Below are 72089 nucleotides of genomic sequence, written 5' to 3' on the forward strand. Positions count from 1 at the left end.
GAGAAGAGCTAAGCAACACACATGCTTTGTAGAGTGAGAAAAGACCTACATACAACTTTTTTAATGATCTAAATAAGTAAATTCTGCTATACTGGTCACTGAGTTCATTTGGTCCAGGGTGTCAGGTCGATAGATTGATTCATGAAATAATTTTCTATGTAACATTGAATTGAATTGATGTGATTTGAGTGTCAATGTGAAATAACTATTGACACTCAAATCACATCAATTCAGTTCAATTTAAATATTACAAATCCATAACATCATTCATTATATTCTAATTTTTCTGGTTTGTAATTTTGGGGAAACCACTGTATATGTGATGTTGCTAATGAAAAAAAAATTTCTAGAGGGTTATGCAATGACACCCTTAATACAATGAATGAAGCTATTAAAAAGTAGGCTTAAAATACTTAACAATTCAAGTGTTTAGTTGGGTATGTTTTGTCTCAAAACAAATAATGATAACTCCCTGTTTGGGAAAATATAAGAGACCTTGTAAACTCTCCTAATGCTAATTAGGAGAACTAATAAAACTAATCCTAAAGTGTCCTAAATTTGGACACTTAACAGGTGCCTTATTTGGGAAAAGATCATAAAATCTCATCAGCCTTGAGAAAGAAGTTGATAATAGTAGATTGTCTAATTCTGACTAAGACCTCTAAGCATTGGGGGGAAGGGAGTGATGTTTAGACATTTATTTACAATATAGAAATGATTCTAATCTGATAGATTGACTACTGATGATGAAAATTATGAAATGGAATCTGTAAGATATGTATGGAAGTTATCCCTTTCAGCTATCTTAGTCTCAGCAGACCCTAGTTTTGATTGATTGATTGATTTTTATAATAGCTTTTTATTTTTCTAAATACATGGAAATAAAATTTTCAATGGATCATACAAAAGATCCCTACCCCACCCAACATTTAAAGTAGCAGAAATCAGTGGGTGGGTGGGGGAATCCCATAAAACCCACATGTCCAGCAGAGGTGGATTTAATGCATATAGTCCATTTCTATCTCATTTCAAATAATAAAACAACATAGTTTCTTTCTCTCCTTCTGACCCCATGTGGCCATAATTTCAATAGACTTCTCCTAAGGTCCAACTTGGCCACAGTTGAAACTTTCAGAAAAGTCCTTGTTACATACTTTAGGTAAAATTAGAGGTACATGACCTCTTTCAGGCAGAACTTCTTTAACAAGCTATTGTTCCTTTAAGATCTTATACTTAAGGATAACCAATTCATTTCCCAAACTTAGAATCATCTTTAAATTCCTAATCAAATGTTTTCACCAGCTGGAGTTCAGTATTGAAATAACCAATTCCCAAATTTGATCATTGTTCTCAAATTTAACAGAGCTCTTAAGTTACCAAAACAGACAAATTACAAACAATTTAACACAGACAAAAATCACATAGAACACACAGCACAACTAGACTGTCTAATAACATACAAGACACACAGTACACTGATCACACTTAGACTGCACAATTACAACATTCGGTAGGACACTAACATTAAAGCCAAACCAAATGGCGTTTTAAAATTCCCAGTCTTTGTAGATAGCCCCCTAAGCACGCAAAAGCATGAGGGGCCGGTATTACTCTAACACAGGATGACCCAAGCAGGGAAACCAAGTCCCATTTTCAAATGTATATACTTCCCACTCGATGGAAGAAGTGGGAGGACCTTTCATAGAAATGCATTGAGATGCAAAAGATGGGCCTTTGTCTCTGGAAAAGGGTTAGGACAGAAAGAGTTTCCTCAAGCAAAGCATCTGCTCCAGGAAAAGACTTTTTTTTTTTTTTTTTTTTTTTTTTTTTTTTAGGTGGCGGAGTGTCTAGATTGTGGACCGGTAAAAACTTAGTTTTCCAAATCTTTCCAGCCTCCCTCATATCTCTTTTTAGAGATAGAGCCACAGCAATTCCTAAAGAATTATGCCAGAGCTCCCAAGAGCTCCAAACAATGACTGTAGTCTTTTACCTTGTCCAGAATTCCATATTTCACACTCTAGTAGCGACCCCCACGTCCAGTAGGCCACTCATCAACCAACCAAATGGCACCCCCAAAAAGGGCACCCCAAGTGACAACCACGTCCAGTTAGACATTAATCAACCAAACCAACCAGCACCCCCAGAAAAGGGCACCCCAAAAGTGAAAACCGCGTCCAGTTAGACACTAATAATCAATGAAGCAAATGGCACCCCCAAAAGGGCACCCCAAGTGATAACCACGTCCAGTTAGACACTAATCAACTAAGCTACTCAAACCAACTGGTACCCCCAAAAAGGCACCCCAAAAGTGACAACCGTACAACCGTGCAACCGTGTCCGGTTAGTCACTAATCAACCAAATCAAACAAACAAAACAAGTCTTAAGACATAACCAGATGGTACCCCAAAAGGTACCCAGACAAACTTACTGTCCTGTGGCCGAAATGGGGTTGTGTACCATCAGGCTATTGTGGCTGGAAACTGCTCTCTTTCCCCAAAGCTCTGGAAAGACATCCAGGAGGGCCCAACCTCTCCAGGCCAAGAATTCAGATTCGCAGCCACCCTGCCCAAGGCAGAGACCCGAAAGTCTCATCTCTAATCCTGCTCATTTTCTAATTATCTCGCTGGGGAACTCCAAATGTAATGCCGAAGAAACTGAGCAAGACAGAGATTGGAGACCAATTCAATAGTTTATTAAATGGAGAGAAATCCTGGGACCAATGGATCCATGTTGATCCCAGGGCTAGATGAGACTTTGAGATGATTCTCAAAGAGTCTAGCCCTGAGTATGGGGGCAGCAAGCTTTTTATGGAATAACAAGAACAATGACATTACTGATATTCTAATGACATCTGAAATGGATAAACCTTTATCTTGTCAAACATTAGGGAATGTCTATAAAACCGTTATCTCAAACATTAAGAGGGGACGGTTATAATCTAAGGCAGAATATGAAATAGGACAATTGGACGAACTGGGTCACCCCATTAAAAGGGGACTTTGTCATAACAAGAAACATCTAAAAACGAATTTCAAGGCAGGTCTTTCTATGGCTTGCACTTACCTGAGGACAGCTAGAAGCCTCTTGTAATCCCAGCACTCCTATACATGCTTTCCTCTCATTCATATAGTGGGCAGCCCTTCAGGACTGATTGGCCCAGCATCTGTGGGAATTCCCTTTGCTCAAAATAAGATATCACATTGCCCCTGGGAATTTGAAGCCCTGGGCAGTGGAATCAGGGATAAAGATGGAAAAAAAATTGTAATTTAGTTCTTCTTAGAGAAAGGGCTGAGGACCTGTTGAGCCCTGGATAATAAGCCATAGCTACCCCTCCTTCCTTGCCTGAAAAAAATGAGTTTAAAAAAGAGCCCAGGAAAAACCTTGAAGCTACAACCACCTTTATATTTCATTGTATCATAAACTCCAGGTGCATTATCTCAATCCTTGCTAGGATAATTCCCCCTCCTTTTGAGTATTGCCCCATAGCTCGTTGTCTGCTGTCCTCAACCTTCTTATCTTGACCTCTAATCTGACAGAAGTGTTATGATTCTTTTCTGGAATTTTGGCTTGTCCATCCTCCCCATGTCCTTGTCACTCTTATCAGCCTTTGTTTCCCCTATAAGATTGTATAATCAGGTTACATATTCTCTTTGTAAACACTAGTCAGCTAAAACCCTATATAGGTTCGCTGCCTCAGTTTATCCACACCAAAATTCTTTGAACAAGAATACCATTTGATCAACTAGCTTAAACTCTCCACATTAAAAATTAAAAATCAGGTACACTGGATAGAGCACCAGCCCTGAAGTCAGTAGGACCCGAGTTCAAATCTGGTTTCAGACACTTAACACTTCCTAGTTGTGTGACCCTGGGCAAGTCACTTGACCCCAATTGCCTCAGCAAAAATAATTAATTTTTTAAAAATTTAAATTAAAAATAAATCTCAACTTACCTCAGTTTCTCTGGTATTACAGATCCAGAGATGCTCCATTTTGAGATTCACCTCATTCTGTTCGCACATAGGAGTTGATACTTATGTATTAGTACTTGTTAAGCAACTAACCCAAAATAAGAAAATACCAGATTACTCTGTTGTACAATTTGTTCTGAGAAAGAACCAAAAGTTCTGGCCCTCTGCCCCCAATCGTGTCATACTTCATTCTGGCAGAAACTTACAAACTCACAATTGTGGTAAATAAGGTTTTTGGGATGGATTTATGATTTAGACACAAATGGTGATACTGTAAGCAAATTAGGAGAATAAGGAATAGTCTACTTCTCAAGATTTGTGCAGAAGAAAGGAATTTATGGCCAAGGAAGAACTAGAGAACATTTTCATTTATGAAGTACAAAATGAATAATTTTGATCATATTAAATTAAAAAGGTTTTGTACAAACAAAACCAAGGCAGACAAGATTAGAAGGGAAATTTAGATTTGGCTTTATTTGTGTGGAAAGTGTTTTGTAATTGTATTTATATAGTTCCTGATTTTTTTCTTAGCAGGCAGACTCCCAAATAGTATCTACATTCACTTTAAATGGAATTTCTCTTGCAACTCTTGCTGCTGAATTTTTTGGCAACATATAGAAATATTATTTATGTGAATTTATTTTGTGTCTTGAAGCTTTGCTAAAGTTGTGAAATGTTTCTAGTAGTTTTTAGTTGACTCTCTAAGTATACCATCATATCATCTGCAGAGTGATAATTTTGTTTCCTCATTACCTACTCTAATTCCTTTATTGTTCTTCTCTTATTGCTAAAGCTAATACTTCTAATACAATATTGAATAGTAATGGTGATAGTAAGCAACCTTGTTTCACCCCTTGTCTTACTGGGAATGCTTCTAGTTTATGCCCATTACATATGATGCTTACTTGTGGTTTTAGATAGATACAATTGATCATTTTAAAGGAAACTACATTTATTCCTATGCTCTTTAATGTTTTTAATAGAAATGGGTGTTGAAATTTGTCAGATGCTTTTTCTGTATCTATTGTATCTGTATCTATTGAGATAATCATATGATTTCTGTTATTGATATAGTCAATTATACTAATACTAGTATTGAACCAGCTCTGAATTCCTGGTATAAATTCTACTTGGTCATGGTGTATTATCCCAGTGATAACTTGCTGTGATCTCTTTGCTAATATTTTATTTAAGATTTTTGCATCAACATTCATTAGGGAAATTAGTCTATAATGTTCTTTTTCTGTTTTGACCCTACTTGGTTCAAGTATCAGCACTATATCTGTATCATTAAAAAATTCAATAGAACTTTTCTTTCCCTGTTTTTCCAGAGAGTTTGTATAATATTGGCATTATTTGGTAGAATTCACATCAATCCATCTGGCAATGGAATTTTTTTTCTATGAGTTGATTAATAATTTGTTCAATTACTTTTTCTAAAGTGGGACCATTTAAGTAATTTATTTCCTCCTCTTTTCATTGGGCAATTTATGTTTTTGTAAGTATTCATCCATTTCACTTAGATTATTAGAGTTATTGGCATACAGTTGAGCAAAATAGCTCCTAATTATTGCTCTAATTTCCTCTTCATTAGTGGAACATTCACACTTTGACCCATGTGTGCGAAAACGTTTGTGGTAACTCTTTTTGTAGTGGCAAGAAACTGGAAAGTGAGTGGATGCCCCTCAGTTGGAGAATGGCTGAATAATTTATGGTATACAAATGTTATGGAAAATTATTGTTCTACAAGAAATGATCAGGAAGATGATTTCAGAGAGGCCTGGAAAGACTTACAGAACTGATGCTGAGTGAAATGAGCAGAACCAGGAGATCATTGTACCCAGCAACCTCAATATTATATGACAATCCATTCTGATGAACGTGACTCTTTCCAACAATGAGATGACTGATGCCAGTTCCAATGATGTTGTGTTGAAGAGAGCCATCTACACCCAGAGAGAGGACTGTGGGAACTGAATGTGGATCACAACATAACATTCCCACTCTTATGTTGTTATTCATTTGCATTTTGTTTTTTTACTCATCTACTTTATGTTTTGATCTGATTCTTCCTGTGTAGCAAGAGAATTGTATAAATATGTTTGCACATATTTGATTTAACATATTTTAACATGTTTAACATATATTGGATTGCTTGCCATCTAGGGGAGAGGGCTGGGGAAGGAGGATAAAATCTGAAACACAAGGCCATGCACAGGTCAGCACTGAAAAATTATCCATGTATATGTTTTGAAAATTAAAAGCTTTAAAAATAAAAAAAGGAAAGTTCTCCCTATTAATTTTTGAATATTAGCAGTTTGATAATCTTTCCTTTTTCTAATCAAATTAATGAAAGGTTTATCTATTTTTTTCCCCAGAAAACTAATTCTTAGTTTTGTTTATTAGTTCAAAAATTTTCTTACTTTCAATTTGATTACTCTCCCCTTTAATTTTCAGAATTTCAAATTTGATATTTAATTGTGGATTTCCAATTTGTTCTTTTTCTTAACTGTTTTAGTTGGATGTCCAATTTATTGATTCTCTCTTTCTCTATTTTATGCAAGCATCTAGAGATATAAAACTCCCCCTAAGGGGCAGCTAGGTGGCACAGTGGATGGAAACACCAGCCCTGAAGTCAGGACCACAGCTGAAATTTGATCTAAGACACTTAACACTTCCTAGCTATGTAACCCTATGTAAATCACTTAATCCCAATTGCCTCAGGGGAAAAAAAAGCTTCCCCACTGCTTCATCCTATAAAATTTGGAATGTTGTCTCATTATTGTCATTCTCTTGGATGAAATTATTGATTCTTTAGTATTCATTCTTTAGCAGTAGATTACTTAGTTTCCAATTAATTTTTGGTCTATTTTCCCCTGGTCTTTTATTGCATGAAATTTTTGTTGCATCATGATCTGAGAAAAATGTATTGACTATTTCTGCCTTTCTGCATTTGATTTTGAGGTTATTCTGCCCTAATATATGGTCAATTTTTGTATAGATTCCATGTACTGCTGAGAAAAAAGTATTCCTTTCTATCTCCATTCAATTTTCTCCAAAGGTCTATCATCCCTAACTTTTCTAGGATTCTATTTACCTCCTTATCTTCTTTCTTCTTTATTTTGTGTTTTGATTTATCTAGTTCTGAAAGAGCAAGGTTGAGTTCCCCAACTAGTATAGTTTTGCTGTCTAATTCTTCTAGGAGCTCTTTTAACTTCTCCTCTAGGAATCTGGTTGCTGTACCACTTGGTGCATATATATTTAGTATTGATAATACTTCATTATCTATGGCATCCCTTAGCAAGATGTTGTTTCCTTTCTTAGCTGTTTTCATTAGATCTATTTTTGCTTTTGTTTGATCTGAGATCAGGATAGTTACCCTTGTGTTTTTTTTTTTTTTTTTTAACTTCAGCTGAAGCATAATAGATTCTGTTCCAGCCTTTTACCTTTACCCTTCCCAAGACACTAAGCAATATGACATAGATTATACATGCACAATCATAATAAACATTTTCCACATTGCTCATGTTATGAAAGAAGAATCAGAACAAAAAGGAAAAGCTATGAGAAAGGAAATAAAAAAAAAAGTCAAAGTACTATGCTTTGATCTGCATTTAGACTCTATAGTTCTTTCTATGGATGTGGATAGCATTTTCCATCTTGAGTCTTTTGGGATTATCTTGGAGCATTGAGAATAGCTTACTCTATCATAGCTGATCATCAAACAATGCTGCTGTTACTGTATACAATGTTTTCCTGCTTCTACTCCTGCTTCACTAAACATCAGTTCATATAAGACTTTCAGGTTATTTTTCTGAAATCCACCTGTTCATCATTTCCTATAGATCAAGAATATTCTATTATATACTGCAATTTGTTCAACAATTTCAATTGAGATGTATCCTCTTGTGAGGGATAGAAATCCTATCCAAAAATGATTATTCAGAGACCTTTTGAAGTAAAAAGCAGAAAAGTTGTTTATTTAATTAATTCTCATGAGAATGAGCAATTCCACCGTGAGGAGGGAAAGAGAGAGAGCTCACGGTAGAAGGGCTAAAGAAGGGGATAAGGTATACAGTTTTTTATAGTTTAGATACAAAGGATTACATAGATAGGTGCCCCCCCCCCCTTAATTGGATGTTATTCATGCCAAAAACAGCAGATTCCTAGTTCTTGGAGGAACCATACATCAGGCAACTAATTGTCTAAACATTAATGATTTGAACAGCAATAAATACCATCATTCTAGGTTGGATACATAGAAGAGGAATTTAAAACGTCCTTGGAAGTTCTTCACTTATCTTTACTGCAGGCAGCTGCTGGAAGCTCTTCAATTACACACATACACACACACACACACACACACACACACACACACACACACACACTCTCACTCTGAATTTCCAATTCCTTGACATTACAAAAAGAGCTGCCATAAATATATTTGTACATGTGGGCCCTTTTCTCTTTTTTTGTGATGTCTTTGGGATACAGACCTAATAGTAGTATTGCTAGATCAAAGGGTATGCATAATTTTATGGCCCTTTGGACTGACTTTGTTCTTAATTCCTCTCCACAATGGTTGGCTCAGTTCACAAATCAATCAACAAAACATTATTTCTCCAATTTTCCAACATCCTCTCCAACATATATCATTTTCCTTTTCTGTCATATTAGCAAATCTGATAGGTATGAAATGACATATTAGAGTTGTTTTAACTCGCATTTCTATAATCAATAATTATTTTGAATATTTTTTCACATGATTATTGAAAGCTTTAATTTCTTCCATTGAAAATTGCCTGAATATCCTTTAACCTCTTATAATTTCAGGAATGATAGACAATGTTTTAAATCTGACTCAGTTTTATATATGTGGGGAGGGAGCAAACTATAATATTGCTATTTTATTAATGAGGAAGATTAAGTGACTTACACAGGTAAATGTATGAGGCTGTTCCTGGCATAAAACTGAAGTAGGAATAGCTAACAAATAATTGGATTGAGGTAAGGGAGTTCAGGGAAAATGTTTTAGAATCAGCCTTCAAAGCTGAGAGAGTAAATGAATTTTTTGAGTGGGAGGTCAGCTTAGGACTGAAGCAAACTTAGAATTGACTTAATGGACACTGAATTAGAGTAGGAAAAGCATCAATGAGCTGTCCTGTCAATAGAATACAGGTATGGGAGATAAATTTTAAGTGGACGAGAGAATCCCAGCCAGCAATACAGAATGCTGAAAATGCCCTTAAGAAGCCACATTAAATGGAGGAAGCCCAAGTGGGCAGATTTGTTCAACCAGTACTCAATAGCTGACAGTCAGCACTTACCCAAGAGCATGGTGGTCTCCTTAGCCTAGAAAGAGAGAAAGATGTAAGCTCCTTCCCAGCTTTGGGCTTGTTTCTTGAATTGCAGCCTCTGGAAAGAAACTATAAGTTGCAGAAATGGAGTCATCTTATGTCACAGTCTCAGCTGTGAAGGGAATGAGTCTGTCTTTAATAAATCATTCCTTCCACACCCCTGAAGGTTTAAATAATTTTGGAAAAGGGAGTGCCACTGACAAGTGGGAATTTACCCATATTGTTGAATAGTTCATGAAGTGATGGATATGTAACTATTTAATTGTGAAATTACAGCCCTGAATGCAAAATATGCTTAAAATTTCATGAGAATGAGCTATTTGAAAATGTCAGAATAAGAAATAAAACAACATAATTGGATCTAAAGTCTGCTACACTTGTTACTGAATTCAATTAGTCTAGAGTGTCAAGTTTATAGATGCAGTGATTTTGATGTAACAATTTGGAAATGCATTCAACTGAATTGATATCATTAGTCAAAAAATTTATTTCATATTATAAATCTATGCTATCATTGTCTTCTAATTTTTCTTGTGTTGGGATTTTGGGAAAACCCGTCTATGAAATGTTGCTAATGAAAAAATGATTCTTAGAGGATGATGCAATTATACCCTTACTAAATAAACTCCTCTTTGGATCAAGATGCCAAATGACGAATTAATCTACTCAAAGATAGGGTTAGCAACTCCAGTACTTTATTTTAGCATGCTTTATTTTAAAATATAGGATAACTTAATTTTAGAGAAAATACAAAAACCTTGAAAATTCTCCCTATGTGGAAAGAGCTGGAATTTAACAGGAACCTTGGGGCCTTCTCTTTGGAAAAGCTCATAAAATGTTATTCACCTTGGGGAAGAGGTTGCTAAAAGGTTTTCCAATCCTGAGAGATAATTCTCAGTATTCAAGGTGGTAGTGGTGTCTAGAAGTTCATTTCTAGTATAAAAATTATTTTTATCTGATTGCAACCATTGATGCTAATAATGATAAAAAATGAATCTGGAATGCTTTCTGTGGAAGTTATATGTTTGAGCCACTTTTAGTCTCAGCAGGCCCTGGCCTTGATTCAAAAAGGGATTCCTTCCTTCATAGGATCACCTGGCAATTGACAGAATGATATAATTTTATTAAAAGAGTTGGACAAGATTGAATGACTCAACAAGTATTCTCCAAATTTACAGGCTCCTTTAAGGTGAGTTCAAGGACTGCTAGGAGCACCATAGTGCACAGAGCGCGCTGTGTTGGGAATCAGCAAGACTCAACTTTATGTGTTTCAATCGTGCCTCACACACTTATCAGACGTGTCAACCTGGCCATGTTACTCCAACCTGTTTGCCTCACTTTCTCCATCTATAAAATGAGCTGGAGAATGAAACTGCAAACCATCATGATGGCCTGAAGACCATCGGGGTATAATTGGATGACAATGGTTTCCATGCATAAATTCTATAAGCTTAAGACTTCCTTCAGGAGAGATCGCGTGGGTTGTCTAAAGACCACCAGGCCTAATTGTTATGAGTAAAAAACCTTAACTAAAGTACAAAACTCTCAGCATCAGTAGTTTATCAGGCAAGCATGCATTTAATAATAAAAGAGAACTGATAGCTTCCCTGTGAAGCTAAGGGCCTGGAGGATCCCTCCCCATTTTAAGGATAGAACAAAACCCAGAAATTATTTGTGAAAAACAATATAAATGGTTAAAGGACTAACAGCATTATGGGGACAGGGACATGAGTGGTTTAAAATTTGAAATGTGATTTGATAATAGCCTCTCTTTCTATCTTGAAAATGTTGATATTTTCTACCTGTATCTTGCAGAAATAACTGATAGAGCAAATTTTTTTTAATTGTACAAAAGTTAACTAGAGATTATATTTCCAGGAATGGCATCATTTCGGCCGATATAGATAACAGATATTCTAGAATTCAATCAGAATAGTTAAAACATATAGAAGATAAGACATTTCCTTGCCAATAAGTGATTTATAGGTGGTGGTGAAAGAATAATTCCTTTTTGCATCTGAGTGAAAGCACTGCACTTTTTAACCTATCTCAAGAGTTTTTCTTCAATTAAAAGTGACTGATGGATAGACTGATCTTTTTCACTTAACTGAGAAAGGAACACAGAACTTTTGAATTCATGACCTCCTTCACCTGAAGATGGTAGTGGTCCTTTGTGTTTGAAGAAGACTGATGCCATCAGGGATGATGAATGACTTGCAAGTGAGTTGGATTTAAGAGACAGAACTAAGCAGTCATCAGCCTCTCTGTCCTTTAGTCATTTGAGTCCAGTGGGAAAGACATTAGACAGCTGGTATTGGTCCCCATTTCTGCCTAATGTATAAACCCATCAACAACTCTAAGACTTGAGAGGATTTTACATGCTTGAAGATGATCTTAGGGTCCCAGAGTTGTGGTTTTTTCATTGTTAACCCAAGTAGATTATAAAGTTAAAAGATTTTACAACCTAATTTTTGTCAAGGTTGGTGTTCCCTTTGGCAGTCACCTCTCACCATTTGCCAAGGGAGTCAGATGTTTGCTTATCAATGCATTTTCTGAACTTCTCTTCTGGGATAATTCACATTGCTCATATTTCTCTTTAAAGAACTGTAGAAATAAAAATGAGGTGGCCTCAAAGTAAGGAAGAATACTGATGGGTGGACTGTCAGAACACTCTGCAAGTGCCCTTGAGCTGTGAGAAAATAAGGAAGATCTCCATCATATTGGATGGATCCTGTGTGGTGAACATATGTGAAACCTAGGCAAGAGTCACACAGGATGCATAGACAGATAAATATCTACATTATTGGAACTTCAAATGGAAGAGATCACTGATGAAGGAGTCACAGTGCCTATCTTTTTGCTTGGTTTTTCTTACTTCAGCCCATCAGTTTACGTATCCTCATGCTTTTCTGAATTCTTTATATCTAAAGCTTCTTATGACACAAAAATATTTTAATATGTTCATTTATGATCACTTGTCTAAACATCCTCCAAGTGAAGAACATCTATTTTATTTCTCTTTTGCATCTACCTTTTTCTCCCTCAGTTCATTAAATTTTATGCCTTCTGCTTGCATTTTTGTTCTTCTTCCCAGGTTATTTATACCTTCTAAATCCAATTCTCCCTGAGCAACAAGAAAACTGTTCGGTTCTGCACACATATATTTTATCCAAGATCTACTGTAATCTATTTAACATGTATAGGACTGCTTGCCATCTTTGGGGAGAGGGTGGAGGGAGGGAGGGGAAAAAATCAGAACAGAAGTGAGTGCAAGGGATAATGTTGTAAAAAATTACCCCGGCATAGGTTCTGTCAATAAAAAGTTATTTAATAAAAAAATAAAATCTTTCAAGGTAAACAGAATCTATAAACATGAAATAAAAAACTGGAAAAAGATTTTTTTTTTCTGGAAAAATACTGATAAAATTATTTCAATATCAATAAAAAAGAACTCAACCAAAATAAAAAAAAAATAAATTTTATGCCTTGTGGTGGAGTCTCTGAATCATAAAGTATAGGCATTTGAGCACCTTTTAATAAATTAATACCAAATGACTTTTCAAAACCATTGGACCAATTCATACCTACATATATTGATTTACTATGCCTCTAATTTTATAGCTCCCTAACATATTTCCCACTTTTGGGGTCATCATTGCCAATTTAATGGATATAAACTGTAACCTCAGAGTTGAAATGTTTCATTCTTAAAAACATTTTAATAAAACATTGTCTGTCTGAATAAATATGGCAATAAACTTCACAGAAAGAGTTGTTCATTTAGGAATGACATGCAAGTTTTCTAACTCAACAAAGATATACATTTAGAATTTCCACTATGTTGCTGCCTCTCCAAACTGCCAATCACACTCAAGAGGCTTAGTAAAGTCATCTCAATTATTAGCTCAAATCTGAAGCTGAAGACCCAGCAAGAAGTATCATTGAGGGGTGGGGTTCATCTTCAAGTCCGTTTGACTTCTCAGATCCACAGGATTTCTAAAAGATTTAGAAATGGATGAGACCCTATGCCTAACATAAATGCACTGAGACCCAGTTAATTTGAATTACTTTTTTAAAACCACAGAGGTACAGAAGAATTTCAATTCATGTTCTCTGACTCTAAATCTAGTGATCTTTCCACTTCACCTTATTGCCTTTCAAGTATGTGACCAGATCAAAAAGGATCCAATATGCTTAAGAATCTATTGGTGATACCTTTTTTCCCGTGCCATACCCCCACACCTCATATAGGGTTATGGCTAGAGGATAAGTATAAAAAGCATCAACACCAACCTTCTACCAATGTTCTCTACCTAATTACTTTTCCTCTCTTTTACCTTTCTTTACAGATCTGGCAACAGTTGTAACTAATCAGATTTTTATACAACCCTTTCCACAATGGTTATATTCAGTTTCTCTCCAGTGTGGATTCTCTGATGTAGAATAAGTGATTCCCCATTTCAAAAAGCATTTCCCCAACAATTATATTCATAAGCTTTCTCTCCAGTGTGAATTCTCTGGTGCCTAGTAGTAACTCTTATGTTTAAACTTTTTTTTTTTTTTTTTTTTTTAAACACTGGTTATATTCATAAAAGCTTTCCTCAATGTGAATTCTGATATGCAGTGAGCTCTACTTTCTATAAAAGACTTTTTATAATGGTTACATTAATAAGGCTTCTCTCCATTGTGGATTTTCTGATGCAGAGAAAAAAAAAATTTTTTTCTTTCTTTTTATTTTCAAAACATATGCATGGATAATTTTCAACATTCACCCTTACAAAACCTTGTGCTCCAAATTTTGTCCCTCCCTTCCTCCCACCCCTTCCCTCAGATGGCAAATAATCCAATTTCATTTAACATCATCATGTAAGTCTCTCCAGGTCTCTCTGAAATCATCCTGCTGACCATTTGTCATAGAACTATAATATTCCATAATGTTCATATACCTTAACTTATTCAGCCATTCTCTAATAGTTATCCACTCAAAGTTCCCTTTTTTAAATGTGACATTGGTCACATTCATAAGGTTTCTCTCCAATGTGATTCTCTGATGTACAGTAAGACTTTGTTTATGTCTAAAAATCTTTCCACATTGGCTACATTTACAAGTTTCACTCCAGTGTGGATTCATGGATGTATACTAAGCGCTCCTCTACTTTTAAAAGCCTTTCCACATTGGTTACATTCATAAGGTTTCTTTCCTGTGTGGATTTTCTGATGTAGAGTAAGAACATCCCTTTTTGTAAAAGTCTTTCTTCATTGGCTACATTTAGTGTATTTCTCTGATGTATACTAAGAGTTTTTATTTTTAAAAGCTTTTCCTCATTGTTTACATTCATAAGGTTTCTCCCCAGTGTGCATTCTCTGATGTTGAATAAAGGCTCCCTTTTGTCTAAAAGCCTTTCCACATTGGTTACATTCATAAGGTTTCTCTCCAGTGTGGATTCTCTCATGCTGAATAAGAATTCCCCTTTCTCTAAAACCCTTCCCACATAGATTACATTCATAAGGTTTATCTCCAGTGTGAATTTTCTTATGTCTAGTAAGAGCTTTCCTTTGACCAAAACTCTTCCCACATTGATTACATTCATAAGGTTTCTCTCCAGTGTGGATTCTTTGATGCTCAATAAACGTTTTCTTATATAGAAAAGACTTTCCACACTGGTTACATTCATAAGGTTTCTCTCCAGTATGGATTCTCTGATGTGTACTAAGAGTTCCTCTACTTTTAAAAGCTGTTCCACAGTGCTTACATTGATAAGGTTTCTCATCAGTGTGGATTCTCTGATGATCATTAAGAACTCTCCTTTCTCTAAAAGCCTTCCCACATTGATTGCATTCATAAGGTTTCTCTCCAGTGTGGATTCTCTGATGTACAGTAAAAGCTGCCCGTTTTCTAAAAGCCTTTCCACATTGGTTACATTCATAAGGTTTCTCTCCAGTGTGGATTCTCTGATGTACAATAAAAATTTCCTTATATATAAAAGCCTTCCCACATTGGTCACATTCATAAGGTTTCTCTCCAGTGTGGATTCTCTGATGTACAGTAAAACCTTCCCGTTTTCTAAAAGCCTTTCCACATTGGTTACATTCATAAGGTTTCTCTCCAGTGTGGATTCTCTGGTGTTCAGTAAAACTTGCCTGTTTTCTAAAAGCCTTTCCACATTGGTTACATTCATAAGATTTCTCTCTAGTGTGGATTCTCTGGTGTTCAATAAGAAATTTTTTCCATTTAAAAGTTTTTCTACATTGGTTACATTCATAAAGTTTCTCTCCAGTGTGGATTGTCTGATGTCTAGTAAGAGCTTTCCTTTGATTAAAATTCTTGCCACATTGATTACATTCATAAGGCTTCTTTCCAGTGTGAATTCTCTGATGTACAGTAAGAGTTTTGTTATGTCTAAAAGTCAATCCACACTGGTTACATTCATAAGATTTCTCCCCAGTGTGGATTCTCTGATGTCTGGTGAGATTTTTCCTTTGATTAAACTTCTTGCCACATTGGTTGCACTCATAAGGTTTCCCACCAGTGTGGATTCTCTGATGTGCAGTAAGAGTTTCCTTTTTTGTAAAACCTTTTCCACATTGATTACATTCATAATGTTTCTCTGTATGCTGGATACTTTCATATATTGCATAGATTTCTCTCCCAATAAAGTTATAGAGACCATCACCCCTAAGTCTTTGCTTGTGAGTTTCTGTAACAGAATGGCTTAGATCTGCAGTAGTTTCCATCATTCCAAGTCTGTTCACTCCTTCTAAAAAAAAGAAAAAAACAAACAATAAAACAAATACAGACATGATGCAGGTACAACACACACAAGTGTGTGTGTATGTGTGTATATATATATATATATGTATGTATATATATGGAGAGAGAGACAGACAGACATATGTATTTATATCTCCTTCCCTCTACCAGCAGAAGAGAAACTCTCTTATTTTCTTTTTTCCTAGGCAAAGAGAAAAATCCTAAATGGGCAGAACCAATTATTTAAATACCATTAATTTATATCACAAATATAATTTAATATCTATGCAGTTTCACTCACAGTTACATTGGAACCTCCCAATAAACCTGTGACATCACACAAAGTGCCTTTATTCTCATGGGTGTACAACTCAGGTCATCAGTTCAGAAAGACTGAGTGACTTGATCCAAATCACAGCAACATAGACTACATTAACATGAATGGGCATGCTCTGCCTACAGTATGTGACAAATTATTTCCACTCTCAATTTTTCCCTTTCTCTTTCATTATCTGCACATTCAATGCTTTTTTCATTGATATGCCACTTGGTGCTCATATACTAACTACTCAAATTATTTCATGATCTATCCTGACTATAACTATAACAAATTTCCATGATGATCACTTTCAGTTTTATTTTTTTTTTTTATTATATTATCTGAGGTCATATTCAGAACACAGCTGTGTACTTATTTACCTGAGGTATAAGAGATTTTGTTTTGACCCATTACTTTTTTTTTGAGATGGCTAATACTTATTTCTTTCTAAAAAGTTATTATATGCCTCCTGCATGTCCTAAAAATACAAATTTTTAAAAGTGCAGGAAAATATCCACATTTGAAAATGTGTCTCACATAGAAAATTGTGTTCATCATCCTGTGATATGGAAGGGAGTTCCTCTATTGCAATCCTTTGTCTTTTGGAACCCTTTAAAGGATTGAGATAATGATTGAAGGGACCTGTACCACAAATGGGTTAGTGACACCTTAAATGGTAAATAAATGTCTGATTTGGTTATAAAGGGAGCTGTCCTCTGGAACCAAACAGATATGCACATTTCCACATTAACAGCTATCTTTCTGCTGTGAATTCAGTCTATCATGATCACCAATATAGTCCTTTGGAGGACTGTGCAGTGAATCCATCAAACTTTCACTGCTTCTAAGTGCAACAGTCTTTTGGTTTCTCAAATTAACATCAGATTGTTTCCACCATTTCAGGAAGGTTGGGCATTCATGTTCAAATGGTCCCAAAAGTGCAAAGTCCTTCCAGGCTATCTCTCCCCTGACCAGAGTAGTTCTCTCCCTCCTGGGTTACCTAGCAACCCCATCTCATCCAATCTCTAATCTCCTCAGCAAGATGTGACCTGGGTCTGCATTCCTGCAGCAATGCTGGCAGGCTTCTTGAAAACTGTGGTCAGGAGACAGGGACAGGAAAGGCCATCATGAAATCAACATGGAAGGCCACAACCTTTCCTGAAAATCAGTTAAGTGTCACTCATTGACATGTCTAAGGTTGTTTTCTAATTTGAACTTATCCTCTGTTTATGTTCCTCTTCTTCTATCTGACAATTTCTCAAAGGAATTAGCTGACAACATGGGCTGGTCATTCAGCAGGAATTCAGTTGCTATCCTTTCATAGGTTGTGAGTATATAAATATCATTAAAAAAAAAAAACCCATAAAGCAATATTTGTAATTGACCCTTGAGTACATTAGTCATTTAGTGCAATTTTTGTCATGAGTCAGTAGAAATATAAATCTTTTAAACAATAATTAGCAATTGCTTTTGACTGGCTAGATTTTAAAAAATGAATTTCCAAGTCTCAAAAGGAACTTGTCCAATTCTCCCATTTTCTCTCCCATACTTGTATGATTGTTTTTGTCCTATTTGTTTCAAAATCAGAATACAGTTACTATGGATAGACTGTGGATTAGGGCTTTGAATGAGGAAAACCAGAGTTTTAATCCTACCTTAGAACCTTGCTAGTCAAGTTATAGGACCTCTGTTTGATTCAGTTCCTTTATCTGTAAAACGGGCTTAATGATATCAGCAAAGTCCTCAGGTTCTCATGAGGATAAAATAAGACAATGCCATGCATGACACACACCTAGAGCTGTGTAAGTGCTGGCTATTTTATTTCATTTTGACTATTTCCTTCCCAGTTCTGCCCTCCTTCTTAAACCACTATTATCCTCACCAATTAATGATGCAGTAAGGCACTAAATTTATTCAGTTTATCTGGTTCACAGTGGGTTTCTCCATAGTCGCTGCTGTATAGTCTGCCCCACCACTCTGTGATCTCTGTGAGAGCTTACCTGACATCTCTTTGACTTTTCCTGGTGCTGAGCCCAGGGCTGCCACATTGCAGGCCCTTAATTGTTTACTGACTAGAAGAAGTTCTAAAAAATGATTCATCAGGAGAATTCCATTGCCCCAAATCCCAAACAGTGATTTCTTATAGGATCACAGATGAGCACTGGAAGGGACCTACAGGGCTGTGGAGTGCGACGCACTCATTTTATAGATGGAAACAAGGGTTCACTGAGGAGCCCAGGACCCTGCTGCCAAGAAATATCCAGCAAAGAAATCCAAGTCTGGTCTTTCTCCCTCAAACTGAACATTTACTTCAGGGTAACTCCTAGAAGCCTCATAGACCTGCTTTCAACTCACTCACCTCGAGAGTAGCTCCTGAGGCCTTTTTGGTCCAGCATCCAGGATGCTTCCCTTTGCTCAAAATAAGAGGTCACCTCTTCTCTGTGAACTGGAAGCCCTGAGCATGGAAATCAGTTACAGGTGAAGATGGAGAGAGGTTTGTAATTTAATTCCCTTTAGGGAAAGGCTGAGGATCCAGAGTTTCTCCATGTTGAAATTCAGCCTCTTAAGTTCAGGTATATATGTCTATACCTACCCACTAGTGCTTGTAAAGCAAGTAACCTAAAATAGGATGTGCCCACTATTTGTACAACTTCTTCTGACAGAGAGCCAAAGGCCCTTCCTCCCAGCTCCTGTCCTGTGAGGCTCCCTTCTGGCAGAAACTTCTGATCCCATACCTGGGGGAAAAGTTACTGGGCTGGAGCAACCTCGGGCCTGATCATTAGGCCTGATCTGGACTCAGCACACCTTTTTTTTTACAGAAAGATAGGTTCATTCCACAGTGTCCACTATCCAGAAGTTATAGGAATTGGTAGTACAGTGGATAGTCCTTGTCATAGAGTCAGGTGTACCCTGAGTTTGAAGGAAACCTTAAAGAGTTACTAACTGTACCTTTGGGCAAGTCAATTATACTCTGTTAATTTGCCTCAGTTTCCTCAGCTCTCAAATATGACAACTATATCACATATAACTATATCATTATATATATGATATAGTTATCATATCACCTAACTTGGAAAGTTAAGATGAAGTTAAAATGACACAATATTTTGTTTTATTTTTAATTTATAAACAAGCATTTCCATATCACAGGAAAATAAATATGGTAATCGCACATGAAACTGTAAATCTACAATGCACAACTTGCTATTCCTTTCAAATAGGCAACAAAATGATGAAGCAAATTTTTCTCCCCACATCGCCTGCCTCCCATTACATAGAAATATGTAAACATAAAAAATAACCACATGCATATATGCATATATATATACACACATACATTCATATGTAAAACTATGCTATATATATTTCTGCTTATCAGTTTTTTTTCTGAATGTAAATAGCATTTCTTGATTTGTCCTTTAGTATTAATTTAGGTACTTAGGATACACAAAATAACTGATTTGCTGGAAGTTATTCTTAAACAATATTGTTACTATATTGTAAAGAAAGCGTATGGCACAGCACTTAACAAATAGTGGGTAAAAATAAATGCTTATTTTTTTCAATTCCTTTCTCACCACTTTTGCTGCAATTTGAGGGCAACACAAAGGAAGCTTAATGAGACACTTCCTATACTCCCTATATACTAGAGACAACTAGCTGGTTTGTGCTACAAATTGATGCTTATTAAAAAGAAGAATACTCCAAAAATATTTGAAAAAAATCCCAAACATGAACAAGTTGAAAGGAAAAGCTGCCTGAGCAGTTTTCTGAGAATTGGTGGACAATATTTGTGTCCAGCTAGAGGCTAACCTCTAAGATTACTTCCATGTTGGAGATACTTCCACACAGATTTAATCTTATACCTGGAAACTTAAGCTAGAGTTTCAGGAGCAATAAAGAACATCCTCAGGTTCCTATTATATAATGCAAAGACCATCCCTTTCCCTTCTCTTCCCCTACTCCCAAATCCTACACACTGGGGAATGAAGGTATTCCTTTGATTGTAGATTGCAATTATTAGGGGAAATTTCCTTACCCAGGGAGAGCAGGTTCTGGGCATTCTCCAACATGACGTCCTTATACAGCTCCTTCTGAGAGGGGTCCAAGAGGCCCCACTCCTCCTTAGTAAAGTCCACAGACACATCCTTGAATGTCACCATCTCCTACACAATCAGAAGTCATAAGATGTGGAGCTGAAAGAGCCTTCAGAATTAAAGAGTCCAACTCCCTCCAATTTATAGGAGGAAATGGAAACACAGAGAAGGGATTTGCCCAAAGGTCATAGGCTTTCTGAGTGTCAGAGTTAACCCTTGATTATGTGGTCAGTAAGAGATTGATTCAATTTAGAAACAGTTGAAGTAAAGCTGAGAAAGGGCTTCTTATAGAACGAATAATGGAATGGCATCCTAGGGCCACAAGTCATATTCTTTACTGAATTCTTCCAAACCCTGTTCCTTTGTAACCCTACTGCTCTCCCAACTGCATTTTCTATTTGTTATGGGCCAGAACTTGAAACAAGGTGCTAAAGTCAGTGGAATTGATAGAGACAATGGTTATTTAGCCTGGGGCTTAACAGTTCTCTAGTTCAGTACATGTACTTAGTACTTACTATAGTTCTACAAGATTCACACCTTTAAGAGAGCTAGGAGCCTCAACCAGGATTCAGTCTGGGAGATTCAGAAGCCAGAGAAGGGAGCAAGAGCTTAAGCTCTCTGAATCAAAGAGAGAGATAGGCCTCTAAGAAAGCTAATCAGGCCTCAGGCAAGGAGACAAGACTTGGAAAGAGACAATAAAAGGATTTGGACTTTAATACCTGGCTGCATTTGGGGCGATTACTGAACTGAAAGGAAGGCTGCCTCCAGAGAACCCCAAGAAAACTACAAGAGAACATTACATTTTAGAGAAAATATTATATCTATTTCCCACTCCCTGGGCCTGTTTTACCTCTTCCTTTCAGCTATAACCTCTTCTCCCAAATAAACACTCTTTTGCTAAACAGAATGGCCATTGTGAATTTTACCTGTTTATTTTGAACTAGGAATGGCTACCCTGACCTCATCCTGTTCTATGTGTATCACACATCTCACAGTTTATTTTCTTTATTCTGTTATTTCACTTGTGAACAACTGAGGAAGTTATTGCTTTTCCATACTTTTTGAGATTAACAAGGAGATGACCACATGGGGATTTGAGGAGGAGGGTGGAAAGTTGGAAAAGTGTAGCAAGGCAGGAGGCCTGACCTTGGAGGTGGGTTCGACTGATTAATATTCTTATAGAAGATAGGGGACTTCACCCTGTGGCTTGGGAGCTTAGTGCCTGAAAAGGCTACTTGTCTTGGATAGGGAAAGTTGTCATTCTTGGGGGAAACTAGCACTTGGAGGAGTAAGAGAACATGGAGACAGGGTTAACATTTCTAGGAGGATGTAGAAGAAATATAAAAGGACAATAGGAGAGGATGAATATCTGGGAGGGAGATGTTCCCTGCTAGAAGCAGGGCCCTGATACACATTGATCTGAAAGGGAAGGCATCTGTATGGCTGGGCTACAAGAAGTGGCAGAGAGCTCTTATAGACCAGAGCTCAGAATGGGGATCTTGGAGTCTTTGATTGTTATGAAGTGTCAAGGAAAAAAGAAAGACCAGGTGAGCAGAGGAGTTATGTGACAAGAGAACAAGAATCTCGGCAAAACAGAAAGGGAAGATGAACAGCAAGAAGGAAAGAAATGCTTGTTAGATAAGAAAAATGGATGAAATTAGAAAACTAATGAACAGGACTAGTTGAAGGTCAAGAGAAAGAGAATCTACAAGAGAACTAAAAGGAAAATGGGGATAAAGAAATGCAGAATGAGAAAAAGTAGAAGAGATAAACAAATGTCCAGAAAAATTTGAGGTAAAAGACTTATGGTATCTCCTAAATGGGAAAACAGAGGAATATGCATATTTCTTTTCAACACATGGTATATTTACAAAAATTAATCATTGGGATATAGAGATACTCTACCTAAATGTAAAAAGGCAGAAATAATCAATATGCTTTTTCATTCCTTAAAGAAATAAGAATGAAAATTGGTTGAGAAATCACCAACAAGGATTTCTTTGACAAAGAGATCTAATTCAGCTTCAATTGATCAATGATGGACAGAAACAGTTATACCCAAAGAAAAAAACACCGGGAAATGAATGTAAACTGTTTGCATTTTTCTTCCCAGGTTATTTTTACCTTCTGAATCCAATTCTCCCTGTGCAACAAGAAAACTGTTTGGTTCTGCACATATATATTGTATCTAGGATATACTACGACATATTCAACATGTATAGGACTACTTGCCATCTAGGGGAGGGGTTGGAGGGTGGCAGGGAAAAATCGGAACAGAAGTGAGTGCAAGGGATAATGTTGTAAAAAAATTACCCTGGCATGGGTTCTATCAATAAAAAGTTATTATAATAAAAAAAAAGAGAGAGAGAAATCACCAACAAGATATAAACCTAATAGATTTACTTGTCACATATTACATAATGACTGAGTCAGAGAAGAGAACTGAGAAATGATAATTTTATAAAATATAATGAAAATTATTAAACAATATCCCAAAATTTCTGGGATTCAGTTAAAGCTGTCCTCAGAGGGAAACATAGTGTTAGCATCACACATTAAGAATATAGAAAAATAGGGGCATCTAGATGGTACAATAGAGAGAGCACCAGTCCTGAAGTCAGGAGGACTTGAATTCAAACTGGCCCCAGACACTTCACACTTCCTAGCTGTGTGACTCTGAGCAAGTCACTTAACCCCAGTTGCCACTGGGGGGAGGGGGGGAACCACATATAGAAAAACAGAAGATTAACTGAATATGCCTTATTTAAAAAACAAACAAACTAGAATAAATGAACAAAACAAAAATAAGTACAAAAGACAAGATATCAAAATTAGAAGGAAAATAAATAAATTTGAAATAAAATAAAAATGACAAAACTAAAAATGGCTTCTTTGTAATGATCTATAAAGTGGAGAAAACCCTAGTTAATCTGATCAAAAGGAAGAGAGCATAAAATCCAGTCACTGAAACAGCAAATGGCAAAAATGAAATCACAAGAAAACCAGAAGAAATAAAAGACATACTTGATATATAATATACAATTTTATGCTAAAGGAGTTGAGAAGAGAACGCTAAGTGGAATACTGTCATAAGCCTGAAATATTCCTATCAGAAAATAGGAAAATTCTATCAAAATTATAAAAAACAGCTAGCATCCACACTTCAACACTAATTTCATCAAACAAGAAAATATCCTACAAGAATCAAACACAGGCCGAATAATGAAACCAAGGAAAAGTTCAAACAGAGAGACTAAATTACAAGTCAAAGAATGAATGTTGTCTCCTCCCTCTAATTTTAAACAAAATCCTATCAAAACAACTACAGTAAATTATCTAAGATACCATTCATTAAGATCAAGTGGGATTTCTACCAGGGTTGGAATGATAGTTCAACATTAGGAAAACAATGAACATAATTAATCACATTGTAAACCACAACATCCAAAACCACAGCTAATTCAATAGATAAAGAGAATGCTTTGGACAAAGTACCGCACTCTTTTGTAATAGACATTTAATTAGAAATATCGTCCTAATGGGGCCAGAATTCTTAGAAGAGTAAGCTTTAGAGTAAGTCATATTTATGAATGGAATAAGAGTACTTGAGGGGAAACTAAATAGAAAAGAGTTCTGTGAAAGAATCAAGTTCATAAAACTTTGCCCATGCAACAAATTCTCCAAAAACTTATGGAGACCAATTGGAACAAGGCAATGGCAAATATTAATCCAAATTCAAGAGACTTTTAAAAAGGGAAGAAAATGTAAGACATTTCAAAGTAAAAGTCACATAGAAAAGGGAGCAAGGCAAAATTTACATATCATTAAGCAGAATGCCCTGAAAAAAACAGCCTAGACATAAGACTTCAAGAAATCAGTTATCGCATATCTTTGAAGTCCTGCAACAGCCTCATCATGCAACTACAATAATTATAAGACAATTGGCTAAGGAAAATATTAATGAGATTGTAGAAGAATTATATGGGGGCTACACAAAGATACTCCTTTAGAGAAAATCATAAGATGCTGTCCCACAGTGGATGGTTATTATACCCAGACTGACACAAAATATGGGAAGACAGGGTCCCTCTTGGCAAGGGACTTCCAGAAAAACTAGTCGATGCTTTCAATATGGAAAAATAGGGCATCTAAAAGCTCAGTGTAGGTATAGAGATAGAATGAGAGGACAGGGTGAGAAGAAGACTTAAAATCCAATGTCCAAAATGCAACTAGGCTTCAGAATGTAAGTTGACCCAGGGAAATGAGAGGCAGGGCCCAAATCCAAGATATCAAACAAAAAACAGGTGGGGCATGATGTCAGCCAAAGTTACACCCAGAGAGTCTTTAGAAGTTCAGGACTCTAATGTGATCAATCAGCAGAGAAGCATCTGATAGAATCTGATAGAAGAAAGGGATCATATGATCAATCAGCCAAAAAATAATCAGATGGAAAAAAGGGATTATATGATCAATCAGCCAAAAAGCAATCAGATGGGAGGAACAGATTACAATTGGAGAGAACATAGGGTTTTTTTTAACCCAACAGAAGAACAATGTCCAGTGCAAGCAGCTCCAATGTAATTACTAGATGATGAGGAGAGATCTAGAAAGTGGTAAAATAGAAGGGACTAGATAGGAGAAAGGGTTTGCTTGTACTTCTGTAGGTGGAGAAGGAATCAGATAGGTATCAATGAGCAATCTGTATTCACCTAGTCCATTGGAGACAGACAGAAAAAGAGAAAAACCTCAAAATAAGAGGAAGGATAGATGAAGGGAGGGATCAGTCCTGAGCAAAACAAACTCAAAGGATGTGCATGAATATGTATTGTCCTTATTGAGGGGAAAAAGGGATTCTGAGGGATTGATCAGAGTTGCTGTGTACATACACAAGTGTATTGCAGGTGTGTCACATGTATCTATGTGGGTGATAGATGGGGAAGGCATGGATAAGTAAGGGCTAAGTAAGGGATAAATGTAAGGACACCTTATAGTAGTGATCTTGGATTACTAGAAAGACCAACCAGGATTGCTGAGGAACAACTAGCAATCATGCTGCTGTCTGCCTCTTAAAAATGTCAGACTCTGGTGCAGAAGAAGCATTAGGTTTTAGGACATTGGCAAGTGGTTCTTTTTATTGTTTAGATAGAACATTGTGTGAATGGGTTTGGTTTTATTTGTGTTCTCAGGGGAGGGGAAGCAGGTGAAAAAGTGAGATAGTGGATTGTGGGTGGTACAAATGTGAGAGAAAGAGAAAGAGAGAGAGAGAGAGTGTGTGAGAACATGTATATATACACACATGGGAACACTGATCAATAGGTTCCTGAGGCTTCGTGAGGACATGTTGCTGACCCCTGGAGATATATTATCTAGATATAACTGTGGGAAATTGTACTTCAGGAACTTCAGGGAAGCATGGCCACAGGAGGCCAAGAGGAGGAAAAAGAGACTTTGGGTGGAGAAGGGGGCTGGGTGGGCCCAAAGGGAGCAGATCTGATACCTGGGGAATAGAGATTCCTGATGAAGTAAGTGGAGGACCTCCTCAGTCCTCTGTAATGAGGAGGAACATAAAAACAAACAGGGTGCATGTGTATGTGTGTGTGTGTATCTGTCTGTCTAGGTACCCAAGGAATCAGCTGGGCAGGGCAAGGTTGTTACTACTATGTTCCACCTGTGGTTGTAAACAAATGACCCAAACATCAGGCCCTGCCAACTCCACAGCCCATCCTCCATATTTACAGAAATGGTTGTGACTGTTGATGTTGGTCAGGTCTGTGGATAAACTGCACTCACCTGAGGAGGAGATCTGAGGCTTCCAGGGCCCATTCCCTCTGGCTTCTGGGCTCCCTGTGGAGGTAGCAAAGCAAACAAAGTGACTCCTTCTGGTCCATGGTCTCTAGTTATCTCAGGGTCTTCTTGCTCCTGTCCTTGAAGGACCCGCAAAAGAAGCAACAGCCAAAGCTCTTACAAACAGAGGTCACACCTAACCTTGGCAGGCTTCAATTCTAAGCCTCTCTGAACACCAAGAGAAAGGCCAGAAGTTCCAAGAGGGTCCCTCCCTTTCTGTCTGCATAGAAAAGCCCAGCTTCTCCTTATCCTAGATCCAGGCTGATTGTCTTTGATTTCATAGCCGGGGAGACTGCTGTTTGGAGCCCTGACAGTAAAACGTCTAATTTCACTCCACTTTTGCAGGTGACCCAGTCCCTGTTTGGGACAGGCCTAGGTCACCAGAAGAAGCTGGAGAGGGAGAAGCATCAAAGAGGAAAAGCGGGCTTTCCACTCTTTTTCTAAGCAGGAAGAAAGGCTGCAGGGATTCTTGGTGGAGTGCGAGGTCCTCCAGCAGTTACAAAGGCCCGGGCCCTGCTCGGGGGAGAGACTGCACCCTACAGAACAAGTCAGGGAGGGTCAGGATTGGAAAGGAAGGTGATCTGAAGAGGAAGTCTGCTCTCCTCTGTCTTTTACTCCTCTTCTCCTCCCTCCTCTCCCCATACTCCTAAAGAGAACCCAGAGATACAAGAGGATTTGGGATCCCAGATGAGAGGAGACAAGTCAGCCTCCATAGCTCCTGAGTCAGACCTCCCTCCCCACCACCTGGTCCTCTGCCTCCCTAATTCCCCTCTCCACAATTAACACACACATTATCATTCTAAACAACAGACTTGAGTGCTTTGGGTAGGAGGGAAGGAATGTGGGAAGGTGGAGATGGGAAAGGCTCTGGAATGGAGCCCTCAGGGAATGACTAGGGGAAAGCCAAGCATGGAAGACAAAATCTAATCTGGAATTCAACTCTGAGGGCTCAGAGAGAAAGGGGCCAAGGAAGCAGGAGGTCTGGGGACCAATAAAGGTCATGACATGGAGGTCAGAGCCAATGGAATGAGAGGAGAGATCTTGGTGGACAGCTGAGCCTGGGAAAGCAGGAAGACTGTGTCCTGAGGAATACTTAGGATCTGGGGAGGACTGCTGGGACCTTTTGGGAGAGCTTAGGCTTGGAGTTGGAAGGCAGGACAGCTGAATCTCTAACCAAAAGATGGAATGGGGAGACGGGACACCTCGGTCCTGATCATAAAACTGAAATTAGGACTCCTAGATTTCTATGGACAAAGTCTCAAGTCTGACAAAGGTGGCCCCATGGGAAATCTGGGCAGTTTGGGGAGTGATTTGAAATGTGGAAAAGGTCTAAAGGTGGGGAGCTCATCCTACAGGCAGCCTTGGTGGAAAGGTGTGCTCCTGGTAAACCTGGAGGTCATGTACCAAAAGGTCAGAAGAGGAGACCCAAAGGCAAGGGCAGCCAGTGGAAGCCAAAAAATATGGGGGATGCTGGCTCAGACCTACCTGGGAGCTGCAAGCACAGGCCCGACTGGATCCTGAGTGTGAACTGATCTCAGTTCCAAATGAAAAAGGGAGAGATATTATGAACTGCCAGTGAAAAGCGGGGAGAGAGCTGAGCTCCAAGGGAAAAAAGGAGAGACCTGAGCTTCCAGGGAAAACGGGGAGAGACCTGAATTCCCAGGGGAAATGGGGAGCTCCGGGGGAAAGGGGGGAGGGATCTGAACTCCAAGGGAAAAAAGGGAGAGAGATCTGAGCTCCTAGGGGAAAAGGGAGAGATCCAAGATCTCAGGGAGAAAAAGGGAGAGATCCCAGCTCCCAGGGAAAACAGGGAGAGATCTGAGCTCTGGGAGAAAAGCGGAGAGACATGAACTCTCAGGGAAGGTAAAGCAGTTTCTGTTGCAGGGAAGGGAGAGGGAACAGGAAGGCAAAGCGACCCCAGGAAGACTTCCTGCTTCTGGCCAGCCCAGTCTGGGAGTGTCTTGTTGGTCCCAAGAGCTCCACCCTGTCCATCCCCCAGATGACTGAGCCCTTTCCTCACCCAGGGCCAGGACTTCAGGACTCCTGTGTAATTCCTGTCCCCATCACACAAAGATCTTGTGCTTTAAACTCCTCCCGCTCAAATTGAACCTGGCCAGCCGATCTCTGAGAACTCCCCCCCCCCCCGCCCCCAAGGCCTCCGTCACTTCCTTCTCTCCTTCCCTCCCACACTCACTCCCTCCTCCTCCTGAGCAGCGAGCCTTCCCTGCTGAAACTGCCTTACCAGACTAACCCAAAGTAAGGAGGGAGTCCATACTCTGAACAACTGGAAGCAAAGGGCTCTTGGGGAAATCGGAGAGCCATACAGCATTGGTAAGGGTAAATACAGACAGGATTGTATTGAATTCTCCCTTTGTCATTGTGATCTTTGACCCTCTACAAGCAGACCAGGACTTAAGGCAAAGTACCCTTAAAATTCAGCATTAAACGATATGATGAGGAATTAGAACAAGGAAGAATAAGAATTTAAAGTCAAAGGATCAGAATTCCTCTGTGCTACTGTATAGGCACTGCTCACTCCTCTAGCCAGGATTTATTGGATTTTGACTATTCCCTTCCCCCCTTGTTCACCCCCCTCCATTCTACTCTCCTTAAACCATTATTATCGTCTCTAAGTAATGATTAAGTAAATCACTGGATTTAGTTCCAATTTATCCAGTTCACAGCAGAGCCCACAGTGTGTTTCTTTCTCATGGTTGGTACATGGTCTGCCCCACCAGTCTGTGACCTCCATGAGAGCAGCGGTTGTGCTTTGTACTTCCTTTTGCTCCTGGTGCTTAGCCCAGGGCCTGACATGTAGCAGGCACTTGAAAAAATAAGCTCATCTTGGCTCACCTAATCCCTTTAGGCACTCTCAGGAGAGTTTCATGCCCCCAAGTCCCAAACAGTGACATCTTATAGGATCATAAATGATCACTGGAAGGGACCTAACAGGCCATAGAGTGTAACTCCCTCTTTTTACAGATTGGGAAACTTAAGATTCATTGACACTCCTGCAAAGAAATCTTTGAAAAAGAATTCCTAGGCAGTTCTTTCCTAAGCCTAGAGCAAGTCTCTTACCCCTGCTTTTCCCTCCCTCACCTGGAGGGCAGTTCTTCAGTCCTTTTTCTAGCATTTGCGGGGCTTCCCTTTGCCCAAAGTAAGAGAGCATATCTTCTCTGGGGCCTGGGACCCTTTGGCAATGAAATCAGTTAAGGATGAAGAAAGAGAAAAGTTTGTAATTTAGTTCTTTTTAGGGCAAGAGGCAAGGAGCCAGAGCTCCTCCATTTTGAGATTCATTCACTCCCTTATGTTCACACATATGAGTCTGTTTCCTCCCTGATTAGTGCTTGTTTAACCCAAAACAGGATATGCCACATTATTCTGTGGTACAGTTTTTAAAAATGTGCTTCAAGGGGGAGCTAGGTGGTGCAGTGGATAGAGTGCTGGCCCTGAAGTCAGGGGGACCTGAGTTCAAATTTGGCCTCAAACACTTAAAACTTCCTAGGTGTGTGACCCTGGGCAAGTCACTTAACCCCAATTGCTTCAGAAAAAAAAAAAATATATATATATATATACATACATACCTATATGTATAGATATGCTTCAAAATGTTTTCATTTATTTTTTCAAAATTTTCAAAATATATGCAAAGATTGTTTTCAAAATTCACCCTTGCAAAACCTCACATTCCAAATGTTTCTTCCTTTCTTCCCCCACCCCCTCCTCTGGAAGCAAGTAATCCAATGTGTTAAAGATATGCAGTTCTTCTATGCATATTTCCACATTTATCATGCAGCACAAGAAAAATAAGATCAAAAATGTGGAAAAAAAGAGAAAGAAAAAAAAGCAACCAAATAACAACAAAAAAATTAAAATACTAGGTTGTGATCCACATTCAGTCCTCACAGCCCTCTCTCTGGGTGCAGATGGTTCTCTCTATCCCAAGTCTATTGGAATTGGCCTGAATCACCTCATTGCTGAAAGTCCATCTGAATTGATCATTGAGTAATCTTGTTGTTTGCCTTATATGAGGTTCTCTTATGCAGGGACTTGTTCTGAGACAAAGCCAAAAGCCTTTTCCCAGCTCCTGCCTCCTATCCTGTTTGGCTCCCTTCTGGAAGAAACTCCTAACTCAACAGGTGAACAAAAGAGTATTATTGGGCCAGAGCAGCTTCAAACCTGACCAATGGGTATCATAGTTTTGGGACACCTTCTTCATAGAAGGATGGACTCATCTTGAGATTTCCATTATCCAAGTTAAAGGGAGCTGGTAGTACAATGAACAGAGACCTGGGCATAGAGTTGGAAGAGTCTAACTTTAAATCAAGTTTCAGACAGTTCCTAGCTCTGTGTCCCTTGACAAGTACTTAAACTCTGTTTGCCTCAGTTTCCTCAAGGTTATTGTAGAGCTAAGGTGACAAAATAATTAGTTTTCTTTTTAAATTTTGGAACAAAACAATTATTTCTATTATGTAATACAATTTAAAAAGGATTATTGCATATGAAACTATAAATTTATAATGCATGACTTTCTATTCTTTTCAAATGGACAACAAATTTATCAAATTTTTTTTTTCCTTTCCTCTGCCTTCCCCCACCCTAGAGATGGCTACCATTCATATGCAAATAGCAGCTTTTTTTCTTTGTCCTTTATCATTAATTTGGGTAGTCAAATTAATAGTCATAATAGTCAAAATAATTTACTTGCTGAAAGTTGTTCTTAAGCAATATTATTGTTATTGTACTGTAAGGAAAGCATATAGCAGAGCATCTGGCAAATAGTAGGTGAAAATAAAGGCTTATTCCCTTCCAATCCTTTCCTATTGCCTGTGATATTTGCTGGGCCTGCTGATATTTGAGGGCAACAGGGAGGGAAGATTAGGGACAAACTTCCTACATTAGGGACAACCAGGTGCTTTCAGCTACAAATTGATGCTCATTCAAGAGAATAATATTCCAACTACTAGACCCATCCTGTAGAGGAACAGGCTGAAAGGAAAAGCTGCTTGAGCACTTTTCAGGGCTTTAGGAGATAAAATTCATGTGTAGGTAGAGATGCAATGAAATAACCTCTGAGATTAGTTCTGTATTTGAGGTGCTTCTACATTGGTTTCATCATTTAGAATTTATAAGAATTAATAACAATTACCTAGAATTAGTAAGAGACAGCTGCAGGAATAGAGGAAGTGCTCAGGTTGCTATCATACAACACAAAGACATTTTACAGGAAAACCTGTTGGAGGATGTTTCTTGGACAGAGGAGATCAGTACTTTTCCCTTTCTGGTCACTGATAAACCCTCCTAACTCAGCACACTGGGGAATAAAGATGGTCCCTTTGTCTCCAGATTCACACTTACCAGAGGAAATGTTCTTAGCTAGGGAGAGCAAGTTTCACATATTCTCCTACATGATCTCCTTGTACAACTCCTCCTGAAGCTGGTACATGAGGCCCCATACCTCCAGCGTGAAGCCCATAGCACATCCTTGAATGTCATCAATTCTTACCACCAAAAGTCATGAATCTTTCTGTCTCTCTGATTCTTGCTCTCTCTCCCTCTCCAATTCTCTTTATCTCTCTCTCTCTCTTTTTTTTTTTTTTTTTTTTAAATTCTCTCATTCTCTGTCTACCTCTTTCTTTCCAACTGGCAGTGAGAGAGAATAAAAAAAGCATAATAGAGTCAGGAAACAGATATAAACAGAAAAAGAGATGAGAGTAAGAGAAGAAGAGACAAACAGAAAAAGATAAAGAGTGAAAAAGAGAGTTTGAAAGAGAGTGAGTGGGACATACTGAAAGTCTCCCAGCGACAGTTTATTAAAGAGACCTGAGAGCCCCAGTTTCCATTTCTCAGAACATTACTAACCCCTTTACAATAATGCTAAAAGTGGCAACATTCTTGTCAGACCTTTGCAAAATGCTGATGTGGCAAACACATTCTTGTAAGAAGACCCTTGCAAAAATACCTTGTAGGAAGTCTGCAAGATTGCTTCTTTCCTTCGGGCAAGCACCCAGGTGGTGAAATTAAAAGCCAATAGGAATAGGAACGGGGTGGGTTAGGGGGCTACTGTGGGTTTTGATGCAGCTCTTGTCAAGCGGCCTGATACACTGAACTTTTCCTTTAGACTTGGTGCTGGGATCGCCTCCTTCTAGGGAGAACTGGAATAAAGGAACTTTCCGTTTGTTCCTGGAGATGCCTCCAAGTAGCCAGTTTAGCTAAGGGTCATGCCATCCTACCCAAGAGAATCAGAGAGATAAAAAACAAAGAGAGAGAGTGTAACTGACTTTTCCATTTGTGAATTAATTAAATGCATATTTTGGCAATTTAATTTAGCTGTTCTTACACATTGCTGCCACTGGAGAGAGACACTCACTTTTTGATATTTATCACAATCCACAGACACCCATCAAAACAGCAGGGAGAAACTGGAGCTTTTATCTTATTATTATTATTATTATTTTTGTTCACTAAATATGAGTTTTGGCATCAGAGATTGTGTGAGAGACAATTTTTTATTGATGTCATGGACTCTCTGACAGAGAGAATAAAAGACAAAGAAAAAGAGCCAGCAAAAATCAGATAAAGAGAGAAAAAAAGAAGAAAAATGTCAGAGAGAAAGAGACATTGTGTGGGGGAGTGTTGGTGGAGAAAAACATGAGTGTGAGTGAGAAAGAGACTGAGAAGTAGAGAGCCCAAAAGATAGAGCGTAAGAAAAAGAAAAGATATTGCCTAAGAAAAACAAGGAAAGAGAGACAGATAGACTGAGACAGACAGATAGACTGAGACAGAGAGATAGAAAGAGATTGAGCCAGAGAGAAAGAGAGTGAAAAATAGGGAAGGAAAAGGGAGAAAAATAGAGAAAAAGAGAAAAGAGTTATAGAGTCAGCAAGAAAATAAAAAATGATAGAATGACAATGAGAGAGCCACAAGGAGAGTGAGAAAGAAAGAGAAAAAGAGAGAGACAGAGATAGAGAAAGTGTGTGAGAGAAACACAGGGAGAGAGAGAGCGCCAGATGTGGAACCAGAGAGAGACGGCATGCAAAAGGTAGAAAGTGAAAAAAAGTTCAAAAAAGAGAATGAAACAGACTCAGGAAAACAGGGAAATAGAGAAAGAGAGAGAAAAAGACATGATAGATACAGAGAGACAGAGAGAGAAACAGAAAAAGAGAGCCAGAGTTAGAGGTTGAAATAGAGAGGAAGAAATAGAGATAGTTAGAAAAACAAAGAGAAATAGTGGAAAGAGAGAGAGAGAGAGAGAAGAAAAGAAGTGACAGATTCAATAGGAGCCACAAAGAGACAGAGAGGAAGGGGTAAAGAATAGTGACAAAGAAACAGAGTGAAAGAGTGAAGCAGTGAAAGAGTGAAAGAGAAAAGCAGAGAAATAAGGTGAAAACAAGAGCAAGAAAAAGAAAAAAGAAAACAGAATGAAAATGACATAGGACAAGAGCGATAGAGAATGGGATATGAGAGAAAGAGAAGCCAGAAAGAGTCAGAGAATAAAAAAGAGAATAAGAGATGAAGAAAGAGAATCAATGTGTTTGTGTCTCTGTCTTTCTTTTTCTCTGTTTCTAACACTTTTTCACTCTCTGGCTATCTCTTATTTCTGTCTCTGACTTTTTCTGTCTCTCTGACTGTTTCTTTGCTTTTTCACTCTTTCTCTCTCTCTCTCTCCCTAACAACACTCTCTGCCTCCCTCGCTACTCTCTCCATCTCTTTGTTCTGCTCACTCTTTCTCCATCCTTCCCTATCCCTCTCTCTCTCCTCCCACCCCCCCGCTGACTCTCACTTTCTACTTCTTTCCCCATTTTCCTCAGATAGTATCTTTTCCTTTGTCTCATCCTGTCTCTCCATCTCTCTCTGTATCTGTTTCTCATTCTTTCTCACTTTCACTCTTTGCTTCCCCTTTAACACTGTCTGTCTGCCTGTCCCTATATCAGATTCTCCTTGTTTCTCTGAATGACCCTTCCTTCTTTTCTTTTTCTGTCTGCCTCTTCCTCGATTTCTGTCACTCTCCATTTTTCTGGCTCTCAGCCTGTGTATGACTAAATCTGTTTCTTTTTCTCACTCTCTCTGTCATTGTCTGTCTCTCAATTGATTACTGCCTCTGTGTAACTGGTGCATTCTGTGCCCGTCTGTCTCTCTCTCTCTGTATTTATTTCTTTTTCTTTCTTACTCTTTCTGGCTCTTTCTACCTCTTGCTGTCTCCCTTTTTATCTCTCTGGAAATACCAGTCTGTCTTTCAGTCTCTCTGTCAATCTTTCTTTCTGCCCCCATCTGTCTGTCTTTCAGTTTGTTTACCTGTTTTTCTGTCTGTCTTTCTCTCTGGCTCTCTCGCATGGCAATTTTTTTTCATTAGCATCCAAATGATTTTGATTATCACACTATCTTCCTATTACTTTTCTGACTTCCTTTGGAAAAAATATAGATTCCCTTCCTCCCCCTCCCCTTTATATCTAATAAATAGACCTCTGAATGGGAACCCATTTCTTTGATGAGAAGGCTGTCCTCAGTATCTAAGCCATTTGAGGATTTGTAGAAGGCATGTGACAAGTATCACAGTTTTCCCTTATATGGAATTTGGTTCTTTTAGATTTCCCTTCCAAGTAGAATAGGAGCAACCATGGCAAGTTTTTTAGACAGAAAGTGCATGTTTCTAGCCTGCTTAGTTGAGGCTGCATTTCTTTATTTTTTTCTTAAAACTGTTAATTTCCAAAGATATGCATGGATTATTTTCAGCATTCACCCTTGTAACCCTTTGCGTTCTAAATTTTTTCCTTCCTTTTCCCAAACCCCCTCTCTTAGGTGGCAAGTAATCCACTAAATTTGTGCAGTTCTACTCTACATATTTCAACAATTATCATGTTGCAGAAGAAAAATCAAATCAAAAAGGGAAAAATGAGAAAGAAAATAAAATGCAAGCAAACAACAACGAATAGAGTAAAAAGCATCATATAGATGCTGACTTTACCTTGGCATGTGGCTCTCTTCCTCATAAGATCACTGCAACTGGGCTCAGTCACCTCATTGTTGAAGAGAGCCACATCCATCAGAATTGATCTTCCTATAATCTTGTTGTTGCCATGTACAATGATCTCCTGGTTTTGCTCAATGAACTTTGTATCAGTTTCTGTATGTCTCTCCAGGTCTCTCTGTATTCATCCTGCTGATTGTTTCTTACAGAACAATACTATTTTGTAGCACTCATATACCACATATGCATATCCAGCCATTCTCCAACTGATGGGCATCCACTAAGTTTCCATTTTCTTGCCACTCCAACAAGGGCTGCCACAAACCTTTTTGCATATTCGGGTCTCTTTTTCTCATTTAAGATTACTTTTGAAATAAGTCCAATGGAAGCACTGCCAGATAAAAAAGATATTCACGTTTTGATAGCCCTTTGGGCATAGTTCCAAATTTCTCTCCACAATGGTTGAATCAGTCCACAACTACACCATCAATGTATTAGTGTCCCAGTTTTCCCACATCCATTCCAACTTTCATCATTGTCTTTTTCTGTCATCTCAGACACTCTGAGAGTTATGTAGTGGTACCTCAGAGTTGTATTAATTTACATTTCTCTGATCAATAGTGACTTAGAGCACCTTTTCATATGAGTGGAAATGGTTTTAATTTCTTCATTTGAAAATTGTCTGTTCATATCCTTTGGCCACTTATTAATTGGAGAATGCTCTCAATTCTTGTAAAAATTTTATGTAAAAAATGTTTCCCCAGTTCATTGCTTCCATTCTAATCTTGTCTGCATTAGTTTTGTTTGCACAAAACCTTTTTAACTTAATATAATCAAAATTATCTATTTTATGTTTAATAATGAATTTCAGTTCTTCTTTGGCCACAAATTCCTTCCTTTTCCAAGATCTGAGAGGTAAACTATCCTTTTGTTCCAATTTGCCTATAATATCACTCTTTTTTTCTAAGTTGTGAATCCATTTTGACCTTATCTTCAGAAACTTCTGATCCCATACCTGGGGAAAAGTTACCAGCTGGAGCAACCTCGGCCTGATCATTAGGCCTGATCTGGACTCAGCACACCTTTTTTTTTACAGAAAGATAGGTTCATTCCACAGTGTCCATCATCCAGTTATAGGAATTGGTGGTGCCAGTGATAGTCCTTGTCATAGAGTCAGGGTGTACCTTATTTGAAGGAACCTGGAAGAGTTACTAACTGTACCTTTAAAAGTCAATTATACCTGTTAATTTGCCTCTAGTTTCAGAAGCCTCAAATATGACAACTATATCATTATAATTATATCATCAGTATATATGACAGTAGTTACCGTATATCACCTAACTTGGAAAGTTAAGATGAAGTACCGACACAATATTTTGTTTTATTTAATTTATAAAACAAGTACCTACATTTGTACAGGAAAATAAATATGGTAATCGCACATGAAACTGTAAATTCACAATGCAGAATTTGCTATTCCTTTCAAATAGCAAATAAAATGATGAAGTGTTTTCTCCCCTACATCGCCGCCTCCTATTGTATAGAAATATGTGAAGCATAAAAATAAATCTCACATGCATATATATATATATACACACATACATTCATGTAAAAACTATGCTATATATATTTGCTTTATCGTTTTTTTTCTGAATGTAAATAGCATTTCTGATTTGTCCTTTAGTATTAATTTAGGTAATTAGGATACACAAAATAACTGATTTGCTGGAAGTTATTCTAAATAATATTGTTACTATATTGTAAAGGTGCGATATACAGCACTTAACAACAGGGTAGCAAATAAATGCTTATTTTTTCAATTCCTTTCACCACTTTTGCTGCAATTTGAAATAACAGCGCTTAATGAGACACTTCCATACTCCCTATATACTAGAGACAACTAGTTATTTGTGCTACAAATTGATGCTTATATTAAAAAGAAGAATACTCCAAAATATTTGAAAAATCCCAAACATGAACAAGTTGAAAGGAAAGCTGCCCGGCAGTTTTCGAGAATTGGTGGACAATATTTGTGTCCAGCTAGAGGCTAACTCTAAGATTACTTCCATGTTGGAGACATTTCCACACAGATTTAATCTTTATACCTGGAAACTTAAGCTAGAGTTTCAGGAGCAACAAAGAACACCTCAGGTTCCTATTATATAATGCAAAGACCATCCTTTCCTTCTCTTCCCTACTCCAATCCTACACACTGGGAATGAAGGCTCCTTGATTGTAGATTGCAATGTTAGGGAAATTTCTCACCCAGGAGCAGGTTCTGGGCATTCTCCAACATGACGCCCCTTATACAGTTCCTCTGAGAGGGGTCCAAGAGGCCCCACTCCTCCTTAGTAAAGTCCACAGACATTATCCTTGAATGTCATCACCTCAAGCACAATCAGGAAGTCACAAGATGTGAGCTGAAAGAGCCTTCAGACTAAAGAGTCCAACTCCTCCAATTTTATATGAAATGGAACACAGAGAAGTGATGCCCAAAGGTCATAGCCGAGTGTCAGAGTTAACCTTGATTATGTGGTCAGTAAGAGATTGATCAATTCTAGAAACAGTTGGAAGTAAAAGCTGAGAAAGGGCTTCTTATAGAACTAATAATGGAATGCAAGAAATACAAGTCATGCTTCCTTACTGAATTTTCCAAACCCTGTTCCTTTTGTAAACTTACTGCTCCAACTGCATTTTCTATTTGTTATGGGCCAGAACTGAAAACAAGAAAAGCAAAGTCAGTGGAATTGAGAGACAATGGTTATTTAGCCTGGGGCTTAACAGTCTTCTAGTTCAGTACATGTACTTAGTACTTATCATATTCTAAGATCTACACCTTTAAGAGAGCTAGGAGCCCCAACCAGGATCTTAGTCTGGAGATCTGTAGTCAGAGAAGGAGCAAGAGCTTAAGCTCTCTGAATCAAAGAGAGAGATAGGCCTCTAAGAAAGCTAACTAGCCCTGTACAAGGAGACAAGACTTGAAAAGAGACAATAAAGGATTTGACTTAATACCTGGCTGCATTTGGGGCGATTACTGAACTGAAAGGAAGGCTGCCCAGAGAACCCCAAGAAAACTACAAGAGAACATTACATTTAGAGAAAATATTATATCTATTTCACCTCCCCCTGGGCCTGTTTCACCTCTTCCTTTCGCCAACTCTTCTCCAACAAACACTCTTTACAACAGAATGGCCATTGTGAATTTTACCTGTTTATTTTGAACTAGGGAATGGCTACCCTTATCTTCATCCTGTTCTATGTGTATCACATTATCCACAGTTTATTTTCTTTATTCTGTTATTTCACTTGTGAACAACTGAGGGAAGTTATTGCTTTTCCATACCCTTTTTGAGAGATTAACAAGGAGATGACCACATGGGATTTGAGGAGGAAGTGAAGTTGGAAAGTAGCAAGGCAGGAGGCCTGACCTTGGAGGTGGGTTCGACTGATTAATATTCTTATAGAAGATAGGGGACCCAGCCTGTGGCTTGGGGAGCTTAGTGCCTGAAAAGGCTACTGTCTTGGACAGGGAAAGTTGTCATTCTGGGGAAACCAGCACTTGGAGCACAGAATGCTGAGACAGTCAACATTTAGGAGGATGTAGAAGAAACATAAAAGGACAATAGGAGAGGATGAATATCTGGGAGGGAGGAGTATGTCTCTGCTAGAAGCAGGGCCCTGACACATTGAATCCAGGAAGGCATCTGTATGGCTGGGCTACAAGAAGTGGCAGAGAGCTCTTATAGACCAGAGCTCAGAATGGGGATCTTGGAGTCTTTGATTGTTATGAAGTGTCAAGGAAAAAAGAAAGACCAGGTGAGCAGAGGAGTTATGTGACAAGAGAACAAGAATCAAACAGAGAAAGGAAGATGAACAGCAAGAAGGAAAGAATGTTTGCTAGATAAGAAAATGGATGAAATTAGAAAACTAATGAACAGAATTGTTGAAGGTCAAGAGAAAGAGAATCTACAAGAGAACTAAAAGGAAAATGGGATAAAGAAATGCAGAATGAGAAAAAGTAGAAGAGATAAACAAATGTCCAGAAAATTTGAGAAAAAGATCAGCATGGTATCTCCTAAATGGGAAAACAGAGGAATATGCATATTTCTTTTCAACACATGGTATATTTACAAAAATTAATCATTGGGATATAGAGATACTCTACCTAAATGTAAAAAGGCAGAAATAATCAATATGCTTTTGGTCATTCCTTAAAGAAATAAGAATAAAATTGGTTGAGAAATCAACAACAAGGATTTCTTTTAATAAAGAGATCTAATTCAGCTTCAATTGATCAATGATGGACAGAAACAGTTATACCTTAAAGAAAAACACCGGAAATGAATGTAAACCGTTTGCATTTTTCCCAGGTTATTTTTACCTTCTGAATCCACCTCCTTGCAGTAAACAAGAAAACTGTTTGGTTCTGCACATATATTGTATCTAGGATATACTACACATATTCAACACATACCACATCTAGAGGTTGAGGTGGCAGGAAAAAATCAAACAGAGTGCGGATAATGTTAAAAATTACCCTTGGCATGGGTTCTATCAATAAAAGTTATTATAATGTAAAAAAAGAGAGAGAAATCACCAACAAGATATAAACCTAATAGATTTACTTGTCACATATTACATGACTGAGTCAGAGGAGAGAACTTAGAAATGATAACTTTATAAAATATAATGAAAATTATTAAATGATATCCCCAAATTTCTGGGATTCATTTAAAGCTGTTGTCCCTGAGGAAACATAGTGTTAGCAATCATTAATAAGAATAGGAAAATAGGGGCATCTAGATGGTAATAATAGAGAGAGCAATTCAGTCCCAGAAGTCAGGAGGAATTTGAATTCAACCCGGCCCCAGACATCATTTCCCAGCTGTGTGTGACTCTGAGCAAACATCATAACCCCAGTTGCCACTGTGTATGGGGGGAAACCACATATAGAAAACAGAAGATTAACTAGAATATGCTCATTTAAAAACAAACAAACTAGAATAAATGAACAAAACAAAAATAAGTACAAAAGACAAGATATCAAATTAGAAGGAAAATAAATAAATTTGAAATAAAATAAAAATGACAAAACTAAAATGGCTTTGTAATGATCTATAAAGTGAGAAAAACCCCATAATCTGATCAAAAGGAAGAGAGCATAAAATCCAGTCAAAACAGCAAATGGCAAAATGAAATCACAAGAAACCAGAAGAAATAAAGACATACTTGATATATAATATACAATTTTATGCTAAAGGAGTTGAGAAGAGAACTAAGTGGAATACTGTCATAAGCCTGAAATATTCCTATCAGAAAATAGGCACCTATCAAATTATAAAACAGCTAGCATCCATACCAACACTAATTTCATCAAACAAGAAATGGTCCATAACAAACATAATGTATTAATGAAAACCCAGATAGTGTTCAAACAGAGAGATTTCACCAAAGTCAAAGAATGAATGTTGTCTCCCAATTTTAAACAAACCTATCAAAAACAACTGGTAAATTATCTAAGATACTCATTCATTACATCAAGGGATTTCTACCAGGGTTGGAATTGATAGTTCAACATTAGGAAACAATGAACACATCAATCACATTGTAAACCACAACATCCAAAACCACAGCTAATTCAATAGATAAAGAGAATGTTTAACAAAGTAATCAAGACTCTTTTGTAATAGATATTAATTAGAACATCGTCCTAATGAAGCCAGAATTTTAGAAGAAAAGCTTCAGAGTCATATTTATGAATGGAATAAGAGTACTTGAGGGGAAACTAAATAGGAAAAGAGTTCTGTGAAAGAACTGAAAGTTCATAAAATTTTAGTCCATGCAACACCCAAAACTTATAACCAATTAACAAGGCAATGGCAAATATTAATCCAAATTCAAGAGACTTTTAAAAGGAAGAAATGTAAGACATTTCAAAGTAAAAGTCATGTTAGAAAGGGGAGTGCTAAAATTTACATATTTCATTAACAGAATGTCTGAAAACAACAGCTCTAGACATAAGACTTGAAACCGTGTTATCGATATCTTGAAGTCCCAAACAGCCCTCATCACATGCAACTACAATAATTATAAGACAATTATTAAGGGAAAATATTAATGAGATTGTAGAAGAATTATATGGGGGGCTACACAAGATACTCCTTTAGAGAAAATCATAAGATGCTGTCCCACAGTGGCTTGGTTATTATACCCAGATCAGACACAGTGGAAGACAGGGAACCTTCAAGGTGACCTAGAAACTAGTCGATGCTTTCACATGGAAAAATAGGCATCTAAAAGCCCAGTGTAGGTATAGAGATAGAACAGAGGACAGGGTGAGAAGAAGCACTAAAATCCAATGTCCAAATGCAACTAGGCTTGTGAATGCAAGTTGACCTAGGAAATGAGAGAGGCAGGGCCCAAATCTAAGATATCAACAAAAAACAGGGGTAAGGATGTCAGCCAAAGTATAATCTAGAGAGTCTTTAGAAGTTCAGGACTCTAATGATCAATCAGCAGAGAAGCATCTATAGAATCTGATAGGAAGAAAGTGGATCATAGTATGGATCAATCAGCCAAAAATAATCAGATGGAAAAAGGGATTATATGATCAATCAGCCAAAAGCAATCAGATGGAGGAACAGATTACACAATTGAGAAACATAGGTTTTTTAACCCAACAGAAGAACAATGTCCAGCAAGCAGCTCCATGTAATTACTAGATGATGAGAGGAGAGATCTAGAAAGTGTAAATAGAAGGACTAGATAGGGAGAAAGGGTTTTGCTTGTACTTCTGTAGGTGGAGAAGTGAATCATATTAGTATCAATGGCAATTCAGTATTCACCTAGTCCATTGGAGACAGAGGTGAAAAAAAGAGAAAACCTCAAAATAAGAGGAAGGATGATTAGAAGGAGGATCAGTCCTGAGCAAACTCAAAGGATGTATGAATATGTACACCTTATTGAGGGGAAAGGGACTTCTGAGGGATTGATCAGAGCTAAGGTGCACATTAGCCACAAGGTATGCAGTTTCACATGTATCTATGTGGCAGGATGGGGGGAAGGCATGGAAGTAAGGCTAAGTATGATAAATGTAAGGACACCTTATAGTAGTGATCTTGATTGCAGTTATCAACCAGGATTAAGCTTTTGAGGAACAACTAGCAATCATGCTGCTGTCTGCCTCTTAAAATGTCAGACCTGGGCATAGCTAGGTTTCAGATTGGCAAGTGGTTCTTTATTGTTTAGATAGAACATTGTGTGAATGGGTTTGGTTTTATCGAAGTTCTCAGGAGGGAAGTAGTGAAAAAGTAGATAGTGGATTGTGGGTGGTGGTACAATGTGAGAAAGAGAAAGAGAGAGAGAGAGAGTGTGTGAGAAATGTATATACACACATGGGAACATCTGATCAATAGGTCTTGAGGCTTCGTGGAGGACATGTTGCTGGACCCCTGGAGATATATTATCCAGATATATAACTGGGAAATGTACCAGAATCAGGCATGGCCACAGGAGGCCAAGAGAGGAAAAAGAGACTTTAGGTGAGAAGGGGCTGGGGTTCAAAGGAGCAGATCTGTCACCTGGGAATAGAGATTCCCTGATGAAGCAGTGGAGGACCCCAGTCCTCTGTAATGAGGAGAACATAAAACAAACAAAGCATGTATGTGTGTGTGTGTATCTGCTGTCTAGGGTACCCAAGGAATCAGCTGGGCAGGGCAAGGTTGTTACTACTATGTTCCACCTGTGGTTGTAAACAAATGACCCAAACATCAGGCCTGCCAACTCCACAGCCCATCCCATATTTACAGAAATGGTTGTGACTGTTGATGTTGGTCAGTCTGTGGACAAAAACCCACCACCTGAGGAGGTGAGATCTGAGCCTAGGCCCATTCTCTGGCTTGGCCCCTCAGAGGTAGCAAAGAAACAAAGTGACCTTCTTGGTCCATGTCCTAGTTATCTTGTTGTGTCTTCTTGCTCCCTGTCCTGAAGGACCTTTAAAAGAAGCAACAAGCCAAAGCTCTTACAAACAGAGAGGTCACACCTAACCTTGGCAGGTTTCACCCTGTGCCTCTCTGGAACACCAAGAGAAAGGCCAGAAGTTCCAAGAGGGGTCCTCCTCTGTCTGCATAGAAAGCTCCAGCTTCTCCCTTATCCTAGAGATCCAGGCTGATTGTCTCTTTGATTTCACAGCCGGGGAGACTGCTGTTTGAGCCCTGATGTAGTAAACGTTTAATTTCAATTATTCTTGTAGTGACCCAGTCCTGCTTGGGACAGGCTAGGTCATCAGAAGAAGCTGGAGGGAGAAGATCAAAGAGGAAAAGCTGGCTTCAATTCTTTTCAAGCAGGAAGAAAGGCTGCAGGATTCTTGTGAGTGCAGTCCTCCAGCAGTTGCTAAAGGGTCCAGTTCCTGCCTGGGAGTAGACTGCACCCTACAGAACAAGTCAGGGAGGGCCAGGATTGGAAAGGAAGGTGATCTGAAAGAGGAAGTCTGCCTCCTCTGTCTTTTACCTTCCTCCTTCCCCATACCTCCTAAAGAGAACCCAGAGACAGAGTAATTTGGGATCCCAATGAGTGGCATGTCAGCCTCCATAGCTCTCGAGTCGACCTCCCTCCCACCACCTGGTCCTCTGCCTTCCCCACCCCCTCCGCTGTTCAATACACATTATCATTCTGAAACATGACCTTGGAGTGCTTTGGGTAGGAGGGGAGGAATGTGAAGTGGAGATGGAAAGGGCTCTGGAATGGAGGCCCTCAGGAATGACTAGGGAAAGCCAAATATTGGAAGACAAAAATCTAATTCAAATCCCTGAGCTCAGAGAGAAATAAGGAAGCAGGAGGTCTGGGGGACCAAAGGCCACACATGGAGGTCAGAGCCAATGGAATGAGAGGAAGGATCTGTGGACAGCTGAGCTCTGTGGAAAGCAGGAAGACTGGAAGTCTGAGGAATACTTAGGATCTGGGAGGACTGTTGGACCTTTGGGAGAGCTTAGGCTTGGAGTTGGCGGTGACAGCTGAATTCTAACCAAAAGATGGAATGGTGAGACGGACCCCGTCCTGATCATAAAACCGAAATTAGACTCCTAGATTTCTATGGTCAAAGTCTCAAGTCTGACAAAGCAGCCCCATGGGAAATCTGGGCAGTTTGGGGAGTGACGGAAAATGTGGAAAGGTCTGGGGTGTGTTTCCTGGTCCTACAGGCAGCCTTGTGAAAGGTGGCTCCTGGTAAACCTGGAGGTCATGTACCAAAAGGTCAAGAGGAGACCCAAAGGCAAAGGCTGCGGAAGCCAAAAAATATGGGGATGCTGGACCACCAGAGCCACAAAAGCACAGTCCGACTGGATCCTGAGCAGAACTGATCTCAGTTCCAATGAAAAAGGGAGAGACATTATGAACTGCCACAGTGAAAAGCGGGGGAGAGGTTTGTTCCCAAGGAAAAGGAGAGAACTTGTTTCTCCAGGGAAAACGGGAGAGACCCAACTTAGGGAAATGGGGGGAGCCTGGGTGAAAGGGGAGGATCTAAACCCAAGGAAAAGGAGAGATCTGAGCCCTAGGGGAAAAGGAGAGATCCAAGATCTCAGGGAGAAAAAAGGGAGAGATCCCAGCCCTCAGGGAAACAGGAGAGAGATCTGAGCTCTCAGAGAAAAAGGAGAGCGCAACCTCAGGGAAGGTAAAGCAGTTTCATGCAGGAAGGGAGAGGAAACAGGAAGGCAAAGGACCCAGGAAGACTTCTCCTGCTTCAGCTGCCCAGTCTGGGAGTGTCTTGTTGGTCCCAAGAGCTCCACCCTGTCCATCCCTAGGATGACTGAGCCCTTTCTCACCCAGGGCCAGGAATTTCTGTGACCTCCTGTAATTCCTGTCCCCATCACACAAAGATCTCAGCCAAACTCCTCCTGCTCAAATTGAACCTGTCAGCCGATCTCTGAGAACTCCCCCGCCCCAAGGCCCGTCACTTCCTTCTCCCTCCCACACTCACTCCCTCCTCCTGAGAGCAGCGGTTCTCCTGCTGAAACTGCCTTACCAGACTAACCCAGAAGTAAGGAGGGAGTCCATACCTGAACAACTGGAAGCAAAGGGTCTTTGGGAACCGAGAGCCATACAGCATTGCAGTAAATACAGACAGGATTGTATTGAATTCTCCCTTTGTCATTGTGACTTTGACCCCACAAGCAGACCAGACTTAAGGGCAAAGCACCCTTAAAAATTCAGCATTAAACGATATGATGAGGAAATTAGAACAAGGAAGAATAAGAATTAAAATGTGATCAGAATTCCTGTGCTACTGTATAGGCACTGCCTGTCTCAGCCAGGATTTATTGGATTTGACCATTCCTTCCCCTTGTTCACCCCTCCATTCTACCTCCTAAACCATTATTATCGTCTCTCATAATGATTAAGTAAATCACTGGATTTAGTTCCACCTATCCAGTTCACAGCAGAGCCCACAGTGTGTTTCTTTCTCATGGTTGGTACATGGTCTGCCCCACCAGTCTGTGACCTCCATGAGATGTTGCTGTGCTTTTGTACCTCCTTTGCTCCTGAAACAGTCTAGGCCCGACATGTAGCAGGCACCAAAAACAAGCTCATCTTGGCTCACCTAATCCCTTTAGGCACCTTCAGGAGAAGCCTCAGCGCCCCCAAGTCCCAAACAGACATCTTATAGATCATAAATGATCACTGGAAGGACCCAACAGGCCAGAGTGTAACTCCCTCTTTTTACAGATTGGGAAACTTAAGATTCATTGACACTCCTGCAAAGAAATCTTTGAAAAAGAATTCCTAGGCAGTTCTTTCCTAAGCCTAGAGCAAGTCTCACCCTGCCTCTTCCCTCCTCACTGAGGCAAGTCTCAGTCCTTTTTCAGTACTATGGGCTTCCTGCCCAAAGTAAGAGAGCATATCTTCCTGGGGCCTGGGGACCCTACAATGAAATCATGATATTTAAGAAAGAGAAAAGTTTGTAATTTAGTTCTTTTTAGGGCAAGAGGCAAGGAGCCAGAGCTCCTCCATTTTGAGATTCATTCACTCCCTTATGTTCACACATATGAGTCTGTTTCCTCCCTGATTAGTGCTTGTTTAACCCAAAACAGGATATGCCATATTATCTCTGTGGTACACTTAAAAAATGTCAAGGGGGTTTAGGTGGTGCAGTGGATAGAGTGCTGGCCCTAGTCAGGGGGACCTGAGTTCAAATTCTGGGCCTCAAACACTTAAAACCTCCAGGTGTGTGACCCTGGGCAAGTCACTAACCCCAATTGCTTCAGAAAAAAATATATATATATATACATACACAATCTATATGTATAGAGTTATGTTTCAAAATGTTTCATTTATTTTTTCAAAATTTTCAAAATATATGCAAAGATTGTTTTCAAATTCTTGCAAAACCTCACATTCCAAATGTTTCTTCCTTCTTTCCCCACCCCTCCTCTTCAGCTACAAGTAATCCAATGTGTTAAAGATAGCGTGTTCTTTCTATGCATCTTCCACATTTATCATGCAGCACAAGAAAAATAAGATCAAAAATGTGGAAAAAGAGAAAGAAAAAAGCAACCAAATAACAACAAAAAATTAAAATACTAGGTTGTATCCACATTCAGTCCTCGTTGTTCCTCTCTCTCTGGTGCAGATGTTCTCTTATCCCAAGTCTATTGGAATTGGCCTTGAATCACCCTCATTGCTGAAAGTCCATCTGAATTGACCATTGAGTAAATTTTGTCGTTTGCCTTATATGAGGCTCCTTCATGCAGTAATTTGTTCTGGAGACAAAGCCAAAAGCTTCTTTCCAGCTCCTGCCTCCCATCCTGTTTGGCTCCTTTCTGAAGAAACCCAATCAACAGGTGAACAAAAGAGTATTATTGGGCCAGAGCAGCTTCAAACCTGACCAATGGGTATCATAGTTTTGGGACACCTTCTTCATAGAAGGACACCCATCTTGGAGATTTCCATTATCCAAGTTAAAGGGAGCTGGTAGCACAATGAATAGAATTCCGGCATAGAGTTTGAAGTCTAACTTAAATCGTTTCAGATGTCTTATTTGTGTCCTTGACAAGTAATTTTTAAACTCTGTTTGCCCTGCTCTCAAGGTTATTGTAGAGCTAAGGTGACAAATAATTAGTTTTCTTTTAAATTGGAACGTTTCAATTGGCTTCTATTATAAATACAATTTAAAAAGGATTATTGCATGAAACTATAAATTTATAATGCATGACTTTCTATTCTTTCAAATGGACAAACAAATTTATCAAATTTTTTTCCTTTCCCTCTGCCCTCCCCACCCCAGAGATGGCCACCATTCATATGCAAATAAAAGCTTTTTTCTTGTCCTTTATCATTAATTTGCAGTCAAATTAATAGTCATAATAGTCAAATAATTACTTGTTGAAAGTTGTTCAAGCAATATTATTGTTATTGTACTGTAAGGAAAGCATATATAGAGCATCTGGCAACAGTAGTGAAAATAAAGGCTTATTCCCCTTCCAACTCTTCCTATTGCTCTGATATTTGCTGGGCCTGCTGATATTTGAGGGCAACAGGGAGGGAAGATTAGGGACAAACTCTCACATTAGGGACAACCAGGTGCTTTCAGCTACAAATTGATGCTCATTCAAGGTAACAATATTCAACTACTAGACCCATCCCTGTAGAGGAACAGGCTGAGCTGTGAAAAAGCTGCCTGAGCACTTTTCAGGCTTTAGGAGATAAAATTCATGTGTAGTAGAGATGCAACAAACAATCCTCTGAGATTAGTTCTGTATTTGAGGTGCTTCTAAAGCATTGGTTTCATCATTTAGAATTTATAAGAATTAATAACAATTACCTAGAATTAGTGTAAGGAGACAGCCGGTGAACAGAGGAAGTGCTCAGGTTGCCATCACAACACAAGAAAAAAGAATATAGAAAAATAGAAGATCAACTGAATATGCATTATAAAAAAAATAGAAAAATAAATGAACAAACCAAAAATAAGTACAAAAGACAAGATATTAAAATTAGAAGGGAAATAGATAAAATTGAAATAAAAGAAAAATGACAAAACTAAAAATGGCTTCTTTGTAATGATTCATAAAGTGGAGAAAACCCTTAGCTAATCTGATCAAAAGGAAGAGAGCATAAAATCCAATCATTGAAATAGCAAATAGAAAAAATGAAATCACAAGAAAACCAGAAGAAATAAAAGGCATAATTGATACATAATATACAATTTTATGCTAAAGGAGTTGAGAAGAAAAAGCTAAGTGGAATACTTTCACAAGCCTGAAATAGTGAACTTATCAGAAAATAGGAAAATTCTATCAAAATTATAAAGAACAGCTAGCATCCACACTTCACCACTAATTTCATCAAACAAGAAAATATCCTACAAGAATCAAACACAGGCCCAATACTGAAACCAAGGAAAGTCCAACCAGAGAGTAAAATTACAAGTCAAAGAATGAATGTTGTCTCCTCCCTCCAATTTTAAACAAAATCCTATCAAAACAACTACAGTAAATTATCTAAGATACCATTCATTATGATCAAGTGGGATTTCTACCAGGGATGGAAAGATAGTTCAACATTAGGAAAACAATGAACATAATTAATCACATTGTAAACCACAACATCCAAAACCACAGTCAATTCAATAGATAAAGAGAATGCTTTGGACAAAGTACCACACTCTTTTGTAATAGACATTTAATTAGAAGTATAGTCCTAATGAAGCCAGAATTCTTGGAAGAGTAAGCTCTAGAGTAAGTCATATTTATGAATAGAATAACAGTACTTGAGGGGAAACTAAATGGAAAAGAAAAATGTTCTGTGAAAGAAACAAATTCATAAAAATACCACATATTCTCTAAAAACTTATAGAGACCAATTGGAAGCCCCAAGGCAATGACAAATACTAAACCAAATTCAAGACACTTTAAAAGGGGAAGAAAATGTAAGACATCTCAAAGTAAAAGTCACATAGAAAAGGGAGCAAGGCAAAACTTAAATATCATTGTCCTGCAGAATGCCCTGAAAAAAACAGCCTAGACATTAGACTTCAAGAAATCAGTAAAGTTCCCACATATCTTCTAAAGAGAAAGAAACCACAGGTCACTTTGGTGAGATAGACCCTGAGTTTTATCCCAGAAATGTGTTTTCAGCTGTTCTTACAATAATCCTGCACAGTCCAAAGCTCCTTCTTTTCCCAGGTTAAGTCCTTAGAGCAACATTCTTAGAAGTCACAAAAGATCATGTCCTTGTTCCCTTTCCAGTCCAGGAGCCTTGGCCAAGTATCAAAATCCCCAATATGGGTAACCTCCTTTGGTAGCCCTGGTAACCTCTCCCATGATGAGCCTGTAAGCTTTTTGGTGATTAGAGCTCCTGATGTCTAAGAGAAAACCTCTAACCCTAAAACCTTTCTGCAGCTACCTCAAACAACATCAACTTCCGAAAAGAAATCTCAGAAAATCCCAGGAAATCTGGGATTTCAGAAGATCCCAGGACATCATCACCAAAATGCAGAGCTTCCAAGTTAATGAGAAAAGTCCTGCAAGCCACCGAAGAAGGTCCAGTACAATTCAAGTACCAAGGAGCCACAATTAGGATCAGACACCATTTGGCACTGACTTTCATTAAGGAGTGTGCATTTAGGGTTAGAGAACTTGGAAAAGGATGTGAGAGAAGGCAAAGGACATGATCTTATGGCCAAGAGTAAATTATGAAACAAAAACTAAGATAATGTTATCAGGGGAAAAGGACCTTTAATGAAGTACAAGCATTCCCAAGGAAAAGACCATAAATGTAGAAAACTTTAGAAGTTCAAACACGAGTGAAGAGAAATACAAGAAATCATCCAGAATGAACTAGCCTCAGAGACTCAAAATAAAAGAATAAACTAGTTATATTCATTTGGGGTGAGATGACAAGTGTCCTCTCAGATCCTTCTTTGGGCTCACAGAGGGAATCAAAATAGAGGAAAGCTGGAAGTGGTTCTCTTATGTCTTGATGACCTTAAGGAGAGACTAGAAGAGGGTGGAGAGAAAAGAGGGCTAGGAAATGTCCTGGCAAGTAGACATCTAGAAAACAAGAGTGTGGTGACATTTGAACCTCAGCCATCTAGTCAAAGGAAGAGTAGATGACATAGGGAGATGAATGGAGAAATGCTATTTATTCCCTAGTGAAAATGGAGGAGGAAACCAGAGGGAGGATAGATGAAGGTGGGGATCAGTTGTGAGCAAAACAAAGTCAAAGGATGTACACAAATATGAATTGTTCTTATTGAGGGGGTAAAGGGAATCTGAGGCACTGATCAGAGTTCCTGTGTACAGACACAAGTATACTGCAGGTGTGTCACATGTACATATGTGTGTGATGGATGGGGAAGACATGGATAAGTAAGGGCCATCAATGTAGGGGCACCCTGTGACAGTGACCCTGGGTTAGCAGAAAGACCAACCAGGACTGCTGAGGAACAAAAAAAGCTCTTACTAACAGACGGCACAACTTAACATGGGGGACTTTAATTCTAAGCCTCTCTGAAAACCAAGAGAAAGGCCAGGAGCTACAGGAGAGTCCCTCCTTTCTTTCTGTCTGCATAGAAAAGCCCAGCTTCTCCTCATCCTAGTCCCAGGCTGATTGTCTTTGATTTCATGGCCTGGGAGACTGCTGTTTGGGGCCCTGACAGTAAAACTGTTCTAATTTAATCCCACTTTTGGTTTCTGCCTTTGACCCAATCCCTACTTGGGCCAGGCCCAGGTCACAAGAAGAAGCTTGAGAGGGAAAAGCATCCCAGAGGAAGAGAGGACTTTCCACTCTTTTTTTAAGCAGGAGGAAAGTCTGCAGGGACTTCTGATGGAGTGAAAGGTCCTCCAGGATTTACAAAGACCTGTCCCTGTCCCTGGGGGAAAGACTCTACCCTATCAAACAGTGCAGAGATGGTCAAGATTGGAAAGGGAGGTGATCTGAAAGGGAAGCCTGCTCCCCTCCGTCTTTTCTTCCTCTTCCTTCCTCTCCCCCTCCTCCTAAAGAGACCCCAGAGACACAAGAGATTTTGGGATCCCAGATGGGAGGAGATAAGTAAGCCTCCATAGCTCCTGAGTCAGACCTCTCCCCACCACCTGGTCCTCTGCCTCCCTAATTCCCCTCTCCCCAACTAACACACACATTATCATTCTAAACAACAGACTTGAGTGCTTTGGGTAGGAGGGAAGGAAAGTGGGAAGGTAGAGAAAGGAAAGGTTCTGGAATGGAGCCCCCAGAGAATGACTAGGGGAAGCCTGAGCCTGGGAGACTGAATCTAGTCTGGGATTCAACTCTGAGGGCTCAGAGAGAAAGGGGCCAAGGAAGCAGGAGGTCTGGGGAACAAGAGTGGGGTCTGGGAGTAAAGACAAACTAGTATAGGTCATGACAAAGAGGTCAGAGCCGATGGAATGAGAGAAGTGGTCCTGGTGGACAGCTGAGCCTGGGAAAGGAGGGAGACTGTGTCCTGAGGAATACCTAGGATCTGGGGAGGACTGCTGGGACCTTCTGAGTTGGAAGGCAGGACAGCTGAATCTCTAACCAAGAGATGGAATGGGGAGACAGGACACCTGGGTCCTGACAATAAAGCTGAAATCAGGACTCTAGATTTCTAGGGACAAAGTCTTAAGTCTGACCAAGTGGCCCAATGGGAAATCTGGTCAGTTTGGAAAGTGATTGGGAATGTGGGAAAGGTTTAGGGATGGGGAGCTCATCCTACAGGCAGCCTTGGTGGAAAGGTGTGCTCCTGCTAAACCTGGACGTCATGTACCACAAGGTAAAAAGAAGAGACACAAAGGCAAGGGCAGCCAGTGGAAGCCAGAAAATATGGAGGATGCTGGCTCAGACCTACCTGGGAGCTGCAAGTATAGGCCAAGTTTCCTGAGTGTGGATTGATCTCAGTTCCAAATGAAAAAGGGAGAGATCTGAGCTCCCAGAGAAAACGAGAGAGAGATTATAAGCTGCCAGTGGAAAACGGGGAGAAACCTGAGCTCCCAGGGAAAAAGGTGAGAGATCCTAGATCTCAGGGGGGAAAGGGGAGAGATCTCAGCAACTAGGGAAAGCAGGGAGAGACACCTGAGCTCTCAGGGAAAAAGGGGGGGAGACCTCAGCTTCCAGGGAAAATGGAAAGAGATCTGAGCGGCAGGGAAAAAGGGGAGAGATCTGAAATCTAAGGGAAAAAGTGGAGACATCTTAAATCACAGGGAAGGGAGAAGGAGCAGGAAGGCAGATAGACCCCAGCTCAGATTTCCTGCTTCTGGCCAGCCTAGTCTGGGAGTGTTTTGTGGTCCCAAGAGCCCCACCCTGTTCATCCCCCAGGATGCTTGAGCCCTTTCCTCACCCAGGGCCAGGACTTCAGGACTGCCAGTGTCTCTCTTATATAAGTCCTGTCCCCATCACACAAAGATCTTGTGCTTTAAACTCCTCCCACTCAAATTGAATCTGGGCAGCCCCACTCCAGGGTGCAGATCTCTGAAAACTCCTCCCTTCCAAGGCCTTCTTTTCTTAGAGTTCCTCCCCTTCCTTACTCCCTTTCCTCACAGTATTCCCTTCTACTTAGCTTACTCCTTTTCTTTTCACTTTTCCCCTCCTACTTTGCAATGAGGTGGGAGAAGTTTCTCTGTAAATCAAATATGTCTAATATTTTTCTCTTTAAGCCAATTCTATTGAGAGTAAGATACACACTATATTCATCCCCCTCCCTTGTTTCCCTCAGATATAATAGGTTTCCTTTGCTTCTTCATGAGATGTAGTACCCCCACTTGTAGAGGGCTGAAACTCTTGAGTCGATGCACTGAGGTCAGGACAGCTGAGCACCTGAGGCTAACTATTGATTGGACAATACTCTATGGGTATATGCTTGGAAAATGGCCCTTCCCACTGTCGTGTGCTTGCTCAATGATTGGTGTATACAGAGGTTTGTAGGAGGGACTAGGGGGTGGAGTAAGACTAGTCATGTTCACTTTTTGCAGTGGACAAGGAAGAAGGTGGTCGTGGAGATTCTGCTTCCATCCTGTTCACTTCTACCCCTGAGGACTAAGAATAAAGACTATGGACTTTTGCTTATCCTGACACCAGCAGATTCTGGGGTATCCTGGGTACTAGCGCGGTCGTCACACCCACTTCATCCTTTTTGTGGTACTATTTCCTTTCTACCTCTAGTTTCTTTTTTATATTATTACAGTAAAACCAAATTATACATATATTCTTTATGTATACTCATATCAGAAATATAGTTCCCAAGATTTCTTTTTACCTTTTTATGTTTCTTTTGAGTCCTATATTTGGAGATTAAACTTTTTGTTTAGTTCTGATTTTTTTTGTCAGATGAAATTCACCTATTTCATTGAATATCCATCTTCTTCCCTGAAAGAAAATGCTCATTTTGGCTTGGTAAGTTATTCTTGGCTGCATATCAAGTTCTTTAGCCTTTTAGAATATCAGATTCCAGGCCCTTTGATTCTTTAATGTGGATGCTGCTAGATCCTGAGTAATCCTTATTGTGGCTCCTCTGTATTTGAATTTTTATTTTCCTAGATGCTTGTAGTATTTTTTTCCTTGGTCTGATAGTTCTGAAATTTAGCCACAATATTTCTTGGAGTTTTGATTTTGGGATTTCTTTCAGTAGGTGATCGATGAATTCTTTCAATGTCTATTTTACCCTCTGTTTTTATAGCATCTGGGCAAAATAGTGTCTAAGCTCTTTATTAAGCATAATTTTCAGGAAATCCAATAATTCTAAAATTATCTCTCCTAGATCTATTTTCCAAGTCTGTTGTTTTCCCAAATAGGTATTTAACGGTTTTTTTTTTTTTTTTGGTTTTGCTTGACTGATTTTTGGTGTCTCCTCAAGTCATTCATCTCCATTTGTTCAATTCTGATTTTTAATGAATTATTTTCTTCATTTACTTTTTTATTTCTTTTTGTAATTGTCCAGATGAGTTTTTAAATGAGTTGTTTTGTTCTATGGAATTTTTTTTCCCCATTTTGCCAATATTATTTTTAGAGAACTATTTTCTTTTTCCAATTCACTAATTCTGTTTTCCTTGGAATTATTTGCTTTTTCCAATTCACTAATTGTGTTTTTCAGGGATTTGATATCTTTTAATGAGTGGGATGACTTATTGAGACCCTCTTGCCAAACTTCCCTTAATTTTCTCCATTTTTCTTCTAGCTCTCTTGTAAGAGCCTTTTTAATTTCTTCTATGAGAACCTTGTGTGGTGGGGACCAGATCATATCTCCCATTGGGGTTTCATCTAGAGACAATCTGTTTTTAGTCTCCTCAGGGTTTGAAGTCTGCTCTCTAGCCATATAGAAGCTATCTATAGTTAGAGCTCGCTTTAACTTTTTACTCATTTTGACAAAAAAGAAACAAAGAAAACAAACAAAAAAAGCAAGTGATGTCTGCTTTTTGGGCAGTATATATTACCAAGCTTCCTCTACAGACAACAGGAAGTAGCAGTGAAGCAGCAGTGTGACAGCAATGGTTGCGCTGTGTCTGCATAGCTGTTGCGCTCTGAGATTCTGAGAGTGTGCTGAGTCACTCCAGGTGCTAGGTGGGTGTGGCCAGGTCCTGAGAGATCCTAGCATTTTGGGGTTATAGTCTTTACCTGTGTTTATACCTTCTCTGCTGATCTGCTGGCTTGCTGCCAGGGCGAAGTAACTCACACTGTGGTAAAGTTCTCCCTCCAAATTTTCCATGGGCTGAGACCACACCCCATCTCCCTCTGTTCAGCTTTAGCTGCCTTCTATGCTCTCACTGCCTGCCTGAGGTCTGGGCCTAGTCTAATTTTCCTCATCCTCGAGCAAAAGCAGACATTTTCTGGCGAATTTCGAGAATATCTTCTGTTGGTAATGTGTTATACTTCCAATATTCGTGAGTATTTTCAGTCAAGCTCTAATTCTGAGGCCTTATCATGAAAGAAGTTGTCTGAGGGCAAGGAAAAGCTTAGTTAGAAGCGTGTGACCTTCCCACCATCTTGGCTCCATCCTCTCCTCTTACCTAAGTTTTGACCTTGATTACACAAAGATCTTCTGCCCTACACCCCTCCCAGTTCTCCAAAGTCCTTTACAGTATTCAAATGCCACCTGGACCACCCACTCCCTCCAGGTTTTTCATCTCTGAGAACTGCTCCTCCCCAAGGCCTTCACTACCTTTCTTTGTCTCACACACACTCTCTTCTCCTCCTGAGCAGAAAGACTGCCCTGCTGAAACTGCTTCACCAGACTAACCTAAAGTAAGGAACCCCATACTCTGAACAACTGGAAGCATATGGCTCTTGGGAAAATTGGGGTGCTATACACCATTTGTAACTGTAAATACAGACTGGATTGTATTGAATTTTCCCTTTGTAGTTGTGATCTTTGACCCTCTACAAGCAGTCCAGGACTTAAGGCAAAGTACCCTTAAAATTCAGCCTTAAAGCAGTATGATGAGGAATAAGAACAAGAAAAGAATAAGAATTAAAGGTCATTTGATCAGAATTACTCTGTCCTACTTTATAAGCATTTATCAATTCTCTAGCCTTTATTTTATTAGATTTTCACTATTCTTCCCAAAATTTCTACTCTCCTTAAACTATTATCATCCTCACTAATTGGTGATTAATTTGTAAATCACTTGATTTAGTTCCAGTTTATGCAATCCTCAGTGGAGCCCACAGTGGGTTTCTATTTCATTATTGGTGAGTTGTCTGCTTCACCAGTCTATGACCTCCCTGAGAGCAGGGGATATCCCTTTTGTTCCTGGTGCTTAGTCCAAAGTCTGGCATGTAGCAGGCACTTAAATGTTTGCTGACTTGAAGAAATAAATTCATGTTGAATCACCTAATCCTTTCTGGCACTTTCAGAATTTGTGGGACAAGACCAGCTCAAATAGATAAATAAATGAAGGAGATTTCTCAAAGCAAAAGCAGAAAGGAATTTTATTATGATCTTGGGAGAAAAGGCATCTCCCTCCCAACAAGCAGTTAGGCAAGGAGAGGCAAGGACCATTTAACAGACAAGTATTATATAGGGGCCTAGGCTAACACTCCCTATAGGCTGGATCTTTGCCCTGATTAGCCAGGACAAATGATCTTCCATTCTATGTCATAAATGTGGAAAACTTTGAACCCAACGACATCTATAGGATTACTAAATTTCCTTATATGGGAGTTTCACTGCCAAGGGGGCCCCAACTTATTATCAAAGAAAAAGTCTCACTTCTTGTAAACCATATAATTTCTGGAGAAAGAAACCTGGCCCTGAAGCACAGACGAACTTCACTCAGTTTTTAGAACATCATCTCCATCTTGTGAGACAGCTTTCACAGTTCGTTTCATTCATTGCCCCTCTCTTTCATCAGATGAAAGCTTCTCACACCAAAGTTTATACATTTCTTCAACTCCCTCACTGACTTCATTTTCAAGGAATGACCTATCCTCCCAGGCTCTGGTTCCTACCCTTATATCTTGAATGCCATCAATAGCACTAATCTTATGACTGAACCTTCTATTTTAATGATTTTGCACAGAGTTTTCTGAACCCTAACCCTAAATGCGCTGAAGGTTTTTGGGATGGATTTATGATTTAGACATAAAGAGCGATGCAGTAAGCAAATTAAGAGAACAAGGAATAGTCTATTTCCCAGATCTTTGCAGAAGAAAGGAATTTACAGCCAAGGAAGAACAGAGAACATTTGTATTTATGAAATACAAAATGGATAATTTTGATCATATTAAATTGAAAAGGTTTTGTACAAACAAAACAAGAGTAGAAGACAAGAGTAGAAAGGGAAGTACCAACTCTCTGGTTGGCTAAGATGGCAGGAAAAGATAATATAAATGTTGGAGGGGATGTGGGAAAGCTGGGACACTAATAAACTCGTGATGGAGTTGTGAATCATTTTGGAGAGCTCTTTGGAACTATGCCCACAGGAATTTCAAACTGCATACCCTTTGCACCAACAGGGCCTCTACAGGATCTATATACCAGAGAAATCATAAAAAAGAGAAAAGGAACTACATGTATAAACACCTTTTGTGGCAGCCTTCTTTGTGATGGCTAAGAACTGAAAACTGAGTGGATGCCCATCAGTTAGGGGATGGCAGAATAAGTTATGGTATATGAATCTAATGGAATATTATTATTCTATAAGAAACAATCAACAGGATGATTTAAAAAATGCTTAGAGAGACTTACATGAACTGATGCTGAGTAAAAGAGTAGAAACAACAAAGTATTGTACACAGTAACAAGATTATGTGATGATTTATTCTGGTGGATGTAGCTCAACAATGAGATGATTCAGGCCAATTCCAATAAACCTGTGATGGAGAGAATCATATGCATCCTGACAAAGTTCTCTGGAGACTAAATGTGGATCATCACACTGTATTTTCACTTTTTAAAATTTTTTGTTTGTTTTCTTTTTTTTTCTTTCTTTTTATTCCTTTTTCACTTTTCCCCTTTCTAATGTGATTTTTCTTTTCCCCCAATTTTTAATATCAGCTTTTTATATTGTAGAAATATATGCAAAGAGAGTTTTCAACATTCATCCTTGTAAAACCTTGTGTTCCAAGTTGTTCTCTCTTCTTTCCTTCCACCCCTTCCCTAGATAGCAAATAATCCAATATATATTAAACATGTGCAATTGTTCTATACATATTTCAAAATTTATCATGCTGCACAAGAAAAATCTTTTTTAAACTTTTTTTTATTTTGTTCTTTTTTCCTTCTTTCCTCTCTTTACCCTCAAGAAGACTATCATTAAGAAAAGATATATTTATGTACACAAATGTACATATATACATTAACATACATACACATACACTGCCCCTCCCCCCCAAAATACATACATATCTTTCCTATCCCTGGTGACTCTTTGCTTTGATCCTGCTCCTTGATTTGCCTTACTATTACTTAACCTCCCCCAACCATGGATCCCTCTCTTATCTTCTTCCCTCATCCTTTGCTTCTCTGTCCACTGATACCTTCCCAATAATTTCTTTATAGATTTTGGAGGGTGCTATGCCCTTCATGGTATATGTGTAATTTTCAGATCTACAAGCCCACCTCCCCCTCAATTTCTAATTGTCTCTTCTTCCTGTGCACCTCTTTCGTGTAACATAATTACTATCTTTACATTAACTCTGCTCTAATCTTTCTTTTGGGCAATCTTTTTATTAATGTCACTGTTATGCATCCTCCATGTTAAAAAATAAACAATCTATCCATATTGAGTTCCTTGAAATTGATCTTTGGTGTTGGTTCTGCTATATTAAATTTTCTATTAAGTTCATGTTTGGTTGGTAGAAAGTCCTGAAAATCTGCAAGTTCATAGAATGTCAGTCTTATCTCATTCAATATTATAGACAACTTTACTGGATATGATATTTTTGAGCACAGGCCTAATTCTTTTGATTGTTAGTAGATATGATTTCATGATCTATGGTCTTTTATTGAGGCTGTACAGTCCTTTACAATTCTAATTGTAGATCCAGCATATTTGAATTGTTTTTTTCTTGTTTCTTGCAAAAGCTTCTCTTTGATCTGGGAGTTTAAAAATTTGGCAATAATATTCCTATGTGTGTTCTACAAGAGATGTCTTTGAAGTGGTGATTGGCAGATTTTTTTTTCTCTTGTTACTTTCCCCTCATGATCTATCAGTCCAGTATCATTTTCTTGGATTATTTCTTGCATGATTATGTCAAGGTTCTTTTTTTTGGTCACAACTTTCTTCCCATACAATTATTCTTATATTTTCCCTTCTATATCTATTCTCCAGATCTGTCATTTTTCTTAGATGTTTCAAATTCGGCTCTATTTTTTCATTCTTTATCTTTTTTGTTATTTCTTGGTTTCTCATATCTTCACTGGCTTTGCTTTGCCCAATTCTTATTTTCAAAGACTTATTTTCATCTGTGAGACTCTATCTCTTTTTCTAGCTGGTTAGCTTTTTGTTTTCAATAATCTTGTTTTTCTTGGATGGTTTGATTTTTTATTTTTCTTCAATGTCTCTCATTTGATTTTTGGATTTTTTTTTTTTTTTTTTAGTTTTTGTGTAAATTCTCTTTTGGGTGGGAAGCCATGTTACATTAGTCTTTGGGGTAGAAAAAGTTCTTTTTACTTCAGTGTCTTCCTTTGAAGATAAATCCTTGTCTACCCTGTTCCCATAATAAGTTTTTATGGTGGGGTTCTTTCCTCTGGGCTGGTTAATTTTTTTTTTAAATAAGATGTATTAGTGTATTGATCAGAGAAATGCAAATTAAGACAACTCTGAGATACCACTATATACCTGTCAGATTGGCCAGAATGACAGGGAAAGATAATGCAGAATGTTGGAGGGGATGTGGGAAAACAGGGACACTTGATACATTGTTGGTGGAATTGTGAATACATCCAGCCATTCTGGAGAGCAATTTGGAATTATGCCCAAAAAGTTATCAAACTGTGCATACCCTTTGATAAAGCAGTGTCTCTACTGGGCTTATACCCCAAAGAGATACTAAAAAAGAGAAAGGGACCTGTATGTACCAAAATGTTTGTGGCAGCCCTGTTTGTAGTGGCCAGAAGCTAGAAAATGAATGGATGCCCATCAATTGGAGAATGGTTGAGTAAATTGTGGTATATGAATGTTATGGAATATTATTGTTCTGTAAGAAGTGACCAGCAGGACGAATACAGAGAAGATTGGCGAGACTTACATGAACTGATGCTGAGCGAAATGAGCAGAACCAGGAAATCATTATATACCTCAACAGCGATACTGTACGGGGATGTATTCTGATGGAAGTGGATTTCTTCAACAAAGAGAAGATCTAACTTAGTTTCAATTGATCAAGGATGCACAGAAGCAACTACACCCAAAGAAAGAACACTAGGAAATGAATGTAAACTGCTTGCATTTTTGTTCTTCTTTCCAGGTTATTTATACCTTCTAAATCCAATTCTCCCTGAGCAACAAGAAAACTATTCGGTTCTGCACACATATATTGTATCCAAGATCTATTGTAATCTATTTAACATGTATAGGACTGCTTGCCATCTTTGGGGAGAGGGTGGAAGGAGGGAAGGGAAAAATCAGAACAGAAGTGAGTGCAAGGGATAATGTTGTAAAAAATTACCCTGGCATGGGTTCTATCAATAAAAAGTTATTTAATTAAAAAAAATAAAATTACCTCTAAATAATAAAAAAAGATGTATTAGTGTAAGGATCTGGTATTTTTCTAAATATTTCAATCAGAACTGATGCAAGCAATCATCAAATTTTGAATAAGTGCTTTCTCAGAAGGAATATACCTTCTAAAAGGGAAATTTACACACACACACACACACACACACACACACACACCACACCACATATGGTTGGCCAGAAATAGCCTTCAAGGAAGGTCAATAATAAATCAATGAAGACTGATTGCATGCCTACTATATACCAACTGCTGTAATAAGTGCAGAGAGGCCAAATCCTTCTTTACTAATAAGAAGTTCATCTTGTAATTGGTGAGGCAACTTGAAAACAGTTATGTAAAGGAAGATATATACATTGAAAATAATCTCAGAAAGATCTGAGGTGATGGGGAGAGGGAAGCCTCTAGCAACTGGTAAAATAAGAAAACACTTCCTCTTTTTTAAATAAAAACTTTTTTTTATTTTCAATATATAGAAAGATAGTTTTCAACAATAATTCTTGTAAAACCATGTGTTCCAAATAGCAAGTAATATAATATATATTAAACATATACTATTCTTCTATATATCCATATTTAACATTGTTAGGTTAAGATTTATGATTTGCTTTTAAAGGATGGCTTGCTCCCACAACAATACCTAAGATTCCAGGTTGTATGAAAATGTTTAATAACAATGAATTATTTTAAAAAAGGAAAATAAGAATTCACAGTGCAGTTCTTACAGCAAAAGCACTTAATGCATCCTATGATTAATATAACCAGTACAATACAAAGAGATAGAATAGAGGAGAGAAGAAAGAATAAATCATGGATTTGGGGAAGCACCAATACTGCAGACCTCAGGCTGAGGAATTCCGGATCACAGCCCTGCAAGTCCTGACTGGGAAAGTCCCAGGCAGAGTGTTCTCTCCATGGGTGAGATTCCAATTTGGGTACTGATCTTTCATAACTTAAATAGCCCAGGGAACATGCCAGCAATACTGACCTCACTTTCTTGAGCTAATCCAGAGGAGGCCAGTCCTGCCAGAGTCTGTCAGGAGTGAAGTGTTACTCCTGGAGTGGCTAGTTCCAGTATATAGATAATGCGTCCTCGGTGAATTTGGCCGGAATCTACCTAGGATGGTGTTCTTTAAGCTATATTTGTTTCCAGGGCTATCCAAAAGCTGTATAATAAAGGTGAATAATAGTTCACTGTACTGTAATTACCCCATGGACATGGAGGGAAACCGAGGCATGAGGCCTACAGAATCTCATCCTTATACCTACATCTTTCATTCGGCCTGAAGATCATGTAGGTCATAGGCCATTTCCGGTTACAGTGCCACTGGCAGTCCCCATTTGTGGAGTAAAGTGAGTATAAATGCTTGTAATTTTGATATATATGTATATATTGCATATTGATAATAGTGCTAACAGCATAGCAAATAGTTCTGAGTTCCCAATCCACAGCAACTTTATCCATTGTGTCAGGGGAAAAGTACAAATCATCTCCCTGCCAGTGGAAACACAAAACACTCACTAAACAACCAGAAAAGGCACACTTGTCCCACTGAAGACAGATCAATACCATCATTAAGGGCTATAAAAATATGATGTGAGGAAATCTCATGCAATATAGAAAAGTTAGACAGTGGATCCAAAGTGAGATCATGTTGATTTGATGAATGGATTCACAGATGGCCCTATCTGCCTGGTTACCATTCCACAGACAAGTCCTTGATAGCAGCTAACACAAATATCTAAAGAATGGGTTACATTGTTCAAGTCTATATACTGTCCTGTAATATATGTGGTAAAGCAAAATAAATGTATAAGACAAATGGAATAACATGAAATTGGCACACTACAGTGTGATGTTGAATCATAAAATGTATAATGGTGCTGGTGCATGAGACGTCAGTGCACCTGGGGACCGTCACAGAAGAGGAAATCCAGTGATCCTCAGGAAAATATTTTCCAAAAATATTATGCCATAAATCAACAGTTCCACCTATCAATAATCTCTCCACCCATCAATAATCTCTATGCATTTTCCTTTTATATGAGAATATGTATGTTCTGCAAAGAACATATTGTCCAATTAAACAGCTGAGTTATGTTAATACGCATCTGAATATTGGCTATAACGGAGGAATGAAATTCCACAAGAAATTCTGATAATCAAGAGTAAGTTGGTGAGGCAGCATCATTGTGGATAACCATTGGGCTTTAACTGTCAAAACCTGAGATACATCTTGTCCAGCACTGCTCAGTCTGCTGGCCAGGGTCTCAAGATCTGTTGAATTTCTTAGAGCTAAACCTGTTCCTGCATCACCAAATAATGCATCATACTATTTTGTTTTGTTTTGTTTTGCTTTTTTACTCTGGAACATGAATTGAGAGGTGGAAAGCTAACATGGATGGTGGGGTTACAGCTGGTTCAGTTAACCATGCTATTGGAGCATAGTGGGTAACATAGGCAGTTTTATTCACTACAGGAGTACCAAGAACACACAGAAACTATTTCCCGTCCTCTGCCTTGTTTATGAGGCATGCGGTGGCTCCATGCCATTCCATTGGGTACAGTTATCATAGACAGCTCTTTGAACCCAGGCATAGTGAATGCCAGAGATGTGATATGACAAGTCTCATGTATATCTTTTTTTCTGAGCACACAGTCAAACTGGTATTAAGCAATTCTGAGCCATTAACTAATAGGCATAAAAATGTGCTCCCTATAGTTCAGCATCGAGTCCAGTTTGTGACAGGATATTGCTGATAAGGAGGGCAAGTAAAGTTGCCTTTTGTCCAGGGTAATGTAGAGGTTCTCCATCCCACAACAAAATGAGCCCGCCACTGTCCCAGCAACTCTCCTATAGTCCATCTGGGGGCATGCTTCGTTAATCCACCAATTCCCAAGAACACTACAAAACACTCATTGTTCCTGTACATATACTTGTGATTTAGGTACGCAATGCCATTTGAGAGAGAGAGTGTCTAAGAAGAAAATAAGAAAGAGATAGACAGATTCAATGAGAGAAAGCCAAAATAGAGAGATAGAGAGACTGAAAAAGAGAGATAGGGAGAAGGGAGGGGAGAAGAACAGAGTCAGAAAGAAAGAGACAGACAGATACAGTGAAAGAGAGAAGTAAAGAAATGGGTGAAATGGGTGAAAACAAGAGCAAGAAACAGAAAAAAGGAAAAAAGAAAAACAGAATCAACATGACACAGGGCAAGAGAGATAGAGAATGGGATAGTCAGAGAAAGAGAAGAAGCCAGAAAGAGTCAGAGAGTAAAAAGAGAATGACTAAGAGATGAAGAAACAGTGAATCAATGTGTCTCTGTGACTGTCTCTTTCTGTCTTTCTGTCTCTGTCTATCTCTCTTTCTCCATCTCTCTGTTTTTTTCATCTTTCTAACACTTTTCACTCTTTGGCTATCTCTTCTTTCTCTTTCTCTATCTCTCTTTTTCTTCCTTGCTTTTTCATTCTCTCTCATTCTGCTCGTTTTCTCTCTTTTTCTCTCACTATCTCTCTATTCCTTTTTCTCTCTTTCTTCCTCCCTCCCTCTCTGTCTCTCATTCTTTTTCTATCTGCCTCTTTCCCTCCCTCCCACCCTCTCTCCTTCTCTCTGTTCCACTTCCTCTCTCTCCATCCCTTTTGCCTTCTCTCTTTTTCTCCTCTCTCTCTCCCTCTCCTTCTCTCCCTCCTATCCTCCTTCCCTTTCTTGCTGTGTCTCACTCTTTTTCAGTCTATCTGCCTCTTTCTCTGTTTTTGTGAGTATCTTTTACTTTGTCTTATTCTCTTTATCAGTCTCTTTCTCTCTCTGTAACTCATTTTTTCATTCTCTTTCTCATTTACACTCACTCTTTGCTCCCCCTTTAATTCTGTCTCTGTCTGCCTGTTTCTATCTCAGAATCTCCTTGTTTCTCTGAATTGCCCTCCCTCCCTCCCTTCCTTCCTTTCTTTCTCTCTCTTTTTCATTCATCCTCTCTCTCTCTCCCTCCCTCCCTCTCTGTCTTTATCACTGTGGTACATTCTCTGTCTTTCTGTCTGTCTCTATCTCTCTGTCAGTGCTTCTCTCTGTGTGTCTCTCTATATCTGTTTCTTTTTCTTTCTCACTCTCACTCTCTGGCTCTTTTTACATCTTGCTGTCCTTTTTCTTCTTTCTCAAGCACTCTTTCACTCTGGGTCTCCTTGTCGATCTGTCCACCTCCCTTCCTCCCTCTCTCCTCCCCCTCCCCTCTGGCTCTCCCTCTGTGTCTCTACATTTCACTGTTTCTTTCACTCTATCTCTCTGTATATTATTTCTCTTTATTATTCTTTCTTGCATTCTGTCTTTCACTCTCTCATTCAGACATTTTCTTTCTCCCTATCTTGCTTTAGCTCACTCTGCTTGCTCTATCTGGCTCTTTCTCACTGTCTCTGCCTGTCTTTCTCTTTCTTTTTCTCTTTTTTATTCTTTCACTCTCTTTTTCTGTCTCTGTTCTTTTTCTCTTTCTCACTCTCTCTTTCATCCTCAGTCTATATATTGATTGCTCTTTCTGACTGTCTCCCTTTTTATCTCTCTGGAAAGCCCAGTCTCTTTCAATTTCTATGCCTCTGTCTCTGTGTCTCTTCCTTTGTTTATTTGTCTTTTTTTTCTCCTGCTTTCTCTAGCTCTCTCTCTCTCTCACACATGGTCTCAGCCTGTCTATCTGTTATTTTCTGACTTTCTTTCAAAGAGATACCTGTGCAGGTATGAGTTTGGACTAGAGGGCCTCTGAAGCCTCTTCCAGTAACTAGGAAATAAGAGGTTGGCTTTGGTCTTCATTAGCATCCAAATGAATTTGATTAGCACCCTTTTTTCCTATTAGTGCTTGGTCTTTCTGGCAAAGCAAGACTTTTGTGCCTTCCCTTGGAAAAATATAGATTCATAGAGTGTCTCCTGAATTTTTCCTTTATATCTAATAGATTGATCTCTGAATGAGAACCCATTCCTCCGATGAGAAGGCTGTCATCAGTATCTAAGCCATTTGTGGATTTGTAGAAGGCATGTGACAAGTACCACAGATGCCCCTTATATAGAACTTAATTCTTTTAGATTTCCCTTTCAAATGTTTGGGACAAAAAGACGTACCCAAATTGACTACTCATAGATCACTCATAGAAAGCAGAATTATTTATTAGAATCTCGAGAAGCAGACCCCATCCTGTGAGCCAAATTTCACAAAAGGATAGGGCCAGAACCTTGAAAATGCTTACGGCTTTTATGCATTTCAGACAAAGAACCTCTAAAATCCCACCTTCTCTATGTTGTGATTGGTCACCTAAATCTGTATTCCCCTATTTGGTTAGTGGAATGTAGTAGACAAGGTGATATACAGCTTCTTCAGCCATGTATATATTTTTAATCCCTTCTTTGGACAATGGAATGTAGTCCAGGCCTTATCTAAAATCACATGACTCTGGAGAAGCTGAAGCTGGGGCCTTTAAGGCTTCAATCAATTTAGCTAACAGTCTCTGATCAATATGTATTTAACCTATAAGTTCTTCACCTTTCCACACACACAAGTAGAATGGGAGCAACCATGGCAAATTTTTTAGACAGAAAGTGCATGCTTCTAGCCTGCTTAGTAGGTTAGTTCTTTGGCCATCAAATCCTTCCTCTTCCACAGATCTGAGAGGTAAACTATCCTTTGTTCTTCCAATATGTTTATAATCCTATACCACTTTTGTGAAAATCCAAATAATTAATGCACATTTAACAAGTGAATGAATAAACTATGAAGGATTTAGCATAAAATTTAAAATTATGTGTACTCTGCTAATATTCAAATTATTAAAAATCAGCTGTTAGCTGTTTTTTTTTTTTCCTTAGCACACAAGAAAATTTTGGAATTAAAAAAAAAAGTATTGGAGCTTCTCTTTTGTCTTCATAGTAAGCCATAACTGTGAACTATTACAACAAAGTTCAAACTCTACATTTCCATTTAAGGCCCTTCAACATTCTTAGCCCAATTTACCTCTCCATTCTTAAATTGCACCATTTTCAAGAATGACTCAAACTCAAAGATTGGAATAGTACCCATTGGTAGTATATCTGCTAGCTTAAGGGAATTTATGAAAAGTGTGGTGTTCTCTTCTTTAAAATATAATGGTTCTCTGGGAGCAAGTTTCTTGGGGAACTTTTCTGGAGGCAGCCTTAGTTTCAGTTTGGAGTAATAATTACCTCAAACACAGCCAGCTGATAAAATGCAAACATTTAGTTTCTCCTTCCAAGTCTTGTCTCTTTCTATGGGCCCGGGTAGCTTTCTTAGAGGCCTATCTTTCAGTGGAGAAGTGAAGGAGGAGAGCCTGCCACCACAGTAATGTGAGATGGGATGAATGAATCTGGTTCTGCCTCTGAGAGTGGGCTTCTTCTGAACTGACTCACTTCACTAACTCAGTTCCTTTTTATGCTCTTTTAGGGGTGTGAACTCAAAGGTTGACTCCTCATCTGAGAGAGTGGGATTGTGGGTTTCTGACTTGTGAATCTCCCAAAAGTGTGAACTCTAATGAGTACTTAAATACAGTAGTGAGCTAGAGAATTTGCTAAGTACCATGTTAAATTAGGCAACTGATATCACTTTGTAAGGATTCTAACATCTCCCGCTTTCTTTTGATTTAGAACATAAGGTGGTCATGACCTCCCTGACTTCTCAAGGAGGTGAGAACCCCCCAAAAAAGGTGATCATGCCTTCCCTGTCTACTCAAAAAAGAAGTGAAAACACTATAAAAAGAAGGTGGTCACACCCTCCCTGACATCTCAAGAAGGGAGATGAAAACACCAAAGGAAATGAGAAATCAAATCAGATTAGCAGGTTTCTGAAGGGGCTCACTTGAAACAGGTATACATAAATCCATCAATATGGGAGGCATTACACATAATTACATAAAGTACATAAGCACATAGCAATATAGCACAGGCTGGTAGTAATGTAATGAATAACATGAATCAACATGAGAATTTATACATGTCTGTAAGTCCTAGAAATAGTCCAAAAGGAATCCATTGTCCATTATTTCATGTGCCAGGAATCCAATAATTCCTGCAAGCTTTGAAGTACTACAATAGTCTCATCAACAATTTTTCATCTCAAGAAAACAGTCTCATCTTGTGTTAGAGAATCCAATGATTCCTGAAGATTTTCAAGTTCTTTTAACAGTCTCATTGTCAGTCATGCTCTTTCAGTGTCAGATGTTTCTTAAATCTTCTCCTTTATTTTGAGGTTTTTCTCCTTTTCTGTCTCTCTCTAGGTGCTTGTTGCCACCCATCTGTTTCCTTCTCCATCTGTAAAAATATAAGCAAACCCTCTCTTCCAGGCAGGTAACCTATCTAACTCCCTTCTATTTACCACTTTGGGGATTTCTCCTCATCATCTGGCAATTACATTGGAGCTGTTTGCACTGGACACTGCCCTGTTGGGTTAAAAGGCTTGTATTCTCCCCAACTGTAATCCTGATTGCTTTTCTGTTGGTTGATCAGATAGATAATCAGATAGATTCCCAAATATTTTATACTAGCGGCAGTTACTTTAAATGGAATTTCTCTTTGTATCTCTAACTGTTGGATTTTGTCAGTGATATATAAGAATGCTGAGCATTTATGTGGGTTTATTTTGTATCCTGTAACTTTGCTAAAGTTGTGAATTATTTCTAATAACTTTTTAGTAGAATCTCTGGAGTTCTCTAAGTATACCATCATATCATCTGCAAAGAGTGATAATTTGATTTCCTCATTACCTACTCTAATTCCTTTAATCTCTTCCTCAACTCTTATGGCAAAAGCTAGCCATTCTAATACAATATTGAATAGTATTGGTGATAGTGGGCAACCTTGTTTCACTACTGATCTTACTGGGAATGGTTCCAATTTATCCCCATTACATATGATGCTCACTGATGGTTTTAAATAGATGCTACTCACTATTTTAAGGAAAAGTCCTTTTATTTCTAAATGTCTTTAATAGGAATGGATGTTGAATTTTATCAAATACTTTTTCTACATCTATTGAGATGATCATATGGTTTTTGTTAACTTGGTTATTGATATAGTCAGTTATGCTAATAGTTTTCCTAATATTGAACCAGCCCTGCATTCCTGGTATAAATCCTACTTGGTCATGATATGTTATGCTAGGGATGATTTTCTGTAATCTTTTTGCTAATATTTTATTTAAGATTTTAGCATTGATATTCATTAGGGGGATTTGTGCATAATTTTCTTTCTCGGTTTTCAACCTACCTGGTTTAGTTATGACTACCATGTCTGTGTCATAAAAGAAATTTAGTAGGAGTCTTTCATTCCCTATTTTTTCAAATAGTTTATATAACATTGGAGTTCATTATTCTTTAAATGTTTGGTAGAATTCACATGTAAATCTACCTGGTCTTGGAGATTTTTTTCTTAGGGAGTTGATTAATAGCTTGTTCTATTTCTTTTTCTGAAATGGGACTATTTAAGCAACTTACTTCCTCCTCTGTTAATCTGGGAAGCCTATATTTTTAAGGTAGTCTTTTTTTTCACTTAGGTTATCAAATTTATTGGCATAAAGTTGGGCAAAGTAACTCCTAATTATTGCATTAATTTCCTCTTCACTGGTGGAAAGTTCTCCCTTTTCATTTTTAAGACTAACAATTTGATTTTCCTCTTTCCTTTTTCTAATCAGATTTACCTAACATTTATCTATTTTGTTGGTCTTTTCATAATACCAACTGTTAGTTTTATTTATTAATTCAATAATTTTTTTTACTTTCAATTTTATCAATTTCTCCTTTTAATTTTAGAATTTCAAGTTTAGCATGTTATTAAGCATTTTCAATTTGCTTTTTTTCTATCTTTTTAAGTTGCAAGCCGATTTATTGACTTTCTCTTTTTCTATTTTATTCAAGTAACCTCTAAAAATATAAATTTTCCCCTTTTTATAGCTTTGGCTATATCCCACAGATTTGGGTATGTTGTATCATTGTTGTCATTCTTTTGGGTGAAATTATTAATTGTGCAACGACTTGTATTCTTATAAATTTGACATAAATCTTTATTTATTTTTGAAATGAGATCTTTAACAGAAACTCTGGCAGTACAGATTTTTTCTGTCTTATATTTCCCTTTTAATTTTGTTTCTTTTAGGTTTGTTTGTGCAACAACTTTTTAGTTGACTATAATCAAAGGTGTCCATTTTGGCTTTCAGAATTTTCTCTAGTTCTTCTTTGATCATAAATTCCTGTTTGAGGATTTGGCCAATAACCCAGAGATGCTGATCCCAAAGGAGAGAAGGCAAGTGTTGGACAGACTGTTTGTGGGAGAGGAAAAATGGACTCCGACAACATTAATCAATTAAAATGGGCCAGGGACTTTCATTGCTAAGAAGAAAAAGAAAAGCAAAAAGAGTTCCTGAGCTCAACAAGTTTTCAATCTAAAATAAGAAACAATACTTAAATAAATATACAATATTCCTACAAAATTATTGGAAGTTTGAAGAATTGCTCAATTTGGTCCTGGACTATATTGGGAACAAGGAAGTGCATTTTAGAGGGACAGAAAAGAGAGATTCTTGAGTCTCCTTAGTGGTATTACACAAAGGTTACAAAGATCAAGAATTTGCAGAGGAGAAATGAGAGGAGAAATGAGACATTTCTAGTAACTCAGCAAATATACTACTCAAGATATATGAACTATAGATTATTTCTTAGCAACTCTATCATGCTGTAGAAGTTATTGATTGAAATACTAAGACATACAGAACTAGATACTTGATCTCCACTAAACTTGTGATCTAAAAGAGTTAGATGTCTATTTCAATGGTAAAATCTAATTAAGGCAAATAAAACAATAAAAAATAAAGTTTTAATGGCAAATGAACACAGAAAAGCAATTACCTTCAAGTAAGTAGAAATAATTTATAACAAAGGATTTATACCCAGGTAGTTCAGCCAGCTAATGCAGAATGGGAATAGGCTCACGATTCAATCTTTCCATAAGCCAGACCACTGTCATTGACCACGGCCAGCATCCTTGTAAAATGCAGGAATTTGGTCACCAGGAAGGCCCAGCACCAACTAATGGGTTGACCGCTGCAGGTCTCTCCCCACCATTGACACACGTCAAATGGAACGTGGGATTGATGTGTCAGGATCATCTTCACATAGGAAGGAGAACAAGGTCAAGAGAATGCATTCTCAGTCCCAACCCCTTTTTAATAGTCCCCCTTGATTCCCTGCTGCAGGAACACATCTTGAAGATTCTGCTTTTGTCTGTCTGTCTGTCTGTCTATCTCAGAAAGGCCTTCACATTAACAAAGCCTTGTATCTCATACAATCTCTTCTGCCAAATCTCATTTTTTTTTTAAAGAGAACAAATAAAGCATTTCTCCCAGCTTTTTTTTCTTTTAATATATTTGTAGGGGAATTGTCTGGAACAGCAAAAATTAAATGTCTCCCTCCAGTTTCCATAATATGTAACAATAGCTAAGTTAAATTGGGAAAAATATACATTTAATTATTTCATACATGGAAAAATTAATTACAATCTCTCTCTCTCTCTCTCCCTCATCCTCTCATTCCCTCCTGCCACCTCTCTGACTCTCTCTGCTTTTGTTTGTTTTTGTTGTTGTTGTTGTTTTTTACTTTTTCTCAATCTCCTTTTCACCCTCTGGTTTGCTTTATTTCTCTCTCTTTTTCTCTTTCTCTGTCTTTCTTTCTCTTTCTGACTTTTTCCACTCTTTCTCAGTCTTTTTTTTTTTTTTTTTACTCTCTAGCTTTTTCTGGATTACTTTACTTTCTCTCTCTCTCTTCTCTCTCTCTCTCTCTCTCTCTCTCTTTCTCTTCTCTTCTCTTCTCTTCTCTTCTCTTCTCTTCTCTTCTCTTCTCTTCTCTTCTCTTCTCTTCTCTTCTCTTCCCTTCCCTTCCCTTCCCTTCCCTTCCCTTCCCTTCCCTTCCCTTCCCTTCTCTTCTCTCTCTCTTTCTCTCTTCTCAAATTTTTCTACCTCCCTTTTCCCTACTTCCCTTTCCTAGAGAGGATGTAATCCAATTGAAACATGTGAAATCCTTCTAAACTCTTTCCACATTTATCATGCTGCATAATAGAAATCAGATAAAAAAGAGAGAGAGAGAAAGCAAGCAAACAAGAGGAAGGGTGAAAATCCTGTGTTGTGATCCACATTCAGTCCCTATAGTTTCTCTGGATGCAGATGGCTCTCTCTGTCACAAGCCTATTGGAGGTCTTTAATTTACTTTTCAGAGGGAGCCAGACTATGTATCACAACTCCTACAGACGTGCACAAGGGGACAGTCTGGGTTTGGTGTTCATCCATGATGGTATTTCCTTTCAAACAAATCACAGAGTCATTTCTAGGTTTCAGGCAGGGAAGAGAACAGAAGGAAAAAAAAACCTCTTTCTCCATTTTCAGCCTAAGGACCACTCCTTGCAGTGATTCTTCTTGGCTGCTGAGGAATAGAGAGCCTAGTTGGCTAGTTAGCAAAAGCTTTCCAATTAACCTGGAGAGACCATGTTAGTTGGCAATGCTCTGAATTATGAGCCCTTGTTAAGCAAGCAGCATTTTTCGTTAGAAACTATTAGAAATTTGTAAAGAGAACTTTCCTGCCACCCCCCATCCCCCAGCCC

The 72089-nt window shown here is 38.5% G+C and overlaps 1 protein-coding gene across 1 annotated transcript; it reads right to left on the bottom strand.

Moving 5' to 3' along the window:
• Positions 1-14228: 14228 nt before the first annotated feature.
• On the bottom strand, positions 14229-52673 carry LOC100927051 (zinc finger protein 260-like). Its single transcript, XM_023495337.2, has 5 exons — positions 52634-52673; positions 26286-26339; positions 20438-20564; positions 18758-18853; positions 14229-16086 (listed from the first exon to the last, which is right to left on the bottom strand). Exons 2-5 carry the CDS (start codon positions 26316-26318, stop codon positions 14651-14653), a joined length of 1692 nt encoding a protein of 563 aa, XP_023351105.2. The 5' UTR covers positions 26319-26339; positions 52634-52673; the 3' UTR covers positions 14229-14650.
• Between the last annotated feature and the right edge of the window lie 19416 nt (positions 52674-72089).

The sequence above is a fragment of the Sarcophilus harrisii genome, chromosome 4 (assembly GCF_902635505.1).
Source record: "Sarcophilus harrisii chromosome 4, mSarHar1.11, whole genome shotgun sequence".
NCBI lineage: Eukaryota > Metazoa > Chordata > Mammalia > Dasyuromorphia > Dasyuridae > Sarcophilus > Sarcophilus harrisii.

What these genes read in the sequence shown, in the direction of transcription:
- LOC100927051 (XM_023495337.2), bottom strand. Translation starts at nt 26,318, where the DNA reads ATGGGCCCTGGAAGCCTCAGATCTCCTCCTCAG. An exon ending in GCCTCAGATCTCCTCCTCAG is followed by an intron (nt 20,565 to 26,285) that starts GTGAGTGCAGTT and finishes CTGATTGTGTAG; the next exon opens with GAGATGGTGACATTCAAGGA. An exon ending in CCTCAGGAGCTACTCTCGAG is followed by an intron (nt 16,087 to 18,757) that starts GTGAGTGAGTTG and finishes TCTTTTTTTTAG; the next exon opens with AAGGAGTGAACAGACTTGGA.